General features: G+C 44.2%; 2 protein-coding genes across 10 annotated transcripts in view; both read left to right on the top strand.

Annotated features, from left to right (window-relative positions):
* Positions 1-3,966, top strand: part of CLASP1 (cytoplasmic linker associated protein 1) — a 165,712-nt gene extending 161,746 nt beyond the window's left edge. For all 9 annotated transcript variants that reach the window (XM_057368539.1, XM_057368546.1, XM_057368537.1 and 6 more), the window contains one exon: positions 1-3,966. This exon is cut by the window's left edge and continues 113 nt beyond it. The gene's annotated coding sequence lies outside the window, so the exon portion shown is untranslated.
* Positions 3,967-25,056: 21,090 nt separating this feature from the next.
* On the top strand, positions 25,057-55,592 carry TFCP2L1 (transcription factor CP2 like 1). Its single transcript, XM_057368536.1, has 15 exons — positions 25,057-25,219; positions 29,315-29,466; positions 42,400-42,476; positions 44,034-44,139; positions 44,403-44,509; positions 45,108-45,260; positions 46,131-46,241; positions 47,964-48,055; positions 49,423-49,471; positions 49,568-49,661; positions 50,525-50,615; positions 51,283-51,383; positions 52,330-52,472; positions 54,869-54,920; positions 55,355-55,592. The coding sequence occupies exons 1-15, from the start codon at positions 25,158-25,160 to the stop codon at positions 55,390-55,392; spliced, it is 1,428 nt and encodes a 475-aa protein (XP_057224519.1). The 5' UTR covers positions 25,057-25,157; the 3' UTR covers positions 55,393-55,592.
* Positions 55,593-71,500: the final 15,908 nt, after the last annotated feature.

Raw genomic sequence — 71,500 nt, 5'->3', positions numbered from 1 at the left:
CTTAGAAGCAATCAACGGTGCCTCTCAGAGACCTTTCTGCTACTCTTCACTGGCGCGCTCCATCAGCTTGAGGCCATGCAGATATTTATTGCAATCAGTATTTTAGTCCCTTAAAAGCTTTTATGTAGAATCTTACTGGTATTGAATGTAAAGGAAGCAAGGTCTGTGTCGCAGTCYTCATTAAAAGTGAACATCAGAAAGCCATACTTAAACATATTTGTATAGCCTGCTGAAATCTCAGAAATATGTTTAGGTTARCATTCTAACACTGAGTCCAAGAACCTGGACCCATGTAAAAGTCAAACAAATCTTGTTGGTTTAGTTCATACCCAGTTTTGGTTTCTGTGTGCTAGTTACCTGCTCTCTCCCCGCACCCATTYTGGCTGGGTCCTCCTCTTCTTACAAGTCTTGTGTTCCTGTTTTGTACTCCCTGTGGCAGCTTGCCTAACTTGCAGGGCTCTCCATGGGGAGCTCTTTGCAGATGTGGCTGTGATTCCAGCCTCAGATGCTTTAATACTGAGAGATACCAAGTGAGTAATGAAAATGTAGGTTCTTTTTAAACATCTGAGTTTTGTACATAGTTCTGACAGACCCCYGGCTGGGCTGATCTCTCTGTAACTGCTCTCCAGCCAGCTGTGCTATGCAGAACAGCTGGACTCTTGCTATTTTCATTGACTGTGTAAATATTTCTCCCCTCTCAACCCGTTTCACTCTTTCATATGTTCAAAAGACTTTCCAGGTTACCTGTTACTCTCCTAAGGGATCCTGAGACCCAGTTCTGGGACCGATGTGTGCAAATAGGATGGTGGAGTTAGGTGGGTGGGCTTGGGTTAGGTTCTGAGTGTGTCACTGGGTGGGCAGTGGGAGCTGGCAGAGCYGTACCTCAGTGCCAGCTGTTTTCCTTGAAATTCGTAGCATCAAAGGGCTCATCTGCTCCTCTGACTGACCCACTGATGCTCCATGGCTTGGTCCCCACAACTCTTTTGCACTTTGGGCAAAATGTTCATCCCAGAGGACAGAAAGGTGTCTGAATCTGAACAGAAATACCACACGGAAGCGCCTCTGAGCCAGCTGGGACAGTGCTGGTTGCCTGCCACAGCCGCTCCTGTTCCTGAAGACCCTGCAGTGCTGTTAACTGCCTTTTGAAACCTTCTTTGTGGCCATCCCCATGCACAGGCCTGCTCAGTGCTCTGCACTCAGAGGAGTGGGGGCTCCTCTCTGGTCATTGCTGGCCACAGTGCTCCAGGTGAGGGTGCAGCAGGGAAAATGCTTTTGCAGCCTGATGACGCAGACCAGGTCAGAGGCAAACCAGCAAATCAAATAACCCCCAGCACTGCCCTTCCCTGAACAGAGACCCCTSTGTTCACAAAGGGGGAGCTCCCCTTGGCTCTGCCTGTAACCAGGGAAGGCAGGAGGTTGCTGATGGATGTGCTGTGTTTGGCCCTGGGCTGGATCCTGGCTGATGGGCATGCCCACCCTAAACCTGCCATGGATCACAGCTGGGGTTTTGCCCCCAGTGCCCGTGATGTAAGGGGATGGTGGGACCTGCAGCTTATGACTGCAGCTGTGGTGATGGATGTGYGTTCTCTGGCTGCTCTCAGTGCCTTGGAGTCTTTCCAGCTTCCTCCATGTCCATTTGAGGAGCTGAAGGGACACCTTGGGAACATACTGAGAACATGAGACTCCATTACTGCAGCAGGGGAGGGTAAAGCCCCTTCCATCATTTCATCCCTGTGTGTTTCAGCCCCATCCCTGAGGAGCTAAGCTGGRTGCTGATGCTTGGTGCCAGCTTCTCTCCCAATCCTCATCTCAGGATGGGTTGGGGCTGATGGGATCTGTGTCACCAGGCTGCAAAGCTGATTGGTCCCTTTCCCTGCTCATGTGAGAGCAGAGGAGGTGACCTGCTCTAGGTACCCATGTGTGCAGGCTTTTTCTGGCTGCAGGGCTAGCTCCCTCATCTTTCCCAACAAGTAAATCTATGGCAGGAGAAACTGTGCTTTCCTGGGGAAAGGGGTTCCCCCAGGGTCTTTCCACAGGCTCAGAAAAGCCATCCTCACTAGAGGGGGGATTGGCTGCTCCATGATTTGTGTCTGCCTTTCTGTGGACCATTTCTTTTCAACATCCTTCGGTATGCTTGTTAGAATGCTCTTTTTAAATTTTTTKGAATGATTCAAATTTTATTTTAACACAAATTTATTTTTCCTTTTGAGGAAATATTCAGCTGGCTTGTTGGCAGCAGTTAGCTGTCTGGTTTGAATTTTTAGTAGTGGGCTAGGGTTTTTTTGGGATTGGTCTTTTTTTTTTTTAATTTTACTCTTAACTGCTTAGTATTTATGCCTCTCTTTCTCCCCATCTTAGTTCAGCATCTTCTGTTCCAGTTCTGGGGTTCAGAAGGCCAGCATAGTTGACCAGGTGGTATTAGTCCCTCCCAGCTGTGATGGAGCATGGTCCATCATCATTTGCTGTTTGTTGGTTTTGATTTTTTTTTTCCCATTGAATGGCACACTGTAGCAAATCTCCAGGAATTGAATTCCTTCTCCAATGATTTTATATGTTTTATAAAATCCTGTTGGTATGCACTGAGAGTGAACGCACTGTAACGTCCCTGACTCCTCAGTCGGGGTCACAGCTCGTCCTTGAAAAGGCGCCTGCGGCCAGCCTGCGGTTCCCGAGGCCACTGGCACACCCGGGGCTGCAAAGGGTACAATCAGGCCTTACTTTCTGAATCAGATTCAGTTCTGTTCGTCAACAGATGCTCATTAATGTGCTACTTAATTTTGTTGCGTGAGTCAGTCGAGGACTGTCCATCCTTTGAGTACTCTAGGATATGTTCTACCTGTACACAGTAGGAGCATTCTGCTTAGGTATTTATAAATCATTGCGGATAATGTACATAGTAGGGTTGTTTAGTACGTTGAACATGACCCAGTTTTTATTTTGTGTTTCCTTTGAAGTACTCAAAGGGCTAGCTCTGAATGTCACCTCTCTGATCTCCAGTTTTGACTTCAACAAGCTGTACAATCATCTTGTTTTCTCTTCGGCGAGCATAAAGGTCTCTCTGGCTACAAATCACAGTGTCCACGCACGCTTGCAGAGGAAGGTCTGCATGCTGCAGTGCCTCACTGCACCGGTGAAGCTTGTGTTCACCTTCTCCTGGCAGTAGCCACCTACTGCAGCTGCCTTTTTTTTCTTGCTGCCCATTATGCAGGGCTTCAATTTTTCATACCTTTAAAAAAAAAAAAAAAGAAAGAAAAAAAAAAAGTGTATTTTCTTTGCCCACCATGCTTTAAAAATCTGAATGGGAGAAAACTCTCAGCAGACAGCAGCTCTTGGCTGCAAGGTTGCCGAAATCTCAGATGTGGATGTTTTTTCTCTCGTTGGCTGCRCCAGTGCTCCGTGGGCATGGGCAAATCCCGGCTCCATCTGCCCCACAGGTCTACGTACTGTAGTTCTCATGTAGTTCAGAAATACCGAGGCATGTGGCTTTCTTAAGGTACACTATGTGTGCTTGCCTGGATTACAATACAATACGAGACTGTCTTTTTAATTGCTTATTACTAGCTTACCAATAACCTGTATAAGTAATGTAACTTGCATCTTCGTCATCGGAACCTTTTCTCCCCACCCCTTTATTTATCAAGCATAATATTACATATTAAGGGACAGAAAAATAGACCCTTGTAGTATACAGCAGGACGTTGCTAACAATGTTTTAAATGGGAAGTAAAAAACGCTCTGAAAAAATGCCAGCCATGAGAAATGACTTTGTTGGCACCGTGTTCATGCGCATGTATTTTTTTCTATTTTTTCCGCTTTTGTCATGTTACATCCATATCTGTATTTATATCTTATTTGTTTCACTTTTGAGTGTATCATGGCAATTGTACAGATGTTTTTTGTTAACATTTACGTGATAGAATTTGCTAAAAAAAAAATTAAAATAAAACCTTTTGAGTTTGCCCTAGAGTAAGTGGAAGTTGGGTTTCTTTTTGGGGGAGAAACACTAAAATACATTCATTATCCAGCGCAGTTTCTTATTCCAGCATGAGCTTGTAAATGATGTGGTCTTATTTGACAYAACCATGTTTGAAAGCTGATGGTTGTGCAAAGTCATGCAGCTCTGGGAGGAAAGGCTTCAAAGGGATCTGTGTTCTGAGGCTTRTTAAGAGAATTGCAGAGGTTTGAAGACACATGGGAGTAGAAATTTGGGTGATGAAGTGTTTGGGAAAGTGAAGGAGTGCTGGGAACTGCTCAGGTCTCTGTGCCTGGTACCAAACAAAGAACTTGAAATGAATTGGGCAGCCTGAGTACTCAAGCACTTGTGTGTTGCCCTAAGGGAATAGTAGCTCATCACAATTAAAAAACCTGTAGTGGAGCTGTGCACTACACTAGGGAGATTAATCCCCTGAGGTATGATTTTTACATTGATCAAGGCAAAAGGTCCCCAAATACCTTGTGGAGCAAGGAAGAGTGTGGGGGCTGGTGTTCATGCTCTCTGACACTCTCCATGTATTTTTCTGTCYAGGAACATTCACACCAAAAGCCCCCCCTACAAAATCTGAACCTCTCATGCACTCCTGGCTGTCACCAAGCCCTGCCCATGCCAGCCCAGGGACCCTTCTGCATCGAGATTCAGGGGCTGGGCTGGGAGCAAGGGGCACTGAYGGCTCTCCCTGCTGCACACAGACCGTCTTGCCCCAGGGTCTTTGGTGACTSTGCTGTGTGTTAGAACAGTAGGAGGGATGGTCCACCCTTGCCCAGTGACCCTGGCTTCTTCCCAGAGCACTTTCCATGTGTCTTCTCAAGCAGTGCCAGGTACCCAGGGTTATAAGAAAGGGAAGAGAGAAGGGATGGAGTAGTACCTCATTGGAGCCTTGTGAAACTGTGGGTTCTGGCCTACATTAACCTTGCAGTCCTGTGGGATTTGGAAAAATCTGAAGGCTGAGACATTGCAAATGTTGTGCTAGACAGCCCAAGCTGTGAAGCTGGATTTCACTGACACATGCTTGAAATGGTCAGTCCTTGCAAACCCCRCTGTGGGAGTTGAGGACAGGGACATCCCACCGATGCAGAAGTTGGTCATTCCTGTGGTTTGTGCAAGATTCATGTAGAGCACTCTGCTAGGCTGGAGGTCTCCCTGCTCTCTGGAGCCCCAGGCAGCTTGGGTTGGATTGGAGGAAGCTGGGCATGTGCCTACTCCATCTCCAGAGTGAGACTCTGTACCTGTGACCAGGTTTTTCCCAGTTCTCATGCTGTTTCTCAGGTTATGAGGAAGGCCACGAYTGATCTGTGTCTGGCCCCTCACCAACCATTGCCAGATGCAGAGCTCTTTTTGGAGAAGTCTTCTCCCAGCATTGGCTCCAGGCGTTCCCTGGCCAGATCTGACTGCCTGCTCTTCTCCATGGAAGACACAAATACGGGCCTTGGTGCCAAGATTTGCACATTTGGGGGTGCCAGCACAGGCCACCCCACTTTGCTGCAGGACRAGCATGGCAGAAGGACAAAGTTTTATGGGATGCAATTGAAATACAGGAGCAGAAGGAAATCATCTCCTGGCTCCTTTTGTGATGAGGGACTCAGGGTGACCTGATGGTTGTCTTGGGCACAGCAATCACAAAATGATGGAGCTTTTGGAGGACTAAGGAGGGGAGTCAGCAGAACAGCTGGCTTGGGCTTCCAGAGGGCAATTTGGCTTCTTTGGGAGACTGACTGACAGAGTTCCTTGGGAGGCAGTTCTGAAGGGCAAAGGAATCCAGGAAGACTGGACATTCTTCAAGAAGGAAAATCTTACAGGCACCGGAGTAGGCTGTCCCCATGTGCCAAAAAAAGTAGGAATATAGCCCAGCCTGGCTCGATGGAGCTTTGGGCTGGAGCTCAGGAAAAAGAGAAGCATTTCCTTTGAAAGAAGGAACAGCAACTCAGAAGGACTGCAGGACTACAGGGATGTCTTGAGGAAGAAAATTAGAGGGGATGAATCCCAGCTATAACTTAATCTGGCTACTGCTATAAAAGACAATAAGCAATTAACAGCCAGAGGGAGAATCCCCACCCTTTATTGGATGCACAGGAAACAGTGACAAAGGATGAGGGAAAGCCTGAGGTACTTAATGCATAAAGCAGAGACTCCTGAGTGCCATCTCGAGGCATGCACAGGACAATCCGGGGACCAGACCCAGCCAACATGGGATTGTGAAAGGTAGGTCCTGCTTGACTGACCTGATCTCCTTCTCTGACAAGCTGGTCTGCTGAGTGGATGAGGGGAGCATGGTGGATGTTTTCTACCTGGACCTCAGTAAAGCCTTTGATTTCATTTCCCATGGCATCTCCTGGGGAAACTGGCTGCCCATGGCTTGGGCAGGTGCACTCTTTGCTGGGTTAAAAACTGGCTGGATGGCCAGGCCCAGAGAGTGGTGGTGGATGGAGTCAAATCCAATTGGCAGCTGGTCACCAGTGGTGTTCTCTAGGGCTCAGAGTTGGTGTCAATCCTGTTTAATATCTTTGTCAATGATCTGGGTGAGGGGATCGAGTGCACCCTCAGTCAGTTCACAGACAATGCCAGGTTGGGCAGGAGTGTTGCTGCTGGATAGCAGGAATGCTCTGCACACAGCTCTGGACACGCGGGATTGATGGGCTGAGGACAATTGGATGAGGTTCAATAAGGTGAAGTGTCAGGTCCTGCCCTTGGATCACAAAACCCCAGGCAGTGCCACAGGCTGGGGCAGAGTGGCTGGAAAGGTGCCCATGGKAAAGGACCTGGGGGTGCTGTGACAGCAGCTGAACGTGAGCCAGCTGTGCCCAGTGGGCAAGAAGGCCAATGGCACCTGGCCTGGATCAGCAATGGTGTGGCAGCAGGACCAGGGCAGGGATTGTCCCYCTGTACTCTGGGCAGGCTGCATCTCAAATGCTGTGTTTGGGGCCCCTCCCTACAGGAAGGACACTGAGGTGCTGGAGCGTGTCCAGAGAAGGGCAGTGGAGCTGGGGAAGGGTGTGGAACACAAATACTGCAAGGAGTGGCTGAGGGAGCTGGCGCTGTTCACTTTGGAGAGAAAAGCTCAGGGGAGACCTTATCGCTCTCCATAACCGGCTGAAGGAGGCTGTAGTGAGGTGTTCTCTCCTCCCAAGTGACAAATGATAGGACAAGGGCCTCACATCTCACCAGGGGAGGTTTAGATTAGATATTAAGGAAAAAAAAATGGTGGAAAGGGTTGTCAGACTTTGGAACAGGCTATCCAGGGAAGTGGCTGAGTCACCATCTGTGGAGGTATTTAGATGTAGATGTGTCACTTACGGACATRGTTTCATGGTGGACTTGGCAGTGCTGGGGTAACAGGTGGAGTTGGTGACCTTAGGGGTCTTTTCCAACCTAAGCGATTCCATGGATTTTCATGTGTTCTTAGGATGAGACAGCAGCACATTGTCAGGAGAGTGTTTATGGAACCATCTGAAAGTATCTGTCCCTTGTATCCCCTTTGTGTTAAGTCCCTTGTCCTGAGCCATGACTGCTACACAGATAGACAGTGAGGAATGGCTGTAATCCTTGGTTTAGAGGGTTTTGCTGAGCTCGCCCCTATGGAGGAGGACTGGAGTCACAGCCATTAAAGGCGGTTAGCAGATCCCTGTCAAGTGTGAACGCTTGCTGGAAGMACTTGCAACCCATTCTCAATTAATTTCTCTGTCCTGAAGGGTCTGAGCTGCGATTCTTGTTCCTTCTGCAATCCCCYTCAAATGATTTTGTGACCCCTTCCCTCCTGCTGAGGGATGTGCCATGGAGTGACTCAGGGCATGTCAGCAGARTTGCACTCCTGGACCAGGTGTCTTATCTCAGTTTGCTCCACTAAAAGAATAAAATGCTTTGCTTCAAACCCCCAGAGAAAGTGCAGCTCAGTTGATCAGCGGTAACTTAACTTAACGAATTCCACTGCTTCTGGTTGTGCAACCCAATGTCTTACTTGTGCAACCCTCGTTTACCCTCTCCGAGCAAATACCACACACCCCTCTCTTCCCTTCACCAACCCAACACATTTTTCCCACTTTGCCTTTTCATGCACTGCCATGAAGTATGGAAAGGGCAGATCCCCATRACCACACCCCAGCYCTGGCAGGAGCCTGCTGAGAGGAGRCTCAGGGCAGAAATGGATGTAACACTGACCTCAGGGGGGAGAGGGCAGACCATAAACTACCATCTCCTGCTCTGGAGGGGGAAAGGTCCTGCAAAGCTTTAGGGAAGCTGCTGGGGCAGCAGGGCCATGGAAATCAACCCAAGCATGAGAGTGGGGTGGAGAAGGTCTCTCATAGATTGCATGAGGCCATCACTCACTGTGATCCCAGTCAGGGATGCATTTGTGGACAGCAGGGATTACAGCCCAATGTGCATGTACAATGGGCTGGAGAAGGTTGATTCAGTAATGGGGTCAGCACCTGAGTGCCCAGCTGTGCATGGCTTTCCTGTGCCAGGAGGATGGAAGGACAGTGACACCCAWTGCAGCCCCTGTGCCCCCTGGAGCACTGCAGCACCGGAGATGCTCACATGCTCACATGTTCTCCCTGGGGATTTGACTGCAGCCAAAGGCTTGGAAATATTGGCCTGTTAATCCCAAGGCCTTTACACAATATTACTGTGTTCTCCATGCTGCTTTGTCACAACATGGCATGAACTGAAACAGGCCCAGCAAAGACACTGCTTTCCCAAACCCAGCTGTTCATATCCAGCCTGGAGTGCCAGCCCATTAACCAGGAGCCATGGACTCCTCTCGCTGCCCAGCTCAGGGACAGTGGGAGTGGGTGCTTGTCCCATAGGGCAGGGAGGATGGGTGGGATGATACTCRTAGGGCTCAACCCACTGAGGGGCCCAGGGCAGCAGGGCTCAGSAGAGACAGTGCCGGGGCACTGGGGAAGGCAGGAGCTTGTTTGGGAGCGGAGGAGACCTGGAGCAGCCGTGCCTGGCGAAGGCAGTGTAAACCAGACCGAGCTAACGCGGGGCTGGCGGGATTACAGGGTGCCAGGGAAGCTGCTCACAAACACATCGGGGACAAAGCAGCCCTCCAGAGCTGAGGGGTAATGAGTAATTAATGAAGAGAGGGATGAAATTCATAATGACTCAAAAATGTCTGAGATAATGAACTYCTTTTCTTTAAATCCACCTTTAACAAGAAAGCTAAGGGAAAGGATTTAGATCAATTAAGAAGTAAAGAAAAGCAATCTTGTAAAAATAGCTATTGACACAAGCAAGTGGGGGAACAGCTGGAAAGTCTTTCCATGGCAGTGTACAAAACAATTGTGTACGGCATAAAGGCACCCATAAGTGACAGCAGGTAKGGTAACAGCCAAGAGGGGGCTTCAGAATACTTTTAACAAATCACTGCAAATGTGGCAGGGGATGGTAAAGTGTCTGAGTTCTGGGGGGATCACGGTGGAGAGCAGCCGGGGGCAGGGGCTACAGTCCACTCCGGTGGGATGCAGCAGCCCTGTGTGAGCATCTGCAGCCMCTCCTGGCATGGGTGACAGAGGGACCCTCAAAGGGATGGTCCCCATTACCTTCAAACTTAGCAATGCTCAGGGGAGATAAAAGAGGCTGGAAGCATTGGAACAGCTCCTAAAACATGTTCATTACCTGCCTCTTAGAGGAAATATTTTTGTTTCTCTCTGCCATGCAGCAGGCTACTTGGGACATGCGTCCCTGTCCTGGTCACCCAACTTCTCAACACTCATAACCCCACGTGTCTCCCACTGCCTCGCTGAGCAATGACCCCTGTAATCCCCGTTGTGCCTGGACCTGTCTCCTGCCCCCTCCACAGGTGCCCTGGTGTGGAGTCTCTCCTGCTTTCCCTGTGCCAGAACACTCCCTCACAGCACAGGCTGGGCTGGCTCAGCATCTCTGTGTGGGTGGGACCAGAAGGGTTAAACGGATGGCCCTGTCACAGGGGCAGTTTCTTGACTGCCGCTCTATAAATAGGAGCTGGGTTTCTAATCTGCTTGCCACTCGTTTCCACTCCCTGCCAGTTTTTTCCTGCTTTTTCCTGCAAGGAGGTACCTGCAACTCTACAGTTTGCAGCCCTGCAGACACTGAGTCCTACCCGATGACTCTCATCTCTCAGTCCTACTCCAACCCATACTCTGTAACACACATACACAAAAAGAGAAAAAGGGGAGAAACCAAGCCCTGCCCTGGCAGGGACTCCAGGATCCTGGTCTGTCCTGAGAGTCCCCAGTCCAGTTTGACTCCCTGCCTTGCCCCTCCAGAGCCGCCTCAGAGCCATCCCCTTTCGGGACAGGTAAAGTCCTGGTTCAAGCACTGCAAGCTGATGTGGAAGACCTGGTTCTTCTCGCTGGGTGAAAAATTCCTTTTGGTGGAGAGGGAGCAGGGAGTGGGGGCTGACAGCATTTTTGGTCTCTTTGCAAATCTCCAATCTGCTGGCCACCCCCAAGCCTGCATCCCCTGCCCTATCTCCTCCATCTCTCCAACAAAGAGAACAACTCCATCCCTGCTGAGCAGCAGGCTGTAAATCCTTCTGAGGACTTGGGAGAAGGGACTGGGGGTTTGCAGAGGTCTGCAAAGAAAAAGCTGGCTTCCCACTGGGATGGGGAAGACATGGGCAGGTTGGAGGGAGGCCAGAGATTAGTGAGAACATGAAGACTCCCAGCAAGCTTGACTTGGGTTGGATGGCAACAGAAAGGGCTCAGGGAGACATGAGAGCAGCACTCAAATRTGCAAGAGGCAAATGCAGAGGGGAGTTAATCTCTTCTCTGGATAGGGCAAAATGTTTTGGGCTTAGCAAGAAAAATTGATATGAGAAAAGCCTAACAGTGAGAGTAATAAAGTTGACTTGTTTCCAGGCTTCATTCTGATGAAGAGATGATTTGATCAAGCATGTGATGGAACAGAATCCTTCTGTTGTCTTGATCTGTTGCATGTCAGTCCACCTAAACCTGAAAACTCAGCTTGGACAAGCTTCTCCATTGATGGACAAGGAATAGACTGGAGGGGAATTTGCCAAGAAGTGGGAGAGTCACTGCACAGCTCCTCCTGAGCAGTGTCCACACACCTGGATCAGGTGCATGTCCCAGGGCCTTTCCCTGTGTGCCCACCTCGAGATTCACTGCTGCCCACAGACAGACACTTTCCAAGGCTGCTGACTCACTGAAATGGAAATGTTCTACCCAAAAATGCTGAGTGATAAAATTGCTTAGGGATCCTGCTGGCTTCCCTGGCAGCTTGGCTCCATGCCCTGCATTTGGAGTAGCTGCTGGGAGGGAGGTTAGTCATTGCAGCCAAAGAAATGTGACGCTCAGGGCTCCCAGCATGACGGCTCTGCTGGGGCTCTGGAAAGGCTGTGCCAAGCCAGGGCACCCTGGTGGCATCTTCAGCTTCATATCCCCCAGTGCTCTGCCTTGCAGCTGCCCCTTCTTGTGCCATGGAGTGTCTTCCATGCAACATGTCTTGTTTCACACATCAAACTTTTTTTTTTTTTTTTTTTTTGCTTGGTGCAACTGGGAGTGCTGGGAAGGTATCCTTGAGAAGGATCTTGGCCTAATCCATGATATCTCTCCAACCAGGGCCTTGGCTCTCCAGGAAGTTCTCTAAGAGCCGTCAGTGTCACTGTGAGGAAGGGATGAAAGCTTCACTGCAACACACTTTGAAAAGCCAAATCCCTGCGAGTGGCCTGGCTCCTGACATGCAGCATGGGAGCCAGCAGCCCCTCTCATCCCTGTGGGACCTGTCTGCAGCTTGGAGCACTCCCTGGATGTGAGACTCCTAGGATGTGAGGATGTCCTCTCAGCAGCATTTGCCCTGCACTCGTTACCAGCATGTGGCTTCTCATTCTGTTTTGGCTTTTGGCAATCACTGTGTTTTGGGCAAACGCTAAACATTAACTTAGAATTGTACCTAATAACCTGRTGGTGTGTTTGGAACTCAGTGCAATGGGAGGGATCAGACTCAACCCCCTCCCTCTGGCCCTGCCAAAGGTTTGGGGATGCCAAAGCTGGAGAGTCACTGAGTGCACAGCATCCTTCACTGAGCACACCCCTATGCTTGGCTGAAGGCATAGTCAGCTATCCACCAAGTCTTGTTCTCATCCACCAGAATCTTTGGTTTCCACAATTACCATAACTAGGAGGGGACCTTACTGATTTGAAAGCAGAGTGAATAACCTTCTCAGCAGAAATCAAAGCCCTGGAGGGGACCGGTATGTACAGGAATGGCATTAACAACTAATCCCCTCTAATCCAAGATGACATCCTTATCACATGAGGGYATGAAATGTAATTAGACTTATATAGTGCTATCTCCAGAGCACTAARCAAATATTAACCAATCCATCTTCCCAGTGCTCCTGTGGGGACASCCCAGTTGCCCTGGATGTGCAGATGGGGAAACAGAGGCATGGGATGGTGCACTAACAGGGTCCCTTTCAGGAGAAGGCCCTGCAAACTGTTCATCCAGAAAAAAAATTAGCAAAGCAGTTGCAATCACAGGGAGATCTTCTGGGGACATGAGGYATATCGTCCTTCAAGGCTCCTGTTATCAAGGGGGTGGTGCGTTTCTGCTTTTCTGCTGTTTCTCTGCACTTCCAGGATCCCTCCACAGCTATTACACATCTGCAGGGAGTTAAAGCACATATTCAGACAAGGGCTTCCTCTATTATTGAAACCCATTTAAATGATATCCAACCATCCCTTCATCTGTTTGTATTAGTGTTTGTTTTCTAGCCTTATGTCCCAGGTGCCCCTCATGTCACAGATGCTGCAGAAGGCACCTTTGCCARGAGAAGCATTGCTGTTCTYCCCTTCCCTTGGCTCTCTGAGKTTAACTGGCCCCAAATGGGAAATCCAGCTGATGGTCCCTGCCTGTGTAGGGCGATGCCACTTGCCTTGGGACTAAAGCCAGTGTGCAGGCCTTGCAACCTGAACTGAGGACAGCCATCCCTTGGTGCASTGGGCTCAGCCCTGCCTTTCAATGGGCTGTCGTGTTTCTTCCTTTAGAGTATGATGCCTTTGGAGCAGCAGGACCATTTGCAGCTGCAGGGGACATGATCYTCATATCAGTATTGGTTAGCCCTGGGTGCCCTTGACAAAGAGCTGCTTGTGATGGAGGAAGACACTTAAAAACAGCCACCACATTTCTCAAGGCCTTGGGATAAGATTATATTTCTTGGGCTGGTAGTGCTTTGCTTTAAAAGCAGTTGGATGCAATTGAATGTACAAATTCCTCAGCCAGTCTCTAAAATCAAATACACCCACAAAAAGGCCACTGGCCTTGGAAGGACAGAAAATTGAAGAGGTGCCTCTTTGGTGATGTTTTCTCAACTTGAGGACATCTCCCTTGAAGCTCCATCCCAACACACACTCATCAGAAGGCCTTGGAAGAGCTGTGCAGTGCAGGGAGAGGAGAGGAGACAGTCGAGGTGTCCTCTGGGTGCCCCCCAGCACTGGGTCACCTCTCACTGAGAGCTGCTCCTACACCCTTCAGSAATAAGTCAGTGAACGTCTTGTTTTACTTTTCTTTGGGGTATTGGGAGTGAACGAAACAAAGCAGTGAAGGGCTCATGGGTTTATTTGCTTTGTTAATAAGGCTCCAGGTTTCCTCGGATAGAGAAGAAGATGCTGTACACAAAAAATGACAGCAAACTTTGTCAGGCACAAGGAGGGAAGGTGTGCCATAGAGGCAGGAGGATGTGGAAGTGGTTCATGGAAAGCTGTTTGGACACTGGGCTCTTTGGAGCTGAGACTATGCCATACTCGCAGTATTCACACCTCACTTGGCTGGGTACAGAATACACCCCCAGCCCTCCCTTGGCTTCTTCCCTCCCTGCTCCCCACACTGTGCTGGCATCACTGCTCCACACTGGGACTCGGATCCAGGGACTGATCCACCTGAGAAGCAAACTGAAGACCAAAAAAAAAGCCATTTTTTCTCTCTTGAAGAAAGAATCATTCCCAGAGGAAGCTGCTCACCTCCTGGCACTGYTGGTACAGGTGAGATGAGAGATGCAGCATGTCTGGCAGTGGGTGGGTGAAGTGCATAGGGAGGCAATGCAGCTCTCAGGGCAAGACTATGTCACCTCAGAACCTGCTGGGGACACCTCAGTTGCTGAGAAGTGAGTACCACAGCAGGTTTCTGCCTGCTGAGAARCTGCTGCTAGCTCTGTGTTTRGGGTGGCCAAAAATCCCTCTGCTAGGAGGTTGCCTTTCAACCAGGAGGCTGTTAAAATCCATAAATGTTAGCATGCTGCAGAGTAGGGAGCAATCTTTGCCCTTTTAGAAAGCTCACCTGAGACTTCTTTTCTAGCTTTATAATGCCACCAGTGAACTGCTGGAACATGTGTGRCCAATGTGACCTCCAAAAGCCATTTAAAATGTTCCCTTTCCTTGCCTGAGGGCCCCTGKCTCCAGAGTTGAAGGGTTTCTTCCCTCTGCTTCTGGAGCTCAGGCTGCCCAGATTAAATMATGTATTGAAAAATTCCATAGCAGCTTCTGACCTCAATGAATAGCACATTCAAGGCCACTGGAAGGCTCTTGCATTTAYGTAGTTCAATGGTTTTCAACCATTATTTTTATTTCCAGTAGAGGTGGGAATCCCCAAAAAGTCACATCCATAGCCTGCTGGCCTGCAAAGGACAATCACATTCCTCAGGAGTGGAAATAACATCAGGAGCAACCTGGGCCCTTGCAGGGTCTCTGCATCACTGGTTGGAGTCTGCTGCAGCATCACCCCCTCATCCAGGAGAAGCCATGGGATTGCATCTGCAATTGCTGGCATCTAAATCCCCACAGGTGAGGAGCTGCAGAGGAAAACTCCTCCAGTCAMATCTATCCATGCCCTGCTGTGTTGGGCTGGACCTGGCAGAAATTCGTCAGGCTGGATCCAGCAAACAAGGGATGAGCTACAGCAAAGGAGAACCCACAGGCTGAAACTAAGCCTCCAGCAAAGGGGTGACAGCAGGAAAAGTTACCTTTATTAAAACCTTTCTTTTGACTGAAAGGTCACAGTCTGATTGTTCCCAACTCCCTGCTGTTGAGCTGGGATAACACCTGGTGTGCCACCCACAGCCTCCATCAAGAGACATCTTCCTGTATCATCCTGTTCCTTTCTGTTTGATCCTTAAGATTCTTAAGGAGGCCATCCCTCCCCWTTGTAAATATTATCACAATGTGGCTTTTTTTTCTGGAAATCCCCCTGGATTCCAAGTCACACTGTACACTGCTACCAATGGTATGGAYAGTTTTTCAATGCAGTTTATGCTTGCATTGCTGGATTAAAACCTCATAGTTTTACTCACTACTAAGGTTAGGAAAATCCAGGCAAGAAACCTGCAGGAAGAAGAACTCAAGAATAATTTATTTTATGCTTTCGAAGAAAAAAAAGCAGGAGGCAGGTATAATGATAAAATCTAAATGCTAGCCACTTCAAATAAATGGAAACTATTGAAAAGCAGCTATGATGATTGGATATAAATCTGACTGCTTGACACTGCTAAGTAGTTGATGTCACATTGGGTTTATTCTATTAATTTATCATTAAAAAACGGTGCTGTCCCACCATTAATGATCTCCATGACTGCTACTGCTCACACCAAGTGTTATGAGCTGCACACTGCTGGATGCACTCAGCTTCCCCCTTGCTGCTACCACCTCACTTCTGTTGGTGTCAAGAAAAGACCCTTCCCTTAGCTCTTTATAAACTGTGACCAAATTTCTTAACCTTGTTTGGATAAATGAAATCAGATGTTTGGCAGGATTTGTCTGATTCATCTCTAGTGTTTATAGCAGTGGGATCTCCCTGGCACAATCCAGGGAATTTAGGCTGCTGTGCACCTTATCCTAAACAAATATTTATATTAAGTCAAATAAGGAAGGCAGAGATACATGATAACTACTATTACTTTATCCTATTTCACACTAGTATTTATATTTTTTACATCTTTARTCTATCTACAATTACCTGTATTCAAGACCACAAATTTCTTTTACACTGTGCAAGACGTACCTATAGCACAAAAACCTCTTGATTTAATTATTCTGTGGCAACACACTTGTTTATCTGATGCCTTATAAACAAGAGTGGTTATTCCATTCCCTGCTCAGGGTCAGCTGAGAGCAAATCCACATTGTATTTCATTGTCAGAGGAAACCATGTCCTGGGATGAGCCAGAAAAAACATTTTATAGACAAAGTAAGGTTGCATTTATATGAACATGTACAGGTTTGAGAGTAATTTTGTGTCATCCTGGTTCTAGAGAGGGGAATGAAGATGGTTTGTGTGTTAGACTTTTAATCAGTTAATTGATTGCCAATTCATCTGAGGCAGTTAATAGATCTGGAGAAGCTGATGGCATGTCTCAGGACATAATTATTTCTGCCATTCCTTCMTCGAGCTGAAACTAAATGTTGGTTAATTGGCACTGATTGATTAAAGTAGAACAATAGAAAAAACTTCCTCTGAAAGTCTGCGCTTGTCTCTTATATGAAATACARGGCTGCTTCTAGCTTGAGACAGAATCCTACTGAAAACAACAGTTTCTGCTCAGTATAGTGAGGTTGGATTATACCCTTGGTATCTGTTGTCTCTTTAGTGCAACAGCTGTTTGAGAATCAAACCTAGAGGAGGTAAGAAATGGGTAATTTTTGCCATGCTGTAGCGAGCAGCACTGAATACAGTGCATCTGAACTGCTGCTGACCTCCTGCAACCACATMATGGGAAAAGCTACAGTAATGGCCCCCAGGAGGGCTGTGCAGTGAGGTTAGTTATTGCACTAGGAAAACAAACCCACAAGCCTTCTTTGGAAGTGAAGATGTAGCAGTTCTGTGCTTTGGTCACTGGGATTGTTTTATTTTAGGGTATTCATTACTGTTTGTGCCCTCAGATGCTACCCCATTCCTCTCTGGGAAGTCTTTATCCACAGCACAAGGGTACCTCAGTGGGCAGGTGATTTGTGTATTAAAGAGACTTGAAATCGGTGATTTGTCTTAAACAATCTGGAAACAACAGTGTCCTAACTCACTGCCTTGGTTGCGTGGGAATATGCCAAAATTGTCACATTTCTATTGGTCTCCCAAAGGTTATTATAAAGTCATATCAATGTACCCACTGTTCCTGCGGAAAGATAAAATGTCTAGGTTAGAWATTAGGGTATTAGGAAAAGATTCTTCACCAAGGGGGCAGCTGGGCACTGGACCAAACTCCCCAGGGAAGTGGTCACAGCACTGAGCCTGACAGAGTTCAAGAAGTGTTTGGACAATGTCCTCAAGCTCATGGTGTGACTCTGGGGGTGCCCTGTGCAGGAACAGGAGCTGGACTCAARGATCCTTGTGGGTCCCTTYCAGCTCAGGATACTCTGTGATTCTGTGATTCTTATTCCACCYACATGGTTTTGACATTTCCATAACTCCACATTTTTTTGTTAAAAAATTCYTAAGTTTATCCCTGGATGTGTAAGAGGAAAGAGAAATCACAGACTTCAGTACTACATATCCCACCTTGAAAGAGATGACTTTTCCCTGGTCCAACGGTATGACTGCTAAGGAGAGCTGGACTGGGACTCATCTCCCTGGGATTTATTCACACATCCATCACTGTTTGGTGATGCCAGTTTGCCCTCAAATTTCCTGCAATGTTAGATGACTTGATCATGACGGGATATTGGCACGTGTAAGGCGCATCCACACTCCGTGCCATCATATGAAGTTACTACAAATGTATTAACTCACTAATACAAATGTGTTAACTTACCCCACAGGACTTGCAGAGACAAGAGGTGACACCTTATCAAAGCAGGAAATCTGGGATATCCTGGGGCAGAAAGGAAATAAATGCATTTGTAACTAGCAGTAGAAATCACTCTCTACTCACCTCACCTTACTTTACCTTACCTTGCAGAGAACTCGGGAGGTTTAATTATTTCACTTAGGAATTGCTGTGCAAACACAATAAAAAAGAGTCTTAGAATTTGTTTATAAAAATTAAGYGAATAACATGTTATTAGAATAATTGTACAAATTACTGTCATTGCAAAATTGCTTTAATGTATGAATATTCCAGTTGGGAATAATTACAGTCAGACTACATGTAGCTAATAAAAGAAACCACACTCTTTTCCAGTCCATCTTCTTCTTAGTTATGAATTTGTTGTGTGAATCATCTAACTAGAGCATTTCTACAAGAAAATCTTCATTTGATAGAAGCTTTACTTTGAAGCAAAAAGAACAAATATTATTATTATTATAATGATAATAATGTCAATGTTTTCTTGTATTTTGAATTTTTAAGCATAGTGTTTGGGAAGGACTAGTGAACTTGAAGCTGTAAGTTGTGATTCTGCTGAGGTACTAAGCATTCTCTGAGGGTTTATTGAAAGGTGTTTTGAGTACATGAAGGATCTTAAAAAGTTGTCTTCCCAAGGAATTTAAAATGTCTCTAAAGCATTTCAGGGGAAATGAAAGACTGTAATGTATTTCATGCTTTGTACTGTCCTACAACAGATAAATGCCCTGGGGTGGAACATTTGAGTTCTTTCTACATGTTCAACTGTGTCTAATAATTATCCTGGAATTATTTCATGTCTGAGGAGTTTACATTGGAGAGGATGTGTCTACTTGACACTGTTACTTTGCCAGCTCCAGATTATAAAAAAAGCCTTTCCTCTAGAGTTAAAAATAACCACTTTTCAGCTGGCTTTTGCACAGAAGTCTCTGTGGGGCAGGACAGCACATGCAGTAGAGCAGCATTGTAGATCTTTTACCATGAGTCCCTTAAGGAACTGGGATGCTGYGGATATCCCACAGTGCTCAGGCATTACATGAGTGGTAAAGACGTGGACATTGCCTTGAGCAGGAAGGGGATTGTGGGGGCATGTACACTAAAACCTGTGTCAGGACCACAGTACCCCTTGCAGGATTTCATAGACTTGTTGAAATGTTGGTGGGGAGGGAACTCTCCAATCTAAACTCCCCCTCAAAACAGGGCTGGAGCCTACACTGGATTGCATTTAACCATGGCTCTGCTGCCGCAGTCTTGAACACCTCCAAGGATGGAGATGCAACAGCTAGTCTGGTAACCTGTTCCWGTCCTCTGGTGAAGGAGTTTCTGTTGATGCTCAGTCTAATCTCCAAGTGACAGCTTGTGGACATTGCCCTGATCACTGCTGCTAATGAGAAGGGTTTGACCTYATCACCTTTTTTAATGCATTTGCATAGCAGCCTGCTGTTAGGACCTATCTCAACCTCATCATCCTCAGACACAGCAAGCCTAATGCCTTCAAGCTCTCCTCACAGAAGTGCTCTGTGCCCTGAGTGTTTCAGCAGTTCACCTGCTGGATGCTGTCCAAATTCTCCCCCTTGAACAGGAGGGGCAAACACATGCAGTTCCGCCAGCACTAAGGAGAAGGGGCTGATAGCTTTCCTTGATCTCATGCATTATGAGGAACAACTTGCYTCATTTGTGGCTAGAGGGAATTGCTCTTTTGTACTTAATCTTTCAAGACAACACTTGGGTCCTCCTCAGCAGGGCTGCTCTGCAGTGAGTTGGTTCCAGCCTGAACTGACACATGGGGTTATTCCAGCTTGGTGCAGTGCTTTGCATGGCTCTGTAAAACTCAGGGAGGTTTCTCTTGGCCTCAAGTTTCCTGAGGTCATGCTGATCAAAGCACTGGTGCTCAATACACCAACCACCCCACCCAGTTTGGTGGTGCCTGCAAATCTCTAGAGGGTGTCTTCTGTTTCTTGTTCRGGCTTTTAGGATTCCCTTTCCATGAGTAGAGAGGACACAGCCTTGGTCTGTGGGATCTATGGACTAGGCATCTTCTGGCACCTCTTCTGCTTTCACACACCCACTCCTGGCCAAGCTGGCTGAAGCTGTCAGTTCCTGCTGCAGCCTGGCTCCTGGCCTCTSCTTTCCCTGCTCTCCTCTCCCTGCATGTGCTGACACCAGTGTTTGGGGCAGGGTGGCAGACCAGGCTGGTGGGCGGATGTGGGATACACACAGCCATCATGGATATTTTTGTCCTAGCCACAATTTTTCAGCTGTGAGGTGAAGCTCAGGCAGGGTTGTTGTCAGCTCTGGGTGGTGGTGCTTCACCTCCTGCCACTGCTCCCTACAAAGCACCAGGCAGTGAGGTAACCCCAGCTCTGCCACCCCGGGGTGTGAGGTATTCACGCCACTCCATCCAGGACAGGAGCACACACGGTGACCTCAGGCAGAGGGACTGTAACAAACCCCAGAAGTGTTCTGGGCACAGCTGTTTGCAGTCAGTGAGTGTTGCTGGCCAGAAAGTACAGGATTACTTTTTCTACTGTTGTTCTTTCTTTTTTTTTTTTTTTTTTTTTTTTTTTTTTTTTTTTTTTTTTTTTCATGTGCTGCTTTTCTACTTTTTTTTTTTTTTTTTTGATCATGTGCTGCTTTTCTACTCATGCTGTTGGATCAGGAGTCTCTTGCAGCAATGTAAACACAGCTACTGTGTGTCCCCACGATTGCAGCCTGTAGCTCACAATGAGACAGCCAATGCCAAGAGATGTATAATGAGCATTTAAAAAGCACTTATTTTGTCATCCAATCATCCATCTTTCTCATTGTGTAAATATTTTTTTGTTTCCACAACGAAATGGCTTTAAAAGAAATGTTCACCAGGAAGAAAGAAAATTTTGATTCTGGTGATAAAATCAGGACAGTCAAAATGATTAATATGACACTGGGGAAAGCTCGCAAATGAGGCTTAATTTCTGTGGCAAAAAGACCTCGTGGATACATCAGTGCTATGTTGTGCYTGGAAATTTAGTGGCAGCTGGAAATTTGATGGTGACCTCTGATAAGTGAGAAAATGGTGAGTGCTTTAATGAATGACTTGAATAAGAAAATAAGCCAGTCTGTGTGGTATTCTTCCTGATATTTGTTTTGCTATTAAGTTCGGTTAATGTGTTTCTCATTGTATCATGATGATTGTGTTGACAGCACATCACGACATATGAGCATATGAGCATCAGGGCAGTTTGACTGTCAGGGAAGGGGATGCATTGCTTCACACTCACGAGGTAGAGCACGGAGGTGACTCTAATAAGATGGTATTTGGAAGYCTTTGGCAGGAGACGTCAGAGATTGTAAAGATAGAAAGAGTCCTGCTGAGCTTCTTTGCTCTCGTGTCAAAATGGCCACAGCACCTAAATGAATTCCTTTCTGTTCAGCTATTTTCTTTTTCTTCTTCCCCTTTTTTTTTTGGTGAAAAAAATGGTTTAGTAATTACATCTAGAAAATGGGGATGGCGGGAGGCAGCTTTAACCACAAAGTCTGGGAAAGTTACACTCATGGTTGATTACATTCATTTCACTCTGTTCTTAGTCTCTATTAACTTGCAGTGTTTATTCTGTGGCTCTTRTATCTTTGTTGTGAGGTTTAGGAACATTCCTTATGAAATGTTGATTTTCCATGTGAGTATTTATAGACTATGTTTGAGTCACCTGTTAATCTTCCTCTTGTAAAACCAAAATAATCTCTGTTTTTCTGTCAGCATAATGCACACTTTGAAGGCCTTGTTCATTCTCAGTTTTTCCAGTTCAGTGTCCTCCTTCTTGGCTTTAACACCACGACTACATTCATACTTCTGCTGGCAGCCACTGCCCAGAGCATCTGTTCAGTAGAGGGCAATGAGAACTCACCTAGGCTGGTTTCCATCTGAAAAGTGGACCAACATGGAATAGGTGAGGAGATCTTGACGGTCATTGTCCTGCCTGTGAGACCCTGTACTTGCCACTGGAAGCAGTCCCAACCCTGTCAAAGGCAAAACAATGTTTTTTTATTCAGAGCAATAAGGGCTGTATAAAWGCTGGTCCTTTCTTCATTCATAATATTGCAGTTGATTAAAAATTCAGATTTCCAGTCCTTTCTAGTTTCTGGTGCCTTCGTTGTTTTCCAGGGRAAGCTGAGCAAATTAGCCAGTCACAGTCCAGTCACTTTTATTGGTTATCTTGCAGAGCYTCCTTCAGTATAACTCCCCCAAGGATTCCCAAGTCAAAGGCTGTAAACGTGTGAGCTAAAATACACAGAAAGGCAACACAAAAGACACCATGCTGACTGTTTTTCCTAAGAGCATATTCAGTGCTTGGGTGAACATCTCAGTAAGTCTTCCCAAGTCTCTGCAGCTCATTTCAGATCCCTGTAATTCATCTAGACTCTATGATCTGTGCATCAGGAGAGAGATGGATTAATCCCTGAATAACCTTGATTAATGCCATAATGAACTAATGGCAGCTTTTGGAAGCTCTTCAATACAGTATAGCGTTCACCCTTGATCCTTTCTCTGGGGCTTTTTGAATACAAAATTGCTTAACTGATACAGAACATCTTGTTAGGCTTTCCAGAAGCAACTCAAATGTTTGTGGTAGAAGTCACAAGGTGTAGAGGTGGTTTTTTTTTTTTCCTTTTCAGTTTCGTGGGATTTAATTGTTTAATTTTTTTTTAAAGATCTGTAGCAATTTCTGCAGTGTTATCATGCTCACATCCCTTTAGCCCCTTGGCTAATGGGAACACTGCTCTTCCAGAGCCGAAATGGAACAGAGTATGTGACTGTATCTCAGTCACTTCACTGCAAATTCTACTGGTTTGGCTCCAGGTGCTGAAAAACTGAATAAAACCTCTCGACTCTCCAGTGAAGCAGATGAAAGATGTTTCCCACTCAGTGCTTAGCTAAAGGGATTGCAATGGACAGTGAAGCAGCACAATGAACTTTTGGACTGAAATCACTGGCACAGTACTTGGGTTTCCAGGTACAAACCTCCACAGGAAAAGAYAKCTATTTTTAAAATGCYTTTTTTCAACACRAAAAGTATCCCGAGGTCCCTTCCCTYTCCCTCAAGTAGAAAAATCCATCAAACAAAATATTCAATCAGCTCCTTTTAATCATATGATCAAAGTATTTTACCRTGGCAAATTGAACAAGCATGTAAAATGAGAGATGAAGAGCAATCAGCACTACAAACAAATTACTTTGATTTGGGAGGGAGTAGGAGAGCAAAGGGACGTTTGGGTGAGAAACCTGTGGTGSAGAAGACTTCTTCACTGAAGGGTTGTGATAAGGTAAGAGGAAGAGGAGATGCTGGGTGATCAAGGACCCCCAGAAGGGACCAGTGGATGATTTGACCRATATGATGTGGTGGGTTCTGAAGGTCAGGAGAAGGTATTTGATGCTGTGGTACAAACTTCTGCACCAGGGGGAAGAGCAGCAGMAGACCAGAAGACAGCTGAGATTTCTTTCAGGAGAGGTAGACAAGGAACAAGAATTTTTCTTCATCAGATTTGGCTTAGAAAGTAATGGGAAGGACAGGAACATTTAGAAGACAGAGCTGCTGCCAGAATCTCTGTAAAATTAATTAGTAGATCTCACCTCATTTTCTGCATTTATCAATAGGCTAAGAGAGGAAATGAGTGGGATTATTTTAAAGCAATTTTCACCCCAACATATGTACTTTCTAGAAAGATAGTAAATATAACATGCCAGACTTGATGGGATCCTTTGTTTCATACAGTGTGGCAATTTACTTTTATACTGGACTTTGTATTTCCCCAGCTGGTGCAGCAAACTACTTAAACTGTGGAAGGATATTTACTGTTTAGAGAAATCCTTGGACAGCTCAGCAATCTTTGCCTTATTTCTCTGTCCAAGAGCCATACACAGTCTTTGCTTAATCAAGGTCGCAGATGTAGTGTGTGCAGAGCTAAATATTTTCAAGACTATAAAAAAGATAACTCCAGCTATTTTGCTTTGTTAGAACYAGTGTTTGTCTAACTGCATAAAAACTGAGGAAAGAGAAACTAACTTAAAGTCACATTGATTTGTGCTATTTCTTAGTCTGAAATTAACAGACAAGCAGATATAAACAATGCATCTGAAAAAACTTTTAGACTCAGTATCTCTGTAAAGCTGTACCTTTCAGGTTACCTTGTTTTTTACCTTAAGGTATGAACAACCAATGCCTATAGTTATACTGCATCTGATTCTATTGGGCTCGACTTAACTATGATCTATAAATGCTATGACAATATCAATATTCTATAATCATAGCAGAATAGAAAATTCATAGGTCTGAAAAAWCTCATCTGACAGTGAAATCTGAAAGTGAATGCCAACCAACTACCCTGAGTAAAGTGCCTTTTTCTCAGCTGAAATTTGACCAGGAATCTCAGGGATGGGAAGCCCTCTCCTGAAAAAACAACTGATTGGAAGATGTTTAATGACTCARAGTAATTAAGAATCTGTTTCCACTTCTGCTAGTGGATAGACAATAGGAAATGACCAAACAGGGAGCTCCTCAACACTTTTGTTCCCCCTCCCCAAAAGATCAGACCAGAGAAGGATTGGTGGGATGGGAAGTTGCCTTGAGAGCAGGGGCTTAGGAAAATGACAGCTATGGGCAGCTTTGTGGGAGAGGATCAGGATCTGCAATTTGAAATGCAAAAGAAACAGATTTATTCATAATATGCAAGGGAGTCGAGGTAGAAAGGACAGGAGGTTTTCGAATGGGTTAGGGGTAAGTTTAGTCTTTGACGCTGCTCTCTTGTGCACGCACCTCTTCTGGCAAAATGTGCCTCTTGCTCTCTCACTTGGAAAAGACCCCCTGACAYAAAGGTCGCGTTGAAATGAGGCACGGGGCAGTGTAAGAGACAGCACTGAGCTAAATCCATCAGCTGTCGTTCATCAAAGAAAACAGGGACCTCCGAGGAACCTGAGCAGGGCTTTCACACCGGTGTCGGATGGGGAAGCTCCGTTTAAAACACCAACAGTTCAGAGCCAGGCGGCAGCTCCAGCACAGCCGGGGGTCGCCCGTGGTTGTCCCGGGGTTGTCCCGGGGTTGCCGCGCCCACCCCCCGGCCCCTCACACCCCTCACACCCGGCYCCGGGCCAGGCCCTTCCCCCGGGCCCGGCGCTCCGCCCCGGGGCTGCGCGGCCCTGTGCCCGCCGGGGGCCGGGGCTGGCGCTGGGGCGGGCCGGGGGAGGGCTCGCCAGGCTCCGGCGCCCCGGCCCGGCCAACCCGCGCCCGCCGGGGCTGAGCTATAAAAGCGCCGGGAGCCGCTGAGGCCGCGGCTCCAGCTGTCGGCAGCCGTGCCGGGCACCCCGGGGGTGGGCAGCGCGGCCGCCCCTCCGCAGCGCAGGGACCGCCGTCGGCCGCCCCCAAGATGCTGTTTTGGCACACGCAGCCGGAGCATTACAACCAGCACTCGACCGGCAGCTACCTGCGGTGAGTCCCGGGCGGCGGCAGCCCTGGCACGGTGTTTGGTGGGTGTTTGTTCGGTCGGGTGCCCCCGGTCCCGCCCGCTGGGTTTCTCGGCGGCACTCCCGSTGCCCCGCCGCGCCTCCCCGGGGCAGCGCTGCTCCCTCTGTCTGAGGGACTTCTATACTTTTTTTTCCTTTTTTATTTTTTTTYCCTTCGTTATTTCTTWTAGCGCCTCGTTAGGCAGCTCCCTGCAGCGCTGCCTTATTGCTTGTGYCGGATTCCCTCTTCTCCGGGCTGGGATAGCGCAGCTTTCAAGCGAGGAGGTGCGGCAGCGGCGGAGCGCTGTCAGAAATGTGCGGAAAACGCCTGTTGGCAAATTGAGAAGGCACCCAGTTTTCTGGGGATGGGATTTCTTTCTCTGCTTTTTGGGACGATGTGTGAAAAGCGCAGAATTTCGCTTTCTGAACTTGCCTAAACCAGCTTTTTCCTGCCTCCACACAGTTGCGTTCAATTAAATGTGCCTAATTTAAGTACAAGGGCTGCTAAACAATAGTCTGTAACATGTGTAGCACAAATCCGTGTTTCCTCCCTCCAAACGATGTCAAAGCAGGCAACTTTGGGAGTTCCCTTTTTGCTGGGTGCTTATGAATTAYTTGCTTTCTGAAGATGTAGAGCTCAGCCGTCAGCTGGTGTTGATTGCTGGACTGGGATTTTGCTGAATTGTGGTAGTGGAAAACCTGGCTGTGGCCCAAGAACCCTGACTTTCAAATGTACCCCCAAATAACCACTCTTGAGAGAACATCGAGTTTGTCTGGGGAAGCACTTCGAGCACAGATAGCGTGTCTCCTTGTAAGGGATGCATTATCTTGACTTCCTGCTGCCTATCAGTGTACGTGCAAAGGAATTTTATTTTGGTCTAAATATTAATCTCTCATTATCAAATGATACAATACTGGGAGATTCGTGCCTTCTGGCAGCTTTTCCACTTCTTAATACAAGATTCTTCGTCTCCTCCCTCTGTGTCAATAACTCAGTTTCACAACATGCATGTGGCAAAAGTCTTGTTCTCTCTTGCTTTGCGCCTGCAAATCTGATTCGTTTAGGRCAGTGAGAACGGTAGTAGCATCAGCTTTGGTGCTTGTGCATATTCTCCATGAGAGGGTGTTTATGTTCTGGTTATAGGCTRCTTCATTAACTCCATGGATTTGTAGCATGAGTGGTACAAGATCATCAGGTCTGGGTTAGGCTTGACTCCACAGTTTAAATTCCATTTAATGGGCCAGAAAACACATTAGCTTATTTTTGCTGGCTTGGTGCTAGCTGGGGGGGATAAAGGATACCTGTTCTATGAGGAAGGCTGCTGATATGGAGGTGACCTGTTGGTGTTTTAGAAACAAACTTAAGCTTTAGTGAGTATCTGCTGCTGGGACTATGGTGGGTTTGGTCTGGGACTAAAATCCCTAAAACGAGTTCATGGCAACAATGCCCTTAGGTGTTTCAGGGAAGGTTGGTTTAACAAAACTCTTGGGTTTTTTATGTAGAAATGGCTGGCTCTGGCCAATTTACTTTCCATGAGAATGAGTCAAGACATGCATTTCTAACAGGGGCATTTTTCTGCTGAGCTATGCCTTTCTGAAGGCTTTCCCTATCCCCTTGTAGTGACTGCACAAGAAACTGAAATAGTACAATACATTAAGTTGCTGTCAGAAAAGTTTGGATAAATTATACTTCACAGACATCAAGAGTTTTCTCTGTATCTGAGATGTACGTGTAAGTTCTGCTGTACCTCAGTGGTATTTGTAGCTAGAGCAAGATGATACTACAGAAAAATTCTTGTAAATCTTCATTCATTTTTAATGAAAATCCASTATGTGTTTTACTTTGTCCTTTTAGCTGACTGAACTCTCAGATAACTCTTTCTTCCCAGGTATGCAAACTAACTGTCGTTTATGACCAGAATTGTAAGTTTTTTAGCATAAAGGTGAAACTTGGGAGACTTTTGACCTTATTCTAAGTTCCAAACATGATAAGGTCAAATGTTTAAGAAGGTCTTGACCCAAAGCAACCATACCACAGGCCGTTAGCTCAGATGCTCTAGGAATAAAATTGTGATTAACTTGTGGGTGTCGTTGGAGCTTTAATATGGTGAAGCTTTCCAGAAACCATGTCATGGATTTCTCCATGCTTATAGTCTTCAGCCGTCAGACAGTTGCTCTGGCAGGTGTAAGGGGGCAAAGAACCTGATGTGTATTTTTTTTTTTTTTGTATTTAAATTTTGACTTCCCCTTGCCTAAATTTCTCAGCTGTTTCGGGTGACTAGGTGTACAGATTCCTCACCCCCAGCTGTTAAACACGGGCTGGATTTTGTGCACTGTTCTTGCCGAACTGCAGAAGTTTTTGGGAGCCAGAGTTTTTGACCTGTTTTCATCTGTAAAACCACAGGCATTCAGAGAGCATTGTGCAGACGAGCGGGTTGGGAGCAAATGTTGGCATCCGGGGTGAGCAAGATGACTCCAGAGTGGTATCAGATCCTGCATGTGTGTGGAGCAATGCTATCTATTTCAGAAATCTACTGCAGGCATTTCTGTCACTTCATTACTGTAGTAAATCATCTGCTAAGGAAAAAAACCCCTCTCTGTGGCAGCAGTTAGGCAAGCGCTGTGATTATGTCAGTAATGCCAGGAAGCAAATGGGGCTGGATGCCTTGGAGTGGGGATGGTGATAATATGGAGGGTGTGGGGTTGGAAAAGAGAATGGAAACAGGGATTGGCGTTTCTTTTCTCCTGTCTGCATCTGAAATGGCACAGTTTACTCTCTGGCTTTGTTTTCCCATAAATAGGAGTACCTGTGTTTGAAMCAGGTACTTGAGCAGTTTACGCTAAACTGCACCACTGTTTCACTGATGACCTGGGTAGCCTTCAAGGTTGTAGGTGCTATGAGTGGATCATTAACTGAACAGGCAAGGGAAAAAATTCTTAATGCCCTTTCAGGGTGCATGCCTGTACATGCTGGATAGTTTCCTTAAACCATTTTATGTATGGGATTGTCAAAAGAGCATAACTTCAGCCTCTGTAAAGGGAATCTCAAGTCTTCACACACCTGGAAGAAATAGAAGAGAAAAAGAATCACTTATTCTGAATTGTCGCTGTGTTCAGCATAATCCTCGTAATTTGGAAAGGTATTAATGATTGAAGTTGGTGGACACAGTGATCAGCAGTCTTAGTGGTATAGGAAAGGCTGATATGGTTCTTCAGTACCAGCCAGATTGAGATAAGGACGCTTATTCCTGACATCTCATTTTGTACTAATCAGCTGATCATTTGTTGAGCTCTCAGCCTTGCTAATACCAGTTCTGCTTGGGGATTAGTGTGGGTTGGGATCAGCTWGGAGCTAGATCAGCAGGCACGTCAGTGTCAACATCTTGTAAAGAATTAAGARCAGGGCCTGTGTGCAGGTCCTAGTGAAGCTGCTCCCATGCCCCTGCGTGTGCATTTATGAAGGTAGCCCACTGSCAGCTTAAGAGCTGTGTGATTCCTTGGGACCAGGTTTATTAGAATGCAGGGATATCTTATGAGTCAATTAATCCATGASTTCATGCCATTGTTTACCTGAACATCTCCTTTTTACACCAGAGCTGTGTCTACTTCTCATCCTTGGCTGCTACTTGAAGACATTTTACTAATCTGRCATTCAGCTGTGAAAGTGCCCCTTCTTGCTTTTTTTTTTCTTCTGAAAAGCTTTCATCTGAGAACCTGAGAACTCTTAAGCAAATGTATGTCCACAAGGATGAAGAATCTATTTTTGATATTCTTTTTCCTGATCAAGAAGACTACTTAACTGAAAAGTAAATCTGATTTATTTCTTAAAATCTTACATTGATTTTTCAGACATACTCTGTTTTGCCAGTGCTATGATATTTTGTGTGCAATGCTGATATCCTAGAGGCAGAGGTTGCCTAGTTATGTTACACAGGCCAAATTCTTCCTCCTTTAGCCATTTTAACCCAATGTTTCTCCAGACACTAACCCCWTTATCTCAGATCATGAGAGGCAAATGCAGATTGAGGCTGGGATAGTCCATCAAGTCTTTGCAGCTAACTGTATGAATTGTACATTGCAGAGATGTCCTTGCGCTGCCGATCTTCAAGCAGGAAGAGCCACAGCTGTCTCCTGAGAATGATGCCAAACTGCCACCCTTCCAGTATGTCCTCTGCACGGCCACCTCACCCGCCGTGAAACTGCACGAAGAAACCCTGACCTACCTCAACCAAGGTAGGGTTTGCAGTACACTGAAGGAGGGGATATTTCCTGGGAACAATTAATGAAATTTAATACCATACTTTGCCTTACCAAGAGGGCTGTGGGATGGGAAAAGAGGGATAGAAGTGGGGAGGGGATGGAGGAAAGGAAGAATATTTAATTTTTCACATTTAGATAACAGATTATCAACTATTTTAAAATAATGAAGTACCTCTGATATAGCTGTTGTCTTAAAGCAGTGTTATAGCATGCACAGTTCCCTGTGGGAGAGTACTGGCTTGATCTCAGATTAAGCTGCAGCCTCCTGCCTTCATCTCACAAGGCCAGATTGATGAAGCAGATGGGTCAACTTGTACTGGGGAGGGCTGTTAACACTGCAAGTCCCCCGGCAGTGCTGGAGGGCATAGCCWGAAGATGAATTAGCAGATATCCAGGGGCTGCTCTGAGGTCTGGGCAGCGTGACATCACTCCCACAGGCTGGCTGATGTGGCTCTGCTTAGTGCCAAACTTGACAAGTTGCCAGGGTTCAGTGCAGCAAGGTCCTGTGTAACTGACCTCACAGACTAGTTCATATTCCTGGATAAACGAGCACAGTTTCTGTGTTCTTTTCTTTCCGCCTCTTTGGCATAATTTGTGCAGGCACATCTGTGGTTGGTGCTTGACTGTCACTTTGCAGCACCTCTTGTGCATCTTGAAGGGGATCAGACCTCTCCATGCAGAGATTATGCTAAAACATATTATGCTCGTTGCTGCCAGGCTGTAAACACAGRCATTAGCCTAACAGCAAGCTAAAGGCTGTCTGCCCTGTTTTACGGAAATCCTCTCCTGCCTCAGGACCCTGCCCCAGCTCTTTAAACTTTGTGCACTGARTAGGATGCTCGCTTGGGTGCCTCCCTGGATAGCTTTCTCTCARTGTTGATAGAAATTAGAGCCTTGACTTGGACTCTGACCTCAGGTCTAGCTGGCTGTTGGATTTCTGTTGGTTGCTGGTAGASCCATGAAGCCTCCACAGAAAGATCAGTGAGGTACTGCAGGCTCTACCTAAGAAGCCAGGTATTTCCTGTCATGTAAACCAGCACTGTTCTGTCTCCCAGGAACAAAACATGCTTGGGATACGTGACTGTGTCAGCCGAGTTTATCCATCTAAACACAGATCCCACAAGGTGATAATGGGGCATATTAATTTTGAGGTTAAGATGAATCTTCCTATGAAACACAATCCTTTCCTGTGTTGGAATAAAATAATTTTTTAATGAAAATCTGTCAGTGACCAAGTATTTTAGCATGCACGAAGCAGTGCCTCGTTTTTTACCTTGGCAGGGGAAAAGTCAGATATTTCTTTGCACAATATCATGAGTTTAAAAAAGAGCTGTGTGACTGGAGGAGTCCATGTTTTCCTTTGCCAAGTAAAGCTGTTACTGCCTTTTAGATGGACCATGTTGTGTTAGGCTTTGTCCTGCTTACTATTGCAAGGAGTTGTCTACTGCTCCATCCTGACACTGCTTCCTGCTTCCTTGGCATTTCTTGCATATCATCTGCCTTTAATCCCTCCAGGTGTGATGTGTCTTTGCAGAAAACACCCTGCAGAGCATGAAGCTGGGCAGGCCTGGAGGAACAGAGCAGGGATGAGGCAGTCAGGAGCTGTGCAGTGGATAGAAATAGGATGCTGGGATGTCTACCTTCTGTTAGTGGGACATTGGTGAGAACATTTCTATGGGTTTAATAAAAAGGGATGAGGATTTAAAGGTTTTGTCAGAAAATTAATCCATTAGTACAGTTATGTTCTATGAGCTTAAGGCGGTGTGTGAAGGTGACCTCGAGGCAGCTGAGGTTTCTGGAACCAATACTTGTGGCACAGCAGAAGAGCTGTCTGACTTCAAAGCTCTGTAACCCAGCTGCAATGACAGTCATCTCATGAAGCAATTTAAGACCATTCCCTATGCCTTATCACCTTGTGCTGGCTGTAAGCAAAGGGATACCTCTTGCACCTTAACCTCTCTCTTTGTTTATCATGCATTGGCCAAGCACTGTTACATAAAACTTCCCTTCTTAAGTGTTGGGATGGATTACCTTAGCAAATGGGTAACTTCATTAATGAGTGTCCCTCCGCCCTGCCTGTGTGTCAGTCATGGCTGGCTTGTAGTAAGGCAGAAAGAGACACATTAGCTGTCCCAGCACCAACAAAGCAATTTACATCCAGTGTGGTTACTTGCCCAAATTGTGAGTAAAGGGTTTGGGGTTTACTGCTTACAGGGTGATTCTTGCCACTTGCTGTTCAAATGTTTCTTCTCTAATTCTTCACCGCTCAGTGCAGTGACCTTTTGTCACTGAAGCAGCTCTGCTTCCTGCCCTGAAACTCATTCTCCACATGTGCCTGGTGGAAGAAAGGTCAGGTCTGACAGARCTATGGGCTATGGAAAGCTGGAAGCGGTGGGTGGCAAATTGAAGGCCAAGTTGCATAGCAGAGATAGAAGAGGAACCAGTGGAGAGTTTCATGGGAGATCTGAAAGGATTTCGTATGGGCTAGGAAGGATGTCCACTGACTGTACAGGTGGGAGAAGGCTGCAGGCTTATGGAGTATAATGGCTTCTCTTGAGCCTTCCTTCTTGCAGGGTAGACCCAAAGGGATGGTCAGTGGTGTTGAGGAGGAAGAGGTCTTTGGCTCTCCACAGGGTGGAGGCTGAGAGGACTCTGGAGCTGGAAATCCGGGACCAGTGTTTTCACCAAGGGCTGGGGAAGTATTTGTGASAGAGCTTAACAGAATGAGCTTAGCTGTAGTATTGACTTGGGGACATTGAGCAGAGGCAGAGTCCCAAATTTGTCTGGCCCAGTTTAAAACCATGAGTGCTCTGGCCACAGCTCTAGAACCAGCCTGTAAATGAGGTAACTAGAGTCAAATCTGTTAGCCTGGTTTCCAAAGACTGACTCATTACACTTGTCTTTCCTGATCTCTTTCCCCCCTGCCTTCCCGCATTCCTTGGGAAACTAGAGCCAAATTGAACACAGTCTTAGTTTGCTGATCCTTAGGGCAGTTCCTTCATTAAGAGGTCTTTACTGGATCTCAGGAGGATTACTCATCTGATGGGACAAATTATAGGCTTCCTAGTATGGTGTCTCAATACCACTCCACCTTCSGTCCATGAAACTGGTAAAGGTGCTGTCCTTGCACTGGAAGCTGCTGCTGGCATCGCTCCTTTTGGTCAGGGATCACATCTGTCAACAGAGCTACACTGTCCAGAAGTCTGCAGCACAAACATCCTAACGTTTCTGGAACTTGCCTGCCTTTTAGCACTATTTCAGTGTCTCTTGTGGATAAGAGTTTTCAGACAAACTATCAACCATATTRCAAACCACTGCTTCAGCAAGATGGCTTGATGCAGTGCATACTCTGTGGTCTGCAGTCATATGGGGTGTGGTTTGACCATGGCYGGTTGAAACCGGTTTCAAACATGGACAGAAATGGAACCAATGAAAGGTGGTTCCAGAAACTGCAGGAGGAAGCAATGTGGAGGAAACAAGCCCTGTGTACAGTAGATCTGAATGCTAATAAATGTGAGGAAGTAAAGTCATTCCTTTAAAAAGCAAAATGCGAAAAATCACAAAAGTTGTGGCCCAAGGGAATCAGCTTGTAGTGCCAGAACCACATGTGGACTGTGACCTATTCAAGTCATGATTTTGTTTCATGACCAGTATTGGGCTGGCCCACAATCTCTGATCTGAATTACTTCAAATATATGGAGGTTAAGTTTGGTGGCAGAGGGTCACTGAGAGCAGGCTGTGTGAGAAATCCAGCCCAGTCTCCCAGTGGTACTTAAGAGTAGCTGGCTGCCATCTGTCTGTGAAGTTTTCCTGGGCTGCATTCTCTCGATCTGCAGTGTGTGACTTGTGGTTCTTGGCCATGCAAAGATTTTAGTGTACAGCTGGTTAGGATTTGAAAGGCTGGACACTTCTGCTTTACGGTGTCTTCCAGGAGTCAGCCTTAGTGCCAGTCCTAGATGGTCCAGAAAACAAGCAAGCCAAAACCCCAAACCATGAGGGAAAACCACTACATCTGAGAGAACTTGTGATGTTGGGAATGTTGCTGTAGAGGTTCATAAACAATAGATGGATGCTTCATAAACCTAACGATGGACTTAGTTTGAGTCTGGGTCACACCTGAACAAAAGCGGCAGCTTCCAACCCCAGGGTGCCAAGGCATGTATCCAGGTTCAAGTTACACCTGCATAAACTGGTACATTTTAAATGGTGCTGCATTTGAAATCTGCTGGGTGTTGTCCTGCCTCAGCTCAACTGCAGATGTGCTCTGGTTGTTTCGCCAAGGAAAGGTGCAGGAAGCGCTGGGCAAGGAACCGCTGAAGAGCACGTTTTGGAGTCAATTGCTAATTGTTTGGGTGGGAGATGAAATTGCTTACAGCAGAAGGCAAAAGAGAACCTTTGCCTCCCTTAAAGAGTCTAAAGTTCAGATTTGGTTGTCTAATCTTCTGCAGCCAGAGAACCCAGTTTTAAATGCCGAGATTTACAGTAAATGAAAAAAGCTGTTTTATATTGACGTTAACTCCTACGTAATTGAGTTTTTATGGGGTCACAACTGCCTGGATGTTTGTACTTTTCCTGGAACAATACTTTATTTGCCTAAATGAAGTGTAGAGAAGGCTGAGTGACCAGCTCTGGCTGGGTGTGCTTTTGGTTTAATTATAGCTCTGTTTATGGGGATATTTTTGCTTTGTCCCGTGCTAGGAAGTGCCTCTTCCTARCAGTCACTGCCATCACTGACCAGGCTCTGGGCACATGTAGGAGCTCTACTGCTGGTGGCTTCGCCCATGTGGACAGGTGCTCCACCTTTGCCTGAGATCACAGGCATAACAATTACTTCGTGTCATTGAGACTGTGAGTACCAGGTGCTGCCTGGTGCCTACCCACTCACCCATGCTTCCTTGTTTCCTGATCATTGTGGGGTTCCATATGGCTCCTTGATCCCTTTCCACTCTGTTCTTGGGTTTGGATGGCTTAAAAAMTGAAATGGCTAACAAAGCTAATTTGTCTTTCTCATTTCTGAAAGTAGTTTTTGGTGTTTTTGGTTCTTGTGGTGCACTTCATCTTTGGAGAAGGAATTTATCTCCTGCCTGACTTTGGAGACAGCTCTGAGTAGGTTCTGGTGTCTCAGCTGAAGCCATTAATTGTGCTAGAAGCAATTTCCTCATATGTTTGGCARYTCTGTCTTCMCTTGGCAGCCCAGGATAAACAACCSTGTCTCCAAACCACACCATCCCTAAGCTCAATGAATCTTGCTTCAGATGACAGGGCACCTCTGCGTAAGTAGAGCATCTGACTTCTGTTGTCCCTAGGAAGCAAGAATCTCAGATGTCTTTTAACCAAGAGGCTGTTTTCTATTCTTGTTGTAATCCTTTCTTCTGTTGCTAACATCTGGATGAAATTCAAATGGGATTGTGAACTTGCTGGATTGTAGCCTGTGCACAACTCCTACTGAAAGCCCCTAGACTGTATTTTGTTYTCCCATAAATCTTCAATATCTGTGAAAAAGGGGAGCGCTCAGATGTTCCTCACTGTGCAGTAAGAAGTATGAAAATGTTAGGAAGATTTTTCCCTTACATTCCATGTAATTTTTTTGTTTTACCCCATTATCCATATCTATTTTGAGATTCCTTAAACTATGACAGGGAATTTTTTGCCTGTGATTTTGCAGGATTTGATGTTTGTGTGAATGTTACTGTCAGTGTGAGAAGATGCARAAATTTTCCAATTAGCTTCCTCTAATTGGAGTGTCCTAGTAGATCACATTTGAGGTAGCAGCAAGAAGCTTGAGAAATACTGTAAGTTTGACATGATTAGCTGTTTTTATAGTAGTGATATGTGTTTTTATAAGAGAATATATTTTTCCATGAGACATAGGGGAAAAAAAGCACTTTTTTTTTTCTTCCCCCTTGCTTTCTACCAAGTATTTATGTGTTCGTGAAATTAGACAGCAAGCACAGGAGCCGTGAGATTCCTCCTGTCCCACCTTGGTGCCACATTTGTGATCAGTGTGGAAAGTACAGTCAGCTTTGATCAGGTCTCCTTCCCTGCTCTGTGGTAGGCACTGATTGAGCAGCCACTGGTGGGAGTGGGATGTCCTCCCAGTTTCCTATTGCAGAAATGTGGTGAAGGAAGGGACTTAACCTGAGGGCATTCGAGGGAGCTGTTAAGTGGGGTCAGGAGTCATACTCAGCTCTTCTGCATCCCTCGTCAGCACCGTCACCCAGGACCAAACTTTTTTCGTTATCTGCAACTCAAGTAAATATTACACACAAAGCTCCTCTTACAGAGCTATAAAACCTGTTGTCCAAATTGACTTAAAACAGGTTGAAACCAGAAAAAGCCTGTATTTTTTACTTACATGGAGGGGGCTGAGATTTTCTGAGCTGGACAGATGTGGCTAAGATAATCCTGAGTGTTTCAAGTACATTCTAGAGAAGTGGAAATACAGGAAGAAAATATTTTCACAGGGTAGATATTTTTTCAGCTTTCCACTGGAAGTCTGTATTTTTTTCACTGATTAATTTGTATTAAAAATTGAAGTTTATAACATGGTTTAGGTTAGGTGAGATCAAGTGGATGAAGTCTCTGCAAAAGAAGCCCCAAGTGCACACAATGAAGTTAGCAACCAGAAGTGTTTCTGTGTCTGCTGTCTTGTTTTGTGTCCTTGATTCAAAGTGAGACTAGTCTTCAAGGATTTAAATGCACCCCCTCTCTTTTGAGTGGAAACCATTGTAAATGAGGAGTGTTTGTGTTAGTGCCTGTTAGCTACRAAGTGTCACCACTGTAGAACAGACCATCTTCAAAAGTCTGTGGACAGTAGGACTCAAACAAATGTTCATATAGTAAATGAGCAGTGAAATTTTCCTGCAGCAAACTTGGCTCTGATGCAACTCTTTGGCTTTCCCACAAGAAAGAGGTAGGAAAGGAGAAAAAGAGAGCAAAGAACACCCCTTCAATGGGGAGCACATCGTAAAAGGAGGAAGAACATAAAAGGGACATGATGACAGTGAAGCTCTGTGGTGTGGTGGTAGAATTAGTAGTTGAATTGGTGTGCTGTTCCTGTAGTGTTGCTGCCCTGTTGATAGGGGCAAGCAGAGCAGGAATCCTGGGTACCGAAACACCAGGGGCTTTGTGCAAGGGGAGAGGGAGGTGAAGGGCCAGACTGGCAGTGCTAAAGTAAGGCATGTGTAAATTGTCRTTCTGATTGCCACAATACAAGCAAATTTGGAAGGAGACCACACAAAAGAGTTAATGAGCATTGGTCATGATTGGGCAGCTTGATGTAGATGCAATCTGGACACTGAAAACCAGAAACTGGGAAGATAGGGCAAGGAAGGGGCTGGCTGTATTGTCCCTGCTCCATCTCTGGGTGCTATGTTGAAGATGGGATGTGGGGCAAAATGGGTMTGCAGTTTTAGAATGGCTCTTGTATTCCTTCTGCATTTTGTGGTCCACAGCTTGTCCTCCTTTGCAGGATTTTCATGTTCCTAGCATAGTGGGAACTTCCAGGGTGGCCTATTGTGTAGCTGGTGAATTCATAATATCCACTGGGTAAACATCTACAGCATCTTGTCARATGAGGCTGCAGTAAGCAACTGCTGAATATCCACTGTCATTTGTGATTCAGAGATTGAGGGTTTTCCTTTTGCTTCATGTCCTTCAGAGTGTCCACACATGGGACACTTGAGCAAGTCTTATGCTAATTTTTATTTTTGCTTGTGACTGGCTATAAAGGTGTGGGTCATCAAGCATGCAAGTTCACATGCCATCTCTACCACTCTTGTTCTGTTTACCCTGAGGGTTCATTAATCTGTCTTGTCAGAAAAATCTTTGTGTGTGCCTGATGCCCTGAATAGTTGTGTTTGGCTGTTTCAAAGGTGATCCTCCTGCCTGCTGGATGTGACTTGGTTTGGGATGATAAACGCTTGCTTTTTTTTTCCCCTCCCCCTCCTTTTGCAAGGTGCGTTGGACTGTCAGCATTCCTTTGCCTTTATCTGTGCRCTCTTTAGGATGTCCATATAAAGTTGCTAAATGGAATTTTTATTGGCCAGCCTGGCTTAATAATCAAACAGTTTCCAGGCTGGTTCTGTCTAGTGCTGTGTGGATCCATTCTGAGAAAGAGGACTCTCAGTTTTTTTTTTTTTTCCCTTTCCACGGGCTTTTGTTGGGGATATTGCTTAGTCAAAGGTTAGGGTTTAMTTAATTTCTGGAAAGGCTATTTTGTTAGATTAAGTAAGGCCTGAGTCATATCAGCCTGGAACATCAGCATCCTAATTGGAAATTAGTGTATCGTGTCGGTGTATTGTGCAGAAAACCACAAATGCATAGTGCAAGTGGCCCTTGAAATGTAACACCAAAACAAAGAAAAGCAATCAGGATATTGTGGTTGTGTAGTAAATAATATTTGAACAAAATATAACTTTGAGCTTGAAATGTTGATAATATTTTGTAATCATAAATTGCCTAAAATTTCTGATGGCTGACTAAATTCCATGGAAATCAGTAAGCTTGTTAAACTTGCATGTTTTGGCAGGTGGAACCATTTCTGCATTGAACTAAAATAGTTTTCATCTGTAGTAAGTTTTTGACTTTCAGTTCTGTCCCCACATTAAGTGGTCATGCCCACATTTAATGTGTGTTAATTATCAAAGACAATGCAAGTTAAAAGACGTAAGCAGTCTATAAATCCTCCTTCAGATATGTGGAATTGCTTCATGAATTACAAACCAGGAACTCTCTGGACTGGGCGGTTACTACTTTGCTGGGTACTACTTTGTAAAGCCATTTGCTCAAATTCTAGCCAAGGAGGAGATTACATAAATTTGCTGTTGCCCAGGGAATGTCTGTTTAAAATAAAAATTACAGTATATCATCACCCGCCTGGTGCCCCTGAAGCTTTCAATGAAGCTGGGAGACAAACTGCATCTCAGGAATTTGCTGTGGTTTTCTGAGTATTTTTTACTGTCCTGTTCTCTGTGTGAGGTAGGGAAGAAGGGTTGTAGTGAGTGAGGGGAGTACTGGGTCACACAGATGTGCAGGAGGCTGCTGTGGCGTTGTCTGTGCTGGGGATTTGCTTGCAAAGTGTCMCCTTCATTTCAGGTGGTGACAGAGGTGCTTTAGGTCCCCTGTGTGTGTCCACTATTACACCTGACTGGGGACCATCTGGTCACTGACTTTGAATTAATAATACCCACTAATATCCACATAAGATCTCAAAGCTGTGTTGYCTTTGGTGGTGCAGCTGTGGCCAGTGTTGAGAGCATGGTAGAAAAAGGGTTTCAGCAACTTGCTGGGCTTTAGCCCCCTCATCCTGCTAAAGGGGACTGATCTAAAACAGCACTGCTGTTCTCCACGGCCACAATTGTTTTTTCAGGCTCGCACTTCCATCTGAGCCCAGTGGATGTTGAACYCTTGTCAGCTGAGGACAAGATACTTGCCCTGGTTTTGGACCTGGGACATTCAATCAAATCACTGCAGAATCTCAGTGTTGGTATCCTCTGCCCCTGTTCCCAGTTTTACCACCAAATATTAACTTGGAAAGCATTAGTCTGACCTGTATTAATCTGTATTTCCATCTGAGACAGATGGAAAAACTCAGCATGGGGGAACTCTGTATTTCAGCTCTGTTTTGGGCTTAGCTAATTGTAGTCTGTCTTGGGAACTATACTATAATGAATATTTTACTCACATTTTACAGACATGTTTCTTTACAGATTTGGATACCTGACTAAGAATGATCTGTTACTGATGTAGTTTTAGCAGAAAATTGTCAGTGTGTGCCTGCTAGTGCTGGTGAGTCAGTGAGGCAGGATTCATAAATATGTGTATCAGAGCCTTGTGTGACTTCTTTGCTCTCTTTGACACCAGGGGGAGTTCAGCTTTCATCAGGTTTGGTTGCTGTTATTCACTATATGTGACCAAGAGATGTTGTTTAACAACATTTCAAGTGGTCATTCTTCAGGACCTTTTTTTTCCTGCAGTAATAATTGCAGGGCTGAGACTAATTCACCATTTCAGGAGTTTTGCTGGTAGTGATGGGAGAAGATACAGGGTGAACAAGGTTTGGAAGGTATTTTTCAAGGTAAAAATACAATCCAAGCAGTTTGGTCCTGTAAAAGTAGAAGCATCTGAATGCTGTCCATACTAATAAATTTTGAGTACCATAACCCTCAAAGCAATGAATTTGTTGGAAAGTTTTAAGGAGAATAAATTAAAAGTCAATACCAGAAGATGGATATATAAAGAAAYTTTGAGGAATTGGGACCAAATTCTCACTGACAGAATTTCACAGGGAGGGATAAAAAAAMCCTCATGTTTTCTGAAGCTTGGCTGGGAGCAGTCTTGTTTGATAATTGTGTAGCAACTCAAGTTAAACATTCAGAGTTCAAGGGGAAAGCAGTTAGCATAAAATACCATGTCGATTGAGGTTTTTCATGGCATAAACTGCGTTCCAGGGCTTCCATCAGATGACCCATATATCTTTCATCAAAGCATTTTATTTCCTCTTTGGCTTTCTGTTTAATATTAACTCTGTCTACACTGCAGTTTCTTTTTTGCTGGTCTGCAGGATCTGTTTCTGACTCCCTCCAAGGTGAATCACTCCTGTCAGGTGGAGATCTGTAGCGCCCACTGCCTTCTGGGCTGCAGTTCTGTCCCTGCTCCATGTAAGGGGTCAGAGATGCGTGCTAAAGAGTTTTTGAGTGCTAGTTTGAAAGGAACRTGGATGATTCTTTTATGCCTGTTGTGTCATTGTAAGTGCAAATAAGCAGATCAGGCTGACCAAAGAATGGGGACGTATCACTAACGTAAAGTTAGTGCACRAGGGGGTCCCAACCTGCTCATTCCTGAGATGTGGTGAATGGTTGACTGTGCTTCTGGTTTGACCATTGCCTTCCTSCATAGCTGTCCCTGTTACTCCCCATCATGTGAATACAGTCACAGATRTATTTTACTGCCTCTTGCTCTCAAAACCTAAATTAATTTTTTGTAATGATTAATTAGCCTCACATTTGCATGGGAGTGAACTGAAAGTGCAAGTGATGCTTGGCTGTGTGAATGGGTACAAGGTGATGGAGCTGTATCACTCTCTAGAGCCATTGAGCAGCCAGGTGCTTCGTACAACATAGATAAACATACACAGCACATACAAGTCTGTAGTACAGCAGATGTGGCACTTAGAGAYGTGTTTTAATGGTGGACTTGGCATTGCTACGTTAATGGTTGCACTTGATGGTTTTAAGTGTCTTTTCTATGATTCTGAGAGAAAATCCATTTTGTTAACCTGATGCTGATCTTTTTTATGTTAATTTAACTGTATTGATTATGTACCCTCTGTAATTTGTAAGGTGAAAAATATTAAGATGTATCAGTGGAAACATTAGAAAGTTTTGTGAGTTAAAGTCCTGGAAGACCTCAGTTTCAGGACTGTTGTTTACAAAATTACATTTGTTGTCCAGCAGTCTTTAAAGGCAGGTCACTGTTGTCATTTAGTTTTATTTATGTACAAAGAGATGGGTAAATACCTATGCATGTTACCATGCTTACTTTGGTACTTCATATGTTTTTTTCTCCACTCTCCCCATGCTCTAAGTCACTTGCTGGATTCAAGGGACATTTCCTGTTTGCAGAACTCCTACTAATACCAGTAGGAATGTTGTACAAACATTTAGGGCTTCAGTATAGCCCCTCTCGTCCCCCCACACCCTTTTTTCCCCCCTTATCTTCCAGCCAGCTGAGTAAGCACAATTACCTCTGTGCTCTGTGGATACGGTCTGTATTCATGTGGGTGGGATTCTCAAAAGGCAGTCTGCCTTTCTGACACATCTGCTGTCATAAGTCTTCAATTTCTAAATCCAGATCCAAAAATGTAGCTGTTTTTTGTCTCTCTGGGTAGAAGCTGCTTAGCATGAGATCTGCTTTTCATTTTTCTGCAGGGCCAGTTTTGAGGTCAATTCTGGTTGAGCTAGAAAATCCAAGCTCATCTCCTCGTTAGTGTCTGCCTTGTCATACCGTGTGCATTTTTCAGGGAAAGGGAGGAGAGCAAGAAAAGCTAGCTATAAGGTATACATATGCTCCATTAAWCCTAATGATCCTATTCTGCCTTGGTACTGGCTGCAGGTTTATTGTAAAGACKTGGTTTAGTACAATGAGCTTTTGTACTGTCTTGGTCATTTTTGTGCATAAGGTATTGAGACATCAGTCTCCTTTGTCTGTTGTCAGCCTTGGAGAGATGTTATTTCATAAATCAGTTAGCTGAATTCTGTTGAATTGACTGAATTCCTTATGTGAGGGTGGTTGGGGGTGGTGGAGTGTGAATTCCCTTCCCAGAACCGGTCCTTGCCCCTTGCTGCCTCCACACGCATCTGAAGGAATATTTATGCCCTTGGCAGTGACTTTCCAGGCCTTATGAAATTTTGGTTTTGTGGTTCACCAAAACACCTTACAGGCCTGACTGCTCCCTGGAGAAAGCAAGATTTTTCCCCAGTTGCCGTCCACTATAGAATGGTGCCGGGACCTGTTGTGCACCTTCACACAASCATTGCTTTGGCAGAATTGCTTTAGCAGAAGGGACAGACAAAGGCAGTGCTGTTACAGCCATGTGACACAGGGGGACAACTGCCTTGAACACCCTGGTGACTTTCTGGAGGGTGACCAGAAAACTGTAGCAGCCCCGGGAGACAACTATAATTGATGCCCTAATGGAGAGCTTTCAGCTGCCAAAAGGCAAACCTTCCCCTCAGATTTCTGCTGTGCTTTAGTGCCTGTCGATTACTGGGGCAAATGCATTATGTTAGCAAAAATAAGCTTTCCCTGATCAAACGTATGCTTTATCAGCCACATAAATGCCAGCATGACTCTCTCATTGCTACAACATATTAAACACCTTGGAAATGTTTCCTTAAACTCTAGGTCAGTCTTATGAAATCCGTCTACTTGAGAATAGGAAATTGGGAGAGTTTCAAGATTTAAACACAAAATATGTGAAGGTAAGGAGAAATATAGATTTCTTTTCTTCCTGCTACCTACRTACAGCCTTTAATGAAGGGCCTGACCTTGCTCCCACTGAGACAATGGAAAACGCTTTGCCATTGTTTTTAATGGGAGCAGGGCTGATGGAGTTGTCAAGTGCTAGTTTCATGGGACTATGCATCTTGGCTTTGCAGGGCTTCAGGGGAACYTTTATTCTGTTTGTGGTCATGACCCCAGAGTTTCACTGTGAATATTGGGTTCAGGGGAATCCCAAAGTTCAGTGGTGAATGTGGTCAAAGCTGTGGAGAGGCAGACTTGTCTCCATGCTGAATCCCAGCAACATGCCTGGGTTGTTACATGGAGGGCCCAGGTGTTTACATTGTTCTGCCAGGCAGATTCTGCATAGCTCCAGTTTGGATAGTGGGCATAATGACGAACGCATAAAGCTTGATCAGTGGGTTTGGGAGATTTTTTCCTGTTGTTTCCTCTGCTCCCAAAACAGTTCAAATTCAAAAACTTTGGTCCGGACCCTGGTTCTGGATCCAACCTTCAATTCTTGGCTGTTCTACCTCAGGATTTCCTTTGAGAAGTGGGAGCTAGTTGCAAAATTTGGATTCCAGTTTGGATTTCAAATGTTCAAGTTTAGGCCATTCCCTATTTGTCTTTTGGCCCATTTCAGATAGTATGTGGATTGGGATTCCAATTTTGCAGGTGTTCCCACTGTGGCTTGTTTGCTTCTTGAAGCTAGGGGTTGATTTGGGCATTTCTCAGGTTCACTGGCAAAAAATGCTCACTCATTTGATAAGGAAGTCCCCAGCAGGAGTGTGGGCATGAGAAACTGGGATGTTAGGGATCATTAACTACTGTAAATGTAGCACTCTGAATATACAAAATGATATATTAGTTAGGGGTATTTAGGACTTTTCTGCCCTGGGGATTGCYCTTATTCCAGCCTTATATCTCCAGTTATTGGCATGGCTGCACCATTGCAGGTCCCCCTGCTGTTACAGAGCTTCCCTATTCTACGCTTGTTTAACTRCTCTGGGGAAAATCCAATGACTGGCTATTAACAGCTGGAATCAAGTTTAATTCCCACTGCCAAGGTGTCTGGACATGTCAGCTCCACCAGTGCAGGGACAGGTGGGCTRTCTTCCACATTTGCAAATCAGAATGGGATATACTGGGGTTGGGACATGGTACAGACACATTAAATATGAGGCCCATATGAGCCTTTTTGGGTGTTGAGGCAGTGTAGTGATGTTTACATGCCATGACACCTAAGATTAGGTGGATGTTGCTGTAGTGCTTCCAAAGTGTATCCCAGAAAGCTGTACAGGGCAGTGTTACTCCTCTAAGATGTGCCCTGTGAAGGAGGAAATGTGTTTCTCTCTCAGGGAGTCCCTTAGGAATTTGGTACACATGGCAATGGGTCTCTTAGGTGGACCCTCTATTCTCCTCATGAATGGGGGTGAGAAACATAACAGATCAGCTTTTGCTTCTACTCTGGAAAACCAAAGTTGTCTCGAAAGAGGATTGTGGATCACGTTGTTCATATTGCTGTCTTTTTTTAACAGAGCATAATTCGTGTAGTTTTCCACGACCGCCGCCTGCAGTACACAGAGCATCAGCAGCTTGAGGGCTGGAGGTGGAGTCGGCCTGGGGACCGTATCCTTGATATAGGTGAGGCTGTTTCCTTGAGGCACCTCTGCAGAGTTGGGAAGATGAGTGGTGTATGGAGTGTCTGCATGCGTGTTTAGGTTTTTTGTGTTCTTCTGTCTTACGAATCCTGTATGCCTTTGGGTGGRAAGGAGATCTAGCACTATAGGTCCCATGTAGAGATCTCTTTTGCAGCTTCACTTTTTACATACGTCTTGAGATTGTATGGAAATGCTTTCTCTTCTTCAATTTAATATTTTTAAAATTTTAGGTKTTTTCTTCTACAGATATCCCGCTGTCAGTTGGTATCTTGGATCCCAGGGCTAGCCCAACCCAGTTGAACACTGTTGAATTTCTCTGGGATCCRTCAAAGAGAGCTTCAGCATTCATTCAGGTAAGAGATAAATCTTATTTCTGTGGTAAATACAGTGGTTAACCTTTTAAAGACCTGAGGAATTAAAATAGCCAATATGCAAAGAAGAGAGAAAGATGCTAAGGATAACATACAAATTCATGTAACAGTCATGTATAATTAATTYGTAGGATACTCACTAAATCAGCTTGCTGGCTACATTGGTTAATGTTGGAGTACTACCTGCTACTGCCAAGATTGTCTTTAAAAATATACTGAGATACTGATGCAGCTTTCTAAGCATAGGTTTTCTCTGGAGGAAACTGTTCACAACCTATTAGTTTTGATTGCTTGCTTCTTTCATGAGTATTTCTCATTCTGAGCATCACCTGTCTGTTTTCAGTCTGAATGAGGTATTTACTTAAATCAAAGGATGCTTTTTCTGATGCCCTGTTTTTTTCTGAACTGCTTGTTTTCCTGATTATTTTGTCCAAAGGAACAGAAATGAAAACATATGACTTCTTCTGCCTCTCTTAGTTTTTTGTGAGGAGCCAAACCTCATGTTCAGGCAGTATCTGAAATTCAGATTTGTACAGGTTCCAACCGTCTCCAGAGATGAGCGCAGCTTCTGTTTTGCCAGGTGCATTGCATCAGCACAGAATTTACTCCACGGAAACATGGAGGAGAGAAAGGGGTGCCCTTCCGGGTGCAAATCGACACCTTTAAGCAGAATGAAAATGGTGAATACACAGAACACTTGCACTCTGCAAGCTGCCAGATCAAAGTGTTCAAGGTATGAGGTGGTTTTGCCTTTCGCATCAACTAGATTAAGCCACAGGAACATGCACAGATTTGGTGTAAATAGTTGAGTAAAAGAACAGATTTTTAACTGGGTATGCTTAAGACCTTAAACAGGACCCCTATGCACAAGGTGGCATAAGCACTGGCCTACACAGCAATTGCAGTTGAAATGCTGCACCAAGGCTTGTGCCAGTCTGTTGTGCCTCAAGTATTTTAAAAATACTGAGAGATTTARGATATCCACTGTGTTTTGGTGTTCCTAGACAATCAAGACATTATGGCATCTCCAGCTTCTTTTGATTGAGTCYTCCATGAACAGCAAGATTTTATCGTGGAGATCTTAAATACCTTTTTTTTTTTTTGTTTTTGTTGCAGCAGCGTTTRTCTCCATGATACCTGGAGGAGAAAAAGATTCAGAGAGAAAGCATCTCTGAAGCTCCTAATCTGGGCATGGCAKACCTATAGCTGCTTAACAATAAACTCTCCAGAGGCATGTTTTCTCAAAGGATCTGCTGCTCCAGTTTTGGTCCTGTGGGCAGCATCTTTCCTGTTCCTGGAAAGATAGTACATATGCCAGTTGAGGTGCATAACTGATGAGGCTCATGGTCTGAAATTGTTACAATCACATATCAGGACTGTGGTCAGCCTGTTCTAGAATTGTAGTAGGCATTAGTGGTGGATGTACAGTAGAGATGCTTGATTAATTTTTTTGTTTAGAAAATGCAGATGTGGTCTTGTTTCATATGTAGAATTCCCATAAATCTTAAGGAGACTTTTGTGAACAGATTAGMTAAATCTGTTGGCCTCTGTCTCCAAACTTGTAATGCTTGGCATAAGGGAGAGCCTGTGCTTGTACTTATAGCCTAAAGGAGCAGACAGAAAACAGAAGACTGACAGGGAAAAAATGGAAAAGAAGACCACCCAAGAGAAGGAGAAGTATCAGCCTTCCTATGAGACAACTATTCTCACAGAGGTAAAGTGTTTTAGACACATCATGCTACATCATGTTGGGAGATAAATTTAAAAGAAAACAACATCTGAGCCCTGGAGATTGTCTTGTGAAGACATGTATGCTCAGATCTGAGTGAAACTGAGAGTGGAGCAAAATTATGAAATWACTCTCACTGTTGAAATTTATGAAAGATGCAATGGTTTCTTACATTTTGGAGTCTAAACCAAGCCTTAGCAGCCTAGCTTCAGAAAAAATATTTTCTCAATTTCCTCTGTGCTCCTGGGTACTTGTCATGGCCCTCAGATGCCAGTTGTATGAGGGAGGTGTTTTTTTCAGAACTGCTTGGCAKAAGCTCATGTTGGAGATGGGGCACTTCAAACAGATGAGTAGACTGTCTGATTAAATTCTTAATCTGTTTTTCTTTGAATGTGCCTGTGAAGCTGCTGTTACATTCAAAATCTGAGAAGGTTTTGGGTTGTACTGTAGGAGTATCACCTGCCTTATATTCTGATGTGTCTGGTGTAGGGTTTTATGTGTTTCTTCCCCTCCCTGCCATTTCTAAGATGTTTGTATAAGCTTACCATAGGCTGCAGAATTARTCAGCAACAGGACTCAAGAAAGGGATTTAAAAGCGTTGTTCAGTCTCCCTATGTGAATGTCTTGTTGTTTGATTTAGTTGTTGTTTTTTTTTTTTTTGGAGCAGCTTGCTGGACTTCCAAAAATGACGTTAATTATTCGTAATTTAAATCAGCTTCCTGTTTGTGAGATCCAGTCCCTCCCACTCAATTTTCCTTGTGTTGCCAGGAGCAACCAGCATGTTTTCTGATTGACAGACTTAATTCTACTGAGTTGGCAGATCCCAGACTCTCCCTATGAGCTCTGATGCACTTTGACATATTGCATGGGGAAATGCATGGGTTGCCAAAGAGTTAAATATTTGCCAGTGCTTGTGGAGATGATAAAATATTTGCTAGTGTTTGTGGAGATGATAAAGCTCCAGAGCTATACTTGCTGTCTTTTTATCATTGCAAACAAGGCCACTACAGAGCATTTTCTTGAGCTCTTGGTGGTGGGGGGTTCAACAGGGCTAGATTTCTCCTGCTGATTACAGTGGCTCAAATTCAGAGCAGAGTCACCAATTCTAGCTGGGTTTCTCTGGTTTTACACTACTGTCATGGAATGTGGAGTCTGACCTATATTTGTGAAGGCTTTTAGTAGCTTTGTGTCTGTCTATCTTAAATTTTCTCCATTTAATACCCATTTATGACTCRAGCTGTTTGGCTAATGGCCAGAGGTTTCAGCAGGCTGGTTCAGATTCTTCTCTTTCACTGGTATAAACCTGAAGCAATGCCACTGGAGCATATTTGTCACTCTTGCCTGCATTTAATTAGGGATTTATAATTGAGACCAGGGGTATTTCTGTATCATTGCTGCCTTCGGTCTGAGTTGACTTACTGGCGTTATTCTGACTTACAGCTGTGCACACTTTGGCCCAGTGTTATTTGGGGACAGGCTTTGTGAAATGGGAGAAAGAAATGTGGAATGCACAACTGGAATCAATCTGGCCCCCTGACAGCCCGCTTGGAGAGCAGTGTAGAAAATCCATGGCCCATCTCCTCCTCCCAGCAGGAGTGATGAGCTGAAGTTAGTGGCGTGGCAACAGCATGAATGTGGTATTAGAAGAGAATCGAATCCTTTCTTTCCATCCTTGTGAAAGTTTCCCCACTGCCTTTCTTCCAACAGTGCTCTCCCTGGCCAGATGTGCCTTATCAAATGAACAATGCTCCATCTCCAAGCTACAACAGTTCTCCCAACAGCTTCAACCTCGGAGATGGGTATGTAACAAATACATGCTTTATCTTTCCTGCTGATATGGGAGCCTTTGTGTGCATCAGCTTYGTATGTCCATGCATTTGATACCCTGGAAGAATAGGTTAAGGACCACCACCCTTCTAGGAAGGGGAAAATATTTCCCAAAAGCCTTTTAAGGCCTTCCATCCGGGCATTGCCTGTAATGCAGAGTGCTGTTTGTATGTGCACTGTTTGTTTGGTGGCTGGAAGGTGAGCATCAGAGGGTCTCCAGGGCAATCCCTGGTGAGAACACACCATGCCCTGTACCAGCAGTCCCAGTATCTTCTCACAAGTGTGTTAGAGGCTTTCAGCAYCTCTTCAGAGTTGCTATTTCTTCCTTACTTTCTGTCTTGAAGTAGTTTGGGGTGCTGAATGCCCAGGTGAATGAGATGTAAARAAATTCTGTTTGGGGCAAAACAGCCTGGGTTTTGAGAAGCCATTTGAGAACAAAGGACTAATGAAGACATGTTTAATTCATTAAATAGGCATCATAAAGAAACAGTTGTAGTGATCCTGAAATGCTCAAGATGATAACTAGTGTCAGAAAGGTGCTGCAGGGTCCCTCAGTWCTTCTCAGTCTTTCCTGCTACATACTTTCCCTTAGGAATTTGGCATAGGCCTTTCTTTTTCTTTTGTTAGGACTCTGCCATCCTATYATCTTCCCACACAGCTTATTAATCAGTTGATTTTCTAATTTTCAGTGAATCCCCTCAGCCTATGAATAAGGACAAACACTGAAATTATAAAATTTTTTGTTAGTAGAGAGATCTTCTGAGCATTTTCTTCCAGTGGTAGGTTATTAACTCTTGGGTAAAATCCTTGACAGTTTAGAAGTCCTGTGTTTAGGAGAATTTAGTAGAAATACAGTTTTCTGTAATATAGTTAAATTGCAATATACTGTGTTTAAGGTAACGCCAGGGTTGAATTATAAGGTCCTTTATTCAATTTTATGAAGAATTATTATTAGACAGTGGGCTTAATTAGGATATTTCTGGCTCTTAGAAATTTTGAGTTTAGCCACCCTGTAGGTTACAATTTCTTTGCTTAGAGGATGTCACATTTGTGAGTCACCCATATGGAAAAGCTTGAAAGAGATCAGTAACCGTGAGTTTTCTCTCAGTGTTGAGGAGGACCTCAACTGACCAACAAATGACTTAGGTAAAGATGAGGTTTTTTATTCTTGTTCCAGATTTTGGACACCTTAAAAAATCTGATAGAGAAAAAAGCCAAGTTGGATGTAACTTATGAAAATTGAGTCAAATAGAGGAGGGGGAAGAGGATGGACCCTGCAATGTAAAATTTAAAATAATGTATTTTTTTTTCTCTTCCAATTTTATATAATTTCTTTTAGCAACAGTTCTCCAACCCACCAAATGGAACTCCTGCCTCCCAGCAATGATGTAAGTACTTGAGATCATGTTAATGTGGTGCTTTTCTCTTTTAGGACACTGGTGAACAGTTCATTTCAAGACCTTCTTATTCTTTTTGCAATGTAGCATCTCCTTCCTTCTGCTTCTATTCAAGATGCCCAGCAGTGGCTTCATCGTAATAGGTTCTCTCCATTCTGTAGACTCTTCTCAAGTTTTTCGGGTGAGTTTAAACAGTYCAATTAYTTTGKTTTTTTTCTCTTCTGTGAGTGCAGCTCATGTAGCATCTGCTGCTGGCCACTTTTGATGAGACCCTGGTCTGATCCAGTGTGGTTGTTCTTTGGTTGTTAGATCAATTCCATTTGTCAAAACTGTTTGTAGACACAGAATAAGTAAAGATGGAAGAGAATAAATTAAGATGGAAGGGACTTCCTGAGTTCATTAAGTGCAACCTTGAAGCAAGTCCAGGGCCTTGTGCCATTGTCTTTTGGAATCTGCAAGGTTGGAAATTCCATAGTCTGTCCTAAAATCCTCCTCAAGTACTTAATTGCTGTCACAGTGAAAATGTTTTTTTCTTATATCTACTCAGCATTTCCCATCTTTCATCTTCTGTCTGCTGCTTCTTATCCTGTCCCTGTGCCCCTTTAAGAAGCATCTAGCACCAGCAGTGTACACTCCCATGAAGCAGTTGTACACACCAGTAAGATGGTGAAAGGGGCCAAATGTTAGAGGTGTTGAAACCATGAGGAGACTCTCTCTGACTTGCAGCATGAAGAAATAACGCAGTGAACGTGACAATTACAGAAAACTGTGTCATTTAATGGCCAGTGTGAAATATCTAGCTTGTTTCTGAGTTGGCTAGAATATTTTCCAGTGCAGCACTGCTCTTTTGGCAGCTTCCAGCTTTCTGTTTCACAATGATTGATTTGAAGTGCACACCTCTCTGAATTTGCAACTTCTCTGTGTAAATCTGTCTGGTTTAGCTCTGTGGATTCTCTCCCCCTGTGCTTTSCTGCTGCCCATGCACACAATTTGGAAGCTAAGATTTCTTTAACTTCTGAAAAAAAATCAATTTGAAATATGTAGGTGCCGACTTACTGAAGATGTCCAAAGAAGATTTTGTTCAAATCTGTGGGCCTGCTGATGGAATTCGGCTCTTTAATGCAATTAAAGGAAGGTTTGTACTATTTCCTTCCTACTTCTTTTTTTGTTATGACAYCATCCTTTGGTAATTTCAGTGTTAACTGGAAGTTAATCCTGGAGCTGTAGCATTCAGACTTCCTTTCAATACTTCCAAGAGGTTCTCTCAGAGACTGGAGATCACAATGGTATTCAAATCCAAGCACAGCACAGAAATGTTGCCAAAACAAAGCAGCATAATGTGGATCTCCAGTGGTTTATTTGCTACCAGCTGATAGCTTTTATCCATTTCATGAGATTCACAGCCTACAAAACCTATGTTGCATCTCCATCAGAGGTAATAAACTAAAAATCCAAACCCCTAGAGCGTCAAATGAGTCCTAAATTTACTTTTGTGGCAATAACCTTGTAAATTCTACAGGTGAGCAGGATTTAAATCAGTAGAGGCAGGTATGATGAACTGCTTGGCAAGTGCTGTAAACTGTTTATTCTTATCTGATCTTGAACASATGAAGGTGCTCTACATCACCTCCCAGGGGTCTCTTGCTACACATCCTAAGACATCTAGTCACCAGATCAAGACTATCCCTTAGTTTGTAACTTAWGTAGAGCCTGARMCATCCCATCTCTTACTGTTTGGTAGCTGACTTGGARCAATTTTAGATCTACTAAATAACTTACTACTGTTTTTGATTAATCCATAGAAATGTAAGGCCCAAGATGACAATTTATGTCTGTCAAGAACCAGAGCAAAACAGGTCCCATCTCCACCAAAAACGAGAAAACGGAGATGGCAGTCTTTGTGGTAAGTTCTTACGTAGGGATTTTGTTAAACACTTCCCTGCTTTCTGCCTGAGCTCCTGTGTGGGGCAACTGAATGTCCTGAGTGTTTGAAGAGGTCCTGTTTATCCCAGTTTTCCAATTTTGATTATACTTTCAGGGCTGCAGACTCCAGCTGGCACATCTGCCTGGGGGACAGCCCCAGCCTACAAGTTATCTGCAGAATGCCACAGCAAAAGCTCTGTTTAGTTCTAGGGACAGTAGCATTAAAAAAACACCCTTCCATCGACAGTTTTTATGTCTTGTTTGAAAAAATTCAGGAAATGAAAGGTCTGTGGATCTTAAAGTGAGATTCTAGTTCTTGCAAGTTCAGAGCTCTTGGGAACTTGTCATCCCTCATGACACAATGTGCAATCAAATARGAATAGAGATTGTCCTTTAATCTTGCACTTAGTAATGAAGGCACAGCTTTCCTACCTGGTTGCTATRATTTGGATTAGATTTATAAAATAATACAGTCATCCATGTAGTTAATTTATACATGGTATGCTTTAGACTGTGCCTATGGGATCAGTGAATGGCCTCTAATAAAATACTGCTTTGGTATGACATGGTCATGTGTTTTATTATTTGATTGAATTTTTTTTTAGACTTCAAAATCAGTAAAAGTAGATTATCCAAAAGTGTTAGCAGCTTAATAAGAGRGCTTTTTTAGTGCCATGTGATGGAAGTTGTCATCAGTCCTCATGTTTTCTTCTAGGTAAAAGTTGTGTGTGCTGTAATTGCCTTCTGCATACAAATAGTGGGTATTTTTCTGCAAATAATCGAGCCAGATATTTGTGGGATGCTTTAAAATACAAAGCTTGTCTATTCCATTTGAACCTTCGTCTTAAACCCATTTGGCTGCTGATGCTGAGCATCTTGGTGCCATCTGTATTTGCTGCTCTGTAATTGCTTTCCACTTGTTGCAGTGTATCATGCAATCTTCTTGGAAGAATTGACCACGCTGGAATTAATGGAGAAGATTGCAAACTTGTACAGCATTTCTCCACAGCAGATAAATCGGATCTACCGGCAGGGACCCACAGGGATCCATGTATTAGTGAGCAATGAGGTAAGGGGGTTAAATTGTTACATCTCATCTTTGTCAGAGATGTAACAATTGTCTGACTTCCTGAAGTTAGAATGATCTTCCAAATTATGGAATGTGTCTTCAACAGAGAATCATAAGAAGTTCAAGTAAATGGAGTGAATCAGCCATGCACAGCATTGATTTTTGGTGTGGTTTCAGGACTTCAGCTTTGTAAAAAATKTTGAGGTTCTTGTTTGGWTTTTTAAAGCAAAACAAAACACTACAAAATTSGTCATTTGTTGCTCTCTTCAACTGYCTGAARGGTTGTAGCAGTGTAGRGCTCAGTCTCTTGTCCCGAGTAATAAGTGTCAGGGTGAGWGGAAATGSCCTCAAGTTGCATCAGGGAAAGTTTAGATTGARTATTAGGAMAAATTCRTTCACTGAGAGGGTTARCAAGCATTGGAACTGGCTGCTCAGGGAGGTGGTTGAGTCACCATCTCTGGGGGTGTTTAAAAGTTGTGTAGTTGTGGTACYTGGGGACATGGTTTAGTGTTGGACTTGCTGGTGCTAGGTCAATGTTTGTGCACGATGGTCTTAAGAGGTTTTTTCCAACTTAAATAATTCTATGAATTTCTTTTCATTTTGGCTACTTACACAAATTTTGAAGTGAGGATCTAATGTAAGGACTTCTAAAATTAAATAGGTAGTTGCCTGAAGAGGGCAAGTTTTAAAATCTCCTAGGGCAATTAGTTTTACATTTTGGCCCATGATTCCAGGCCCTGTGTCTGGCACTATATACACTATATGCACACTGTAATTTTTGATCTCTGCTACTGTTTGTGTCCCATTATATGATGCCTTAATTTAGTCCATTCCATTAACTTGCAGGTTAATAGTGAGTTGCCCTTCTTCCTCTTTTGCCCCTACTAAATTACTTACTCATTCATGCACCAGAATCACTTAAGGAGMTTCATTTATAAGAAGCACTGTTAAAACAAATGAAGCAGAGCATAGGTCTCAACTGGAGCTTAAATTGAAGGCTGTAATGCTTATTCCTGAAGTCTCTTTGCTATTCCAGCCTGATTAAATCTGAAACTTTGATGCTTTACGGATGCAAAGTGCTTGGAGGCAAATCTTAGTAAGGGAATTGCATGAACCAGCCTGGGTATAAGGCTTTAAGTATTTGTTTAAGTCAATTATTAACAAGGTCTATTGCTTTTTAAATATTTTTTTCTTGTTCTAGTACTATAGTGGCAACAGAGTGGCTCTCTGTGAATGTACTTCATGCATCATTAGGCAGAAACACACAAACTGGCCAGGGAGGTTTGATTTGAGGGAGCAAGGGCTGGATGTTAAACCCAAAAGAAAATGGGGAGATTACTCTAAGTTGAAAAGGGTATTTGGATGTGAGAGCTTACAGTGGAAAGATGCACTACTTGAATGACATTGAGTAGCCAGGAGAAGGCTTTTTTACAGAGCTGGATTTCATGAGCTGATCGGAGGAGTCTGGTCACACCTTCCTCCTCTGAAGTTGTGTCCAGCATTTRCTTCAGCYGTATGAGACACCTCCTGAAGGTAATTCACYTCTTCTGTCCCACCTAGCTACTYTAAGATGGGAAGAAGCATTGACTAAGGATGAACCTTAAATAGGTTTTTCATATTGGATCTGAAATCATCTCAATCTATTTAAAGGTGTCACTAGAACCTGCATCTGTTCTGAAAAATCTAGTTGTTTCTCATTAATAACTCAAATAGATTTAGGTTCTAGTGTTTCTTCCCATGATTTGTCTTGCCTCTCGTAACAGCTTCACTACGATTCCTGTTCCTTGACAAAACACAAACAGGTAAATGATTCCTGCAAGCACAACATCTGTCTGATGTCTGGCCAAAACAGCTGCTTAGGTGGCTTTGCAGCAGTGGTTCCTTTATTCAGCAGTGATTCATTTTCTTGGGGTTTACCATCTCCAGATATTCTTTAAATGACAGTTTAAGTTCAGCTGAGCTCCATCATTTAGCTRAATATGTAATTACAATTGCCACTGTTGGATTTTTAGGGAAGGGATACCTTCAACCGGTCAAAACTATTACAGCTTCACTGAAACCAACAAAGAGCATGATCTTTAACARAATAGTTGCAGTGGTACAAGAACCTTCAGAATCAAGAGCTGCAAAGAGGATGGTAAAATGYTGAATAAGCTAGATCAGTTTCAGGCAAATGCATTTAGTGTGAGCTTCCCTTAAAGACACTAGCAGCTGCAAGGACCTTAATTAATCAWGTACTTTAATATTCTCATGGGCTGGGTTACCCAGGACTGTGTAGGACTATACACCAAATGCTGTTTGATGCTTCTCCTCTAAGTCTATACTGGCACTGAAAGAAATGTGAATTTAATTTCTAAAAATATGTTGTCTTGACTTTTTTCTTTCTGCCTTTTCAGATGGTGCAAAACTTCCAAGAYGAATCATGTTTTGTTATCAGCACATTAAAAGGTGTGTATTGCTGCAGSTATTACCTGTTGCTCTAAAGATAGTTCCTGCTTGCAGTTGCACTAAACGTTATCACAAATTCAATGCTGTTATCCTGAAAAGATAAGTAATCTAATCTARTGTAAGTCAAGGTGTTGACTACACTGATAGACTGATTGATCAGTGCTTTACTCTGTTACACTGTTACAAAAAATTCATAAATCYGTTGACATYRCTGACATARATGAGCAAAAAACCTTMAWGTAAAATRATAAAACATGACCATATGTAGGGGKTTTTATGTAAATTATTACACTTAGATGTTCAGGATTGGTTTTYTGAGTGGGTTGTGAAAGTGTATAAACTATTGCAAACTGCCTAGAAAGAAAGTTTGAAGTTCTGTATCTCTGATATTTCCTAAAATCAATGAAAATATGCTTTGCATTTCTTTGTTACAGCTGAAAGTAATGATGGCTACCACATCATTTTAAAATGACCATGCTGCACAGAGAGACTTTAACAGCCTAAAATTTAGTGCCTCACTGAGATTGCTACAACCTAGACTGGAAACATGAAGAACCTTCTGGATAAATGCTCCTGTGAACTAAGAATTACCAAACAGCTTAAGAAAAAAACTTGCTTTTACAGATAGAAATTGTTGGTGGTGTGTGATTTTGGTGGGTTTGGTTTTTGGTTTTTTTTGTTTTTTTTTTTTTTTGGTTTGGTTTTTGTTTTGGTTCTTTTGTTCTTTTTAACCTGGAGCTGAGAACATCCTCAAAGCTTGTACATTTTTCTTCCTCCCTCCCTTCCTCTTCAGTCTTAAGAATTGTAGAGGTTTCTGCTTATTGCTTAGAAACATCTTCCTTGTACTAAAGGGAAATGAAAGACAAACAAATCCCAATTCTTTTGACCCTTCATGTTTGGGTGAATTGATTTACTTACAGTTCTGAGTGCTCTCTTGCTTTCAACACACACCCTGATGCTGATGGATGTAGATGCCCCAGGGCTCCTCTTGTACTCTTTGAGGTAGAAGGCTCAGGGCTACATCCCATTGCAGAGGATGGATTTGGTGCCCAGCCTTCACCCAGAGTGTCAACTCTGGAAGCTCATGCTTAGCTGTTTTCCACCTGCAGATGTGCTCAAAGTCTAGAGACCTCAGTCCCTCCTGACAGACCTTCTGTAGTACCAATGCAACAGAAAAAAATTTGGGGGGGTTCGAGGGAGGACAGACAACCTGAGGCGAGCAGTTCAGTACCATATTATTAACTTGAGCTTTAGAGTAGTCTCCTGGAATGGAGCATATGATGGTTTTCTGAGGAAATGTTTTGAACATTGAAAACTATAGTGCTTGTGACAAATTCATACTATGGATTTATTCTACTTACAAAGTAGTGATTAACTGCTATCTTTACTGTAACTGGGAATTAGATGTTATAATCTTAGTGGATTTTCATCCTGTTACTGAAGTAAAACTGAGTTTTGATCAAGTCCAGGTAACAGATCATCTTAGTTGCTGCTTCTTACATTCTCCCTCTTTTACTCTTGACTCCTGTTTCCAGTATCTGTAWCTATGATCAGCTCCACCCTCCCTTGGTCTTTTGGGACTCTGTCCAGGCTCCAGTAAACTAAAAAAGTGGCTTCCACTGAAGTCAAAGGCAAGCTGGAACACACCTTTCTTGCATGGATGAAACCATTTCACTTTTGACAGCTAAATAATAAGGCTGTTTCCCAAACTGGGTGTCTATATACCATCAAAATCTGATTCTTGAACATTTCATTTCATCCTGAACTGACTGGAAAGCTGAAATATCAAACATTTTCCTGGAATAGACGTTTTTCAAAAAATGAGAAATTGTCAGCTGGAAAACACTGAATAAAATGTTCCAGCCTTTTGAAATGGAAACATTTAATTAAATCCATTTGGCCCTTAAAGCAGCATCAGTTTTGAGCTACTGTTGCAGCCYTCAGAAATTGTCATTCGAGTGCCTTGCGCGCCATGCCTCCCTTGGGGCCGAGCTCTTTGGCTGAATTACAGATCCCATGATGCTCCTACCATGGGTTAGTCAARCAGGGGATGCGTCATGAGGGCTGGAGAGGTGCCCAGGGAAAGAGGGGGCCATGGAGCCCTTGAGTTACAGCTCCCAACTGACACTAGAGGAATTCGGACAGACACGGACTGATATTTCTCTGACAAAAGTTATGTGTTTCATGTTTTCCCAGCAGAAATAAACAGCAAAATACTGAGAAAAGCAACCTTTTTTTCATTAAAAGCATCAAGTTTTGCGCAAAGAACCCCACCCATCCCCACTGATTTTGTTTTTTTTACACCGAAAATAACTCCAGAATAGAAAAAAACATGTTACAATGGGAAAACCTTCAGCCAACTCAGCTAATTGAGTAGCAGTGCCTACTTAGGCACGAACTTGCTCAACTGGCTGTCCTGGATGCTCCATGAATTGTAGTGTTTCTCCAAACAGGATGCCTAGGCTTTGGGACGTGGTGATTCCTCCTTCTAAAAAGAAGGAATTGAGGCTTCTTGGTTGAGGACCAGGCTGTGTAGRTGAGAAGGAGCTCCTGGCCATGGACATTGAGGATTCCAGGTTGTGACCACATAGTTACAGCTGTTTCCTAAAACCGAATGAATTCCAGGTGCCTTTGTGAGTAGRTGGGACTGGTGTGCCCCTGTGTACCAGGAGCTGCTTGGTTTATTTTGTRGAAGGTGCTTTGGAAGGTGCATGTTGGCTGTGGTTTTTCATCCTGTTCTGTGACACTGGCCCAGTGCATGGTATTGCTGTCACTGGCATGCAGCTCAGGTGAATCTGACCTTGTGAGAAGGGTTCAAAATAAACCTTGAAGTGGCCAGGAGTGTAGCCTGTATYTGCTCAGATGTGGTAGCCCTGTGCCTGAGGGGACACAGCAATACTCGTACTCAGTGGAGTGAAGAAAGGATAGAGGCGGTTTTGCTGCCAGAGTTAGGGACTGAGAACTGTTTCTCTATTTAAAAAAGTCCAGTTTCTTGATTGTTTAAAAAAATAACTCTTGCCCGTAAGGAGTTATATGCCAAAGTCCTCATAGTATTTCAATAGCACTTTCCTGATCAATTTTAAACAAAAAGAAGTCAGTTAGGGCCTTGCTGTATTTAGAGCTTTTAAAATAAAATAATTTTATACTGAAGTGAGGATAAATTTGACAATATTTCTTGCTTTCGTGCTCTAAAACGGTATGCCAGAGTCAACAACCCCCTAGATTATAAATATTTTCCCTTGGGTGGGCTCTACTGTTTTGTCTGTATGAGCTTGTAAAGCTGTACAGCTTTGGGGTATGTGTAATACGTACACTGACTTGACAGAGCAATTCTAGTCCTTGTTGAATCCCTGTAGTCCCAGCAGGAACTTGGAGGTTTGTGGTCAGGTAACACACACCCATGAAGACAGCACAGCTGGTTTGGTGTCCAGGAGACTGTTGAGTTACTTCAGCTTAGAATCGGAGTATCTCGAGTTCAAAGGGATCCAGAATGATCACAGAGTCCAATGCCCTGGTCCTTACAGGAGTACCTAAAACTAATCCCAATGGCTAAGAGTGTCATGAGTGTCATCCAGAGCAKCCCAGGTGCTCCTTGAACCCTGGCAGGCTTGGTGCCATGACCAAGAGCAAGGGCAGTCCCTGGGGAGCCTGTCCCAGTGACCAACCACCTTCCCAGTGAAGAACCTTTCTCCATTGTCCAGTCTGAACTTGCCCTGATTGAGTCTCATTCCATCCCTCACATTGCTGGTCAGTGGGGAGAGGAGATCAGCATCTCCCCTCCACTGCCCCCCTTGGGGAAGGTGCAGAGATTGAGAGAGAGAGACTTGTCTCACCTGTGTATCAGGTAATCCTTGACTCTCCTTGGCTCTGCCATCCCTAGAGAGACTCGTTTGACCCATTTGTGTAAGTGCAGCCTCCAGAAGGAAGCTTTTGTTTCCTTAAGCCTGGAGGAAGCACAAGTGTTTGCTCTGGGATGGATAACTAAATTCTAGGTAGACGAAAGGCAAGGGAGGTGAGTAGCTCCCACTCATCTAACTAGTATTTACTTTGTTCTTAAGTGCCTGTTACACTTATTGCTTGTTTTAATTGTTGTTGCTCCTGTTTCTTTCTTAAAAAGTATCAAAGCCTGCTCAAAGTGATTTAAATGGGACTTTTTTTCAACTGTATGTGAAATTTGTACAGCAGAACTTTTTTAAGGACTGGGGCTTAGGATAMCAGTGAGTAATAGTATTTCCCAAACTGTCCAGCTCTTCAGTTGTATGTATGATGACAATTAAAGTGGGCTGGCTGAGGATGAAAAGGCAGACTCATGGTGTGATTTATACCAATAYGACTCCAGCCAGTACTGCAAAGTGTAAACTTGTGCCCTTGTTGGATCTGTACTGTCTGTTTGAAATTTCATAAATTGTGGCATTTTCTCTTATCAGCTGAGCAGATTGATACTGATCAGGTCATACAACTCTGTGATGTCCTGAAAACTCACAGTGATGCCCGTGATACACAACTGCAGGGCAGAGAGAGGGAAAACAATCTGGTGATAAAAATTTGGCCATCTGAAGTGTCAGGACTGGTGCTGTTAAAATTAAAGCTCCTTTCTGCTGGCCCTGCATGGTTATGCATGGTTAATTGGCTAAAATGGAAATAATCATTCAATACGGAAAATACTGGAATTCTCATTGTCTTAGTGTGAAATTTAATGGGCTGAAGTTGCAAGACTTGGAGGTGGTAAAAGGATTCTTTCTTTGAGAAGCCCTGAATGGCACTCTCCTTATAATGTAACATATACATATATATGCATATATATACACATATATATCTACATACATACTGTACTGTATCAACACATATTTGTGCTGAGTACATGTGTTCTTGGGCTTTAACTGGTACTCTGCTTTGTTTAGTTGCAGTTCAGTGTAAAAGACTCTGGTTGATCAAGCTTCWAAACCCAACCATTCCTTGGGTAGAAATGTAAAAGTCCATAATAGCAACTAGGTGATTTGGACACGGTACACTTGGAGTGATGTAAATTTGATGAATTTCTGCGATATAAATCCCAGGCCTTGGTGAAGATGAGCATATTCTTTCACTAACACTGCAGTTCTACATTGCAGCTTCTGAAAATTAGAGTAACAAAGAAATAGAATGCTTTGTGAACTMGTAAGGCTACTCCATAAGCAGAACAACCATACGATGACTTTTCCTAGCTCAGTGTTGTATTGCTTAAGCATTGGCTGTAATTCTAACAATCATCTGGTGAATGACTGAAACAGGTTTTTTTGTCTGTATCTGTTGGGGTTTTTCTGACTTCTCAAAGAAATGCTTATATTCAGACTAGCTTCTCTTTCTCCTCCGGTTATGAAATGGTTTAACTTTATGCTACTAATAGAAATATTTTCATAATATTATAATCGGTTTGACAGCACAGGGTWCTCAGAGTGGGGAGTGTTTGGCTTTGATCATCACTACTGTGGGTGAATATGAGAAGGCAGACTGGAGGTGTGTCTAATGTCCTTGCCTCTCTCTAACAAATGGGTTGAGCTAGTGCCTAATWTTTTGTGCATTTTTGATTATTRCCTTTTTTTTGCCATTCCCTCAAAATTCTGCTCCCTGGCGGGGGACGCATTGGTGACCAGATGGTGTGCCCAACTTTTTTAAGTAGCCTGCTGTTGTCCAGGTTTGCTTGGGGTGGRTGTTTATCTTTCAAAAGGGAGTTACTTCTCATCACTGACAGTGCTGCTGTTGGGGCAGGCAGTGCCGGCCACAAAGTGGGCATGATGGGCAAGGGCAAGTGGAAGTGGGTGGATGGGAGGCTGAGGCGTACCAGTTGTGAGTAAATACTGCCACACTCTTTGTCTTTTCCTTTGTTGGTTTTTGGGTTTTTTGTACATGAATAAATAATAAAAAAGCATATTTTGCACTGGCTCTTGTACTGTTGTGCAGAAGAAATCTGTATCTAGAATCTGTGCTCCAGTCAAAATGCAAATAAATCTGTTTGTAAGAAGCATGGGTTTGGTCTCTGCTTTATTTGGTGCGGTTGGGCRCAGGAGAGCCTCAGCATGGGCTGGGCACCCTCTCAGCCGAGGGGGAGCAGAGTGTGCAAGGGGCTGGCCAGGGAAGRTCAGCTGCAGCCAAATGTCCTGCAGCGTTTTCTTTGAGTTGGGACCCTGCAGYGCTCCACAGTGTCCAGCTGGTGTTTAACCCAGGTCAAGGCATGAGGAGCAGTGCCTCGCTGTTGCAGAAGCTGTGACAATGAAGGCACCAGCCGTGTCAGCTGTGAGCTTTGATCGTGCAGTGCTCAGAAGGCACAGGCGATTCAGAGCCTGGTCCTCGCTGCCATCAGAGATGAGGGACACYCTCCTGGTGGCAATGCTCTGTCCCATGGAGCAGCTGTGACACACATGGTGGCAGTGAGGTTTGGCTATGGAGCATCACAGTGGTTTGGCTGCAAGAACTCCAGTGTCCTCTAAGGTTTAAACCATAGATCCAGTAACATGCACAATCAGGAAAGTAGCACATGTTCAGTGCCATTTTCCAGCTGGAGAAGATGGAGCCCAGTTTGGAGATTGTATCTTCCAGCARCCAAACTTCATCTCAAGGCTAAGTAGTGAGAATGGATGTACAACCAGTGCAAGGGTGCTCCTTGATGTGAGTTGACTTCAAGGGCAATTTCAGCTCCTTTCCTTTGCTGAAGAAGTATTTGTATCACGAAATTAGAAAATGCAGCCTGGGCCTGTATATCTGTTCCTATGCAAAGTACAAGGGCACGCACAATGTTCCTTGATAAAGGTAGATGAGAATTTAGTATTTTTCCCTACTAGTCACTCAGGCATCCCTGAGAAGAGGAAAGGGGCTGTTGACCCCAATTTCTATTAGTTTAAAACTCYGGAGGCAGCAGTTCAGCAATCAGACCTGATGCTGTTGAAGTATTTATTCAACTGCTCCATGCATGGTCWGGTGTCCCACAGGGCTGCTGGGTTCAACACAACTTCAGTGTAGGYTCAAATCCACCTCCAGGCTGCAGCAGGGGATCTGGGTGGGTTGTGCCCTGAGGGCAGGGTGCTGCTGGGCACTCAAGGGTCCAAGGCTGGCACTTGGGCTCTCCAGGGCTGACTGGAGGGTGTTAAATGTGGGGGGGTCACTGGCAGCAAGTGCTTGGTGACTTGGTGGCTGCAGGAGCCCTGCTGGGGCCATCCCTGGGGCTTTCAAGGGCTGGAGGTGAATCCCTCCCTGAGCCCTGCAAGCTGGGGCTGCCAAGGGAGTATCATGTGCGTGGATAAGTTCCCACCAAACTCCACACAAAACTATCTTCCCTCTTCTGTAAGCTTGACTCATGTGCTGGCAGGGGTTTTTTACCTAACAAAAAGGGTTTAAGGAAARGAAAGTGGTGATTCTGCACAATTTAATTTCTATGGGAAACACATGCAAACGACCTCAGAGAGARCAGACCCAGAAGTCAGTGGCAGCTTTAGGACTGGAGAAGAACTGTTAAGAGCTTTTAATGAGTGAGGAGAATGAAGACCTTGGACTGGGACTGTTTAGTCAAAGSTCTAAAGCTCAACATCAAGTAAACATTTTAAAATTAATTTTCTAATTCACAAAACAATGCAGTCTTTCAGTTAATTAGATTAGACACAACTATGGAGCAGGCAGAGAAATAACACCTSTCATGCTCTTTTTGGAAAGAAGCTAAATAGTTCCAGGCTTACCTGAGTAGGAAAGGTTTGGCACTGCAATAAATTAAATTGTTGAGATTTTTTTTAGTGTATTAGAGCAGGGGCTGGTCCTGATCAAACTGGAGTTTCAGACAAGTGTTGACTCCCCTGCTCCCCAGAGATGTGTGGCCCAGGGAGGAAGGCTGTCCTATCCCATCCCAAATCTTCTATTTTTGACTGTTGCAAACAGTGCCACTGTCCATTTTGCTGTCTAGAAAAGCCTCAGTTCTGATTTATCTCATATTAAGTAATAAACAAGTATGATGCAGCCGGAAAAATGTTTGTTTAGCGGGAATCCAGAATTAGCTGAGCACATTAGTACACTGAGAAATAATGAAGAAGAAATGCTGAAGACTATGCATTAGAGGGAAGACATGCTAGAAATATTATGCTGGATACACTTTGAAAAAAAGCAATGCTGAGAGAAATTCCTCCTTGAAAATACGTTCAAAGCCTAGTACCTCCCAAAAGAAAAAATTCCCAGGTGGGTAGGACCAGTTTGGGGATTAAGATCTCCATGACATCACCTAATAGTTTAACCTGTGATAGTAAAATAAGGGAAAGTTGAGTAAAAAGGTGAACACATGACTCTGTACAGGTAGAAAATCCTGGCTGAGGGTGAGTGGTCAGAGCATTTCGGGAAAGGAAGCCCAGGGCAAAGGCATGGAGGCCACATGGGCTGAGCCAAGTGCGTGCTGCTCACAGCTGTCCTGAGGACAGAAACATTGTCCCAGACAAAATTATTCCAGAGCCACCCACAGTTTCCCTTTTCCATCAGATTTACCTCATTTCAGGCAGCGCCTACGAGGCCACAACTCTTGTTTCTCCAGCAGCCATGGTTAATTACTGTCACACGCATGGCTTGAAAGAAATGAAGGAAGAAATGTATCCCCAAATGAAAACATGGGGATAAATCTGGTGATTGTTGAAGTGATTACTGGGGGAAAAACAAAAAGGAGAGACATTCTTCTTTGTTTATTCTAAAGCTTTGGCTCTCTTTTGGCTCTTCSAGTCCCTGCCGATGGCTTTGCACTTTTCAGTTCTCACAGAGCTGAATTTTCCATCTAATTGTGGTGATGATTGTGGTCACCTGCTGGCTGGCTACACAAGCAGAGTAATTGAGAAAATGAACCTTTGGATTCTTGGAGACTCCCACTTTAAAACAATGAAACAATTTTTTCTCTGTCACAAACATCACCAAGTGGTGTTAATCTATCACCTTTCAGGCTCTCATGCCCACAGGTGAGGACCCTCTCTGTGAAAATRTCTTAAAAATTGTATTTTAGTGCAAAGCACCTGAGCCCCAGTGGTACAAAGAGTACCAGGAGCCCAAAGTCAGAGCCCAGGCCAAAGAGATGAACATGTTTGTCAAGGCTTGGGGCTGTGGAGCCTGACACCTGCTTATCAGATGAAATTCTCATGACATTACAGCACTGTGGAAACCCAAATACAGGACACTTGATATACATTCCTGACCGGGGGCCACCAGTCTTGGTTAAACCAATATGAGAATATGTGTGGAGGTGATTTCAGGTTGAATAAGGGAATAAATATAACACACATGCATTAAAAAAAGAAATGAGCTATTATGTACCTACTGAGCACAGGAAGAATGGTAAGAACCTAAACACCATGGCATTACTCTGCCAGATGCGTGCGGTCTGCAGTGTCTATTTAGGGTGTATCACTAAGGSTAAGAATTTTAAACTTAATTCTTTCTGTAGAGATTTATAGCTGAAGCCTGGAAAAGACATTAAGTAAAATATTAACAGGCCATTTTGACAGTCAGAAGTACAAAACACTAAGCCCCATCACAGCAATGTTAAGGTCACATCACTGAGGTCCTGTGTTTTGCTTGTCACCTTCAGCAGGTGCCAGGTGGGTGGAGGGCAAGGAAGCCTCCTGTTAGTAAGGGTTGGGGAAGAAAATGATGGAGCCTAATTAAGCATKACACTTTTTTACCTGGATATTTGACATTTTGGGAGGTGTTAAAAGGAGGCCAGGGCTGGAAATCCTCTTTCTGGAAAAGCTGGGAGGTGCAAATGAGCCAGCAGGTGTTCCTGGGAGCTTTATTTTCTCAGACTGGTCCATGATCAGGTCAGCCTTAGGAGCACAGAGACAAGGACCCCTCCCTGCAGCTGGTCAGGATGTCTGGCTTTAGAAACCAAATCATTCCCTTCCTCAGTGATTGCAGGAGAGGCAGTGCTGGGGTGGGAGGAGAGCACTCATCACTGGAAAGTGGCTGAAGAGTCTGAACTTGTGTGTTGATAACAGATAGCGTGCACTGTGCTTCTTGCTGGGCTTTATTGTGGAATCTCACAGTTGTTTGGTTGGAAGGGACGTTTCAATGTTTTCTAGTCCAACCCCTGTGCAATGAACAGGGACATYTTCACATAGATCAGRTTGCTCAGAGCCCCATCCAACCTGACCTTGGATGTTTCCAGGAATGGGTTTCCATCACCCCCTGKGCAGCCTGTTCCAGTGTCTGACCACCCTCCTTGTAACAACTTCTTCCTTATATCCAATATAAACTGACCCTCTTTTAGTTCAAACCTTCCCCTTGCCCTAGTGCAATGAGCACTAAAATGTTTGTCCTTTAAGTAYTGAAAGCTGCAGTAAAGCCTCTTAAAGGTCTGTACCAGGTCTCACGGGATGAAAACCCCTATTGCTTTCCTCTTTTACCCACCCTTACAGTACTTTCCCCACTTCTCTGTTCTTCTGTTTCATTTCACCATGCCAGCTGTGATGTGAGTTTTTGCTGTTACAACACTGGGAATGAAGCTAATGGCATAATTGGGGCAAGTTTTGTGATGGGGACATTTAATGAAGGTCTTTTTTAGGTGCCCCATCTGCTCTTTCTGCTGTGTTCCTTAAGAGTCTGTGTGACTTGAGGTCTGACCTATGGGTGTGTAAATGAGACAAATCCTGAGCAATTCAGAGCAAAAAGAAGACATCTCATTCAAGCTGTCCAGGAGATAAAAATAGTCACACAGGCAAGTAATTTTSTGTCCCCAAATGGTACAGACAGCAGTGTCACCTGCAGCTGTAAATGCTGCTGATCCCTCCCTGTGGGGATCACCTGTGGGTGTTTCAGGAATTGCCAGCCCAGTGCTGCTTCTGCAGTGCTTGGGGAGCCTGAGAGCTCTAGAAGGATGCAATTAAATCAATTACAGGCTGGTGATTTTGCATTCAATGAAGTAATTACTCCTGAAAACTGGCAGTATGGATGAAACTTGTTCTCAGCTTTAGTATCAGGTTTCACCATCTTGCCAGAAAGTGTGATTGATGTCAACCTGTGATTGTGGYAAAGACTGTAAACTCATAGGCTCGTAAAATCATTTACTACAGAAGGAGTCTTGAAAAGTCATCTGGCCCAGACCTTTCTCAAAGTGGGGTTAGGCCAAAGGCTGCTTGGTGTTGTGCAGGGTCAGCAAGRGAAGCCCATGGCCAATGCTAGCCAGGAAATCCAACCAGAGATTATAACATCCCATTCTTGCCTCGGATAATTTATGAATCACTAAGAAGAGCTTTTTGTYTTTCCAGTGTTGGATGGGAGAAAAGTAAAACAACGTAGGTGTGCCAAGCCATAATTATCTTTCAGTTCATCCCTTCAGAATGTCTATTTAGAAACTAAATTGAGATATATTTATTTACTTAATAATTTTCCCCAGTGAAYAGAAATAAATATGACTTGGCAACCACTTTCTCCCAAGTTGGGCAGTGMTGCCATAGTGTGTTTGTTTGCCAGCTGACAAGTAGTTAGTCCAGTGGAGCTGGACACTAAAAACTTCAGATTTTACTTGCTGACAGTACTGCTTCACAGTGATGGGTGGGATTGGCAGTAAGAGGGATCTGGTGGGCTTTAAATTGGGGTGAAACTTCAACAGATGAGCTTTTCCATCCAATGTGGATGCCACCCTGCTCCAAATGTGCTGTGGTGCAAGGCAGAGCAGTCTGCATTTTGAACAGCTTGGGGAATCTGTACTGTGAATGCATTAAATCTCCAGACTGGGTTCTTGTGAAATTGSTTTAGTGCACTGCAAATTCCCAGCTCTGTTTGCTTCTTCTGCTGTCTCCAGATGTGAGGGGTTGCATTAACTTTGCTCTTTTTTGGTGCTGGTGAAAGAACACACAATCCAGAGGAGAAATTAATCTGGAGYTGGTGGATAAGAGAGGCTTATCCTTAAATTACAGCCTTGAAGTAAATAAAGATTCAAGTTCTTTTCAATGTTTTTGGTTGGAATGGAGAGGCTGCAGCTGGCAGGGCTTTCTACCCTGAAACCAAGGTAATTCTTACAAACTGAGCCTAGATYACAGGCTATAAGCACAAGAAGCATTACATGGTGCCTTCAGGCCTTTTCTTTGAGGAAAAGCACAATTTTGTTCCATCAAAAAGGGAGAAATTCTGGAGGGTGCTTGATGATTTTCCTACATCATCTGAGTTGTGATAATTGGCTTCACCCTGAAGAGCCCAGTTCTAAGTGCAACACTCTCAGATAAACATTGGACATGCACTTGAAAGGGTTTGACCTTTGAAAAACTCAAAATGTGGGAAATGGCCTAATCTGATGATGATAAATTTCCTTCARACAGTTGACCTGTGCCTGGTACAGCTTCTGAGAAACACAAGACTTCTTTTAATATATTTTTTGAGTAATCTATATTTAGGGTGAAAATAACAACTTCAAAACTGCAATTCAAGAAGTAGTAAATTTAGGTTTTGCCATTCAAAATTACTTGTCTCTTTTTCAAAATGGGATATCCTGACACAGACTTTCTTTGCCCTTGGCAAAGTATTATTTAATTCATTATTCACCTCAGTAAATTAAGGGCAGCAGAGCAGGGTAGAACACCAATTGCTTTAGGTACATTTTTATTTAGCAAGTTATTTAGCCTGTACACTTTGTTCTCACTGCTTTGAGCATACAAGCTGTTTTCTGAACACGAGCCTGACACGATGGTTTGGCCACAAGACCCATGGAATTATGTTGGATAGATTTGGAAGCCTCCTGGCTATGGTTGCAGCATCCCTGAGACCAGCTCAGCTGAGATCTGTAGGGTTAATAGGAACTTTCTTAGCATTAGGGTTAWGCCCAGCCTTTACTAACTAATCTGTTAGGTGTTTTATTTCTTTATATATTTGTAACTGGGTGCCTTTGAAAGAGCTTAGAAAGACATGGTGTTTGTCTGGCAGAATTTAGTGTTGCTCAGGATGACTTTTCTCAGCATATGAAAGGCAACCATGTTTGCTGAATCTGCCCTAGTTCTTGCAAAATTTGCTGAAAAAAGGGCAGATTTTTTTTTTTTTTTTGTTATACTTTTGCAATGTTCAGGTGGACTTTTGGGGGTTTGGCGATCTTTCTTTTCCGCCTAATCTTTATGCAAAAGGAAATTCTGTAGTGTAAAAATAGTTTTTCTCTGTCAGGTTCCTGTGGCAGCAAGTGAACGAGGGAAGCATGGCTAAGCTCTCCTCAGCCGAGGGAGAAGATGGGATGGGGGTCTCTGCTCTGTGTCTGAGGTTTGCACACCCTGCAGCCACGAGCAAGGCTTGGGTGGTGGTCAGTGAAATTACAGAACTGGCCAGGAACTGCATCCCACCACGCTGAACCTCATATTCACTATATATTCACCACATATTCACTATATATTCACCACATATGCACTATATATTCACCACACATGCACTATATATTCACCACATGTTCACCACGTACCCTTGAGTCAGAACTTTCCTATAGCCCCACTCAGCACTTGGTGCCCAGTAACATTTCTGTGTGAAGGGCTGCCTGAGCATTCTGATATTCCTAAGCAGATACAAAGAATCCATGGGTTGATAAAATATTTTCYGCAGCAAGTTATGACTGAGCTGTAGGGTTGGTTTTGCTGAAAAGCTGCAAAAATGGATGAGATATGTGTTCTGCAGCTGAAGCACTTGGATGTTTGTATCGACTTCCTCGAGGGTCACTGGAACAACAYTGAGAGATGCCACTGAAGAGAAAGTCCTGCTGGAGCAAATAGTGGGTGAAATTATTCCAGAGTACTCATGCTCATAGCAATTCCRTCTTTAGATCTATTGATCTTTCTTTGTGTGAGCTCCTTTTCCACCTAATTTGGCACAGCTCTGTTGCCAGTTGGTTACTGAAATTACAATGTAGGGCTTGATAAGCACTTGCCAGCATTCAGGAACTTTCCATTCCCACACTTTACAAGCCCTGGCCATTTTTCAAACCTGTCATTTGAAGCTGTTTGAATCATGGAAGAACAATGACAAGTGAGGGAGAAAGTGTTACTACTGATATTTATCTGGGAGCCTCCTCTGGTGCAATTACCAGCAGGGGAGATAAAAAGTGTGGTTCAAAGAGTGTGTTTGGATGAAAGTCAGAAAACAGAGGTTAGTACACTCTAAGAGAAGCTGGAGAGTGCTGGATCAGCACCAAGCAGTTACAGCGTGTCCCACTGTACAGACTGGGTCCTCCACAGGGGAAAATGTAGCCAGGGACACCCCTGGGACCAGSARCAGAGAGCCCTGGTGTCACCTGTTCCCAGTGCCACTGGAGATTCAGAGCTCAGAGCTGGGACTCCCTGCCCTGTGCAGGCAAGAACGATATTTGATTTTGCTGCACAGATAAAGTAGGAGCCATGGGCAGTCACCAGCGGTGCCCTGACATTTCCAGTCTGTGCTCACACATCTTCAGACACTTTGTGATCCTGTGAAAGAGGTGAAATCCTCATGTAGACATAGTGAGCCTGCTCTTCACTGCTCGGCTGATCCCAGCACACCTTTCCTCCTCCCTGGCCATGAACACTGCCTGGACTCAGCTGTTGTGTGGCCAGGAATCATCGATGTGTGTGTTAATGACCACTCACCACACACTCATAGGTGAGACCAGAAAACATTTGCCAYGTGGCTTCTTCTTCCACAGTGTTTCCTCTCCATGCTCATTCTCCCTTTCATCCTTCTTTCAACTTTTTTAATGTGTGATTTGCCCTATTCCTACTGYTGATCCTGCCCTGCTTGTTTTTGGATGAGCTATCTGTGCTTGGGGATGGGCTCCCATKCCAGGAGGTGTCTGGCTGCTGACCCACAAAAGATTCCTGTCCATCATTCCCCTTCTGCCTGGGCTGAGGTGTGAGCCCTGTGCCAGGGTCTGTGCAGTGGCTTCTCCAGGTTAGAAATAAACTACTGCTTGTGACTTGGAAGAATTTCTTAATCTGATTAATCCCATGGCTACAGCAATGTGTATATTGTTCTGAGACAGTGTGTTTGAGGTGTCTGGGGAAAGAAAATGAACCTTCAAATATGACAGTATCAGCCTCAAATGAAAAGTGTGTCTTGTCCTCCTTCAGACAATACCAGAGAAGTCAGCAACAAGGTTGTGCTGCACCCTGGGGATGGGGGTTTGTTTTTCAATGGAGTGTGAATGAAAGGCCACATCTCCAACCCCTGTGAGCACCCCCTGTGATGGTTTAACTTCACCCCCTTCCTCCCACACAGGCTGCCCTCACAGTCCCCTCATCTCTCCTCTTCTCCCAGAGTGTCTSTGGCACAGGTGGTGGTGAACCTGCATTGTGAGGGGGGTGAACACKTGAATGTTTTAAGCAGATTCTTGATCTGATCCTTAACACGTCCATCCCAGGCCACTGAAGCCCTTCAGCAGGARGAGCTGGGGTGTGTGGCTTGGCTGWGCCCTGCCAAGTGRTYTGTGTATTTGACTGAGTCCTCAGCTAGGGATGAGGCAATTAACTAGTGAAAAACCACAGAGAAACAGAACAAAAGTCTATTGAGGGAACAGGCAGCAGCGTGGATCCAAATTTGTGTGCAGAATCCTGCCGAAAGTCCTGTGCAGCCCCAGCTCCTCACACCTGCACTCACTTTAAAAAGCAATGTCAGTACCATTATGATTTGATGTGGGCTACTATTTAATCATCCAGTGGGGCTCTCCCTGTTTTCATGCTTCCACTAAGTACAGCTCCTTAAAAGACAAACAAATCCACGCTCTTTTTATTTTCCCTTGAGACAAAGCTGTAAAACAGCCAAAACCCTCGGTGTCTCTCAAGGATTTTGCTGGCACTCTCARAACATCACACTATGTAAAGCGTAGGGATTGCTCAAACCAGGAAACCTGACACAGCTCTCGTTTTTATCTGCAGCAAAAGACATTGTGTCATGGATTTTTAGGAATAAAGCTGCATAACAGCTTGATGTGGGTTTTTCTGTCAACCAAAACAATATGTTAAAGTATTCAAGATGTGTCAGTTCATTGAAGTTCGTAGTGTGTAGAAGTCTTAAGATGTTCTACCTGCAATGACACATAAATGCCAGCACTGCTRATTTTGCTTGGCTTCTGATGTGCAGCTTCTTCATAAGGTTTGAATCAGAAATGCTCTTTGGAGATGAGTTATGGCTGCACAAATTTCTAGCAAGACAGCATGACCACAGTGGAGATTTGGTGCATGTGTGGGTTGATCATCACAGGTAGCCCTGCTGTGACAAAACTGCTTCCACATGGGATTCAGCAGTGCACAAAAACTGGGAGATGTGGTGGTTTGGCAAAAGTGAAATAGTTGATGCRCAGACCAAATCCTTACACTGCAGTATTTTTGCTTAAGGTATTAACAGGGAAAAACCCCAAACCCAGAGCACTTCTCATTCTGCAGGGCAGTGTGGAACGAACAAACTAGTTTGCTTTAGGCTGCTCACAGACCTTTTCAAACCCAAATGCTACTTGCAGAGGCAGAAATTCCTCCTTGTAAGTTCTGACTGTGGGCAGTGGTAGAAAAATTGTAGAACTTCAAAAGTGAAGAAGACAGCTGCTAGTAAACCGGACTTGGAAAATTGTCTTTCAGAACTAAGAAATGTCCCTGATT

The sequence above is a fragment of the Malurus melanocephalus genome, unplaced genomic scaffold (assembly GCF_030028575.1).
Source record: "Malurus melanocephalus ecotype Western Australia unplaced genomic scaffold, MMel_1.1 scaffold_94, whole genome shotgun sequence".
NCBI classification, from domain to species: domain Eukaryota; kingdom Metazoa; phylum Chordata; class Aves; order Passeriformes; family Maluridae; genus Malurus; species Malurus melanocephalus.
Note: the sequence above shows the minus strand (reverse complement) of the source record. Positions and strands in the feature narration are given on the sequence as shown.